Source organism: Mirounga leonina, unplaced genomic scaffold (assembly GCF_011800145.1).
Source record: "Mirounga leonina isolate KUSES-001 unplaced genomic scaffold, KU_Mleo_1.0 Mir_53, whole genome shotgun sequence".
NCBI lineage: Eukaryota > Metazoa > Chordata > Mammalia > Carnivora > Phocidae > Mirounga > Mirounga leonina.
In genome coordinates this window covers 579994-651430 of record NW_023270807.1, presented here as the reverse complement: position 1 = coordinate 651430, position 71437 = coordinate 579994, and the positions used below count along the sequence as shown (strand labels likewise).

Below are 71437 nucleotides of genomic sequence, written 5' to 3'. Positions count from 1 at the left end.
ATTCAACAGTCTTGCACAATTCACAGCACTTACCAGAGCACATACCCGCCCCAGTGTCTATCACCCAGTCACCCCATCCCTCCCACCCCACCGCCCCACTCCAGCAACCCTCAGTTTGTTTCCTGCAATTAAGAATTCCTCATATCAGTGAGATCATATGATACATGTCTTTCTCTGTTTGACTTATTTCGCTCAACATAACACCCTCCAGTTCCATCCACGTCATTGCAAATGGCAAGATCTCATTCCTTTTGATGGCTGCATAATATTCCATTGTGTATATATACCACATTTTCTTTATCCATTCATCTGTCGATGGACGTCTTGGCTCTTTCCACAATTTGGCTATTGTGGACATTGCTGCTATAAACATCGGGGTGCACGTACCCTTTTGGATCCCTACTTTTGTATCTTTGGGGTAAATACCCAGTAGTGCAATTGCTGGATCATATGGTAGCTCTATTTTCAACTTTTTGAGGAACCTCCATACTGTTCTCCAGAGTGGCTGCACCAGCTTGCATTCCCACCAACAGTGTAGGAGGGTTCCCCTTTCTCCGCATCCCCGCCAACATCTGTCATTTCCTGACTTGTTAATTTTAGCCATTCTGACTGGTGTGAGGTGGTATCTCATTGAGGTTTTGATTTGGATTTCCCTGATGCCGAGCGATATTGAGCACTTTTTCATGTGTCTGTTGGCCATTTGGACGTCTTCTTTGGAAAAATGTCTGTTCATGTCTTCTGCCCATTTCTTGATTGGATTCTTTGTTCTTTTTTTTTAAACAATTTCTTTTTTTTTTTTTTTTAAGATTTTATTTATTTGACAGAGAGAAACACAGCGAAAGAGGGAACACAAGCAGGGGGAGCGGGAGAGGGAGAAGTAGGCCTCCCACCGAGCAGAGAGCCCAATGCGGGGCTCGATCCCAGGACCCTGGGATCATAACCTGAGCCGAAGGCAGACGCTTAACGACTGAGCCATCCAGGTGCCCCTGGATTCTTTGTTCTTTGGGTGTTGAGTTTGATGAGTTCTTTATAGATTTTGGATACTAGCCCTTTATCTGATATGTCATTTGCAAATATCTTCTCCCATTCTGTCAGTTGTCTTTTGGTTTTGTGGACTGTTTCCTTTGCTTTGCAAAAGCTTTTTATCTTGATGAAGTCCCACTAGTTCATTTTTGCCCTTGCTTCCCTTGCCTTTGGCGATGTTTCTAGGAAGAAGCTGCTTCGGCTGAGGTCGAAGATGTTGCTGCCTGTGTTCTCCTTTAGAATTTTGATGGACTCCTGTCTCACATTGAGGTCTTTCAACCATTTGGAGTCTATTTTTGTGTGTGGTGTAAAGAAATGGTCCAGTTTCATTCTTCTGCATGTGGCTATCCAATTTTCCCAACACCATTTGTTGAAGAGACTGTCTTTTTTCCATTGGACATTCTTTCCTGCTTTGTCAAAGATGAATTGACCATAGAGTTGAGGGTCCATTTCTGGGCTCTCTATTCTGTTCCATTGATCTATGTGTCTGTTTTTGTGCCAGTACCATGCTGTCTTGATGATGACAGCTTTGTAATAGAGCTGGAAGTCCGGAATTGTGATGCCGCCGGCTTTGCTTTTCTTTTTCAACATTCCTCTGGCTATGTGGGATCTTTTCTGGTTCCATAAATTTTAGGATTATTTGTTCCATTTCTTTGAAAAAAGTGGATGGTATTTTGATGGGGATTGCATTGAATGTGTAGATTGCTCTAGATAGCATTGACATCTTCACAATATTTGTTCTTCCAATCCACGAGCATGGAACGTTTTTCCATTTCTTTGTGTCTTCCTCAATTTCTTTCATGAGTATTTTATACTTTTCTGAGTACAGATCCTTTGTCTCTTTGGTTAGATTTATTCCTAGGTACCTTATGGTTTTGGGTGCGATTGTAAATGGGATCGACTCCTTAATTTCTCTTTCTTCTGTCTTGTTGTTGGTGTATAGGAATGCCATTGATTTCTGTGCATTGATTTTATATCCTGTCACTTTACTGAATTCCTATATGAGTTCTGGCAGTTTTGCGGTGGAGTCTTTGGGGTTTTCCACATAAAGTATCATATCATCTGCAAAGAGTGAGAGTTTGACTTCTTCTTTGCCAATTTGGATGCCTTTTATTTCTTTTTGTTGTCTGATTGCTGTGGCTAGGACTTCCAATACTATGTTGAATAGCAGTGGTGATAGTGGACGTTCCTGCCGCGTTCCTGACCTTAGGGGGAAAGCTCTCAGTTTTTCCCCATTGAGAATGATATTCGCTGTAGGTTTTTCATAGATGGCTTTTATGATATTGAGGTATGTACCCTCTATGCCTATATTCTGAAGAGTTTTGATCAAGAAAGGATGCTGTACTTTGTCAAAAGCTTTTTCTGCATCTATTGAGAGGATCATATGATTCTTGTTCTTTCTTTTGTTAATGTATTGTATCACGTTGATTGATTTGCGGATGTTGAACCAACCTTGCAGCCCTGGGATAAATCCCACTTGGTCGTGGTGAATAATCCTTTTAATGTACTGTTGGATCCTATTGGCTAGTATTTTGGTGAGAATTTTTGCATCCATGTTCATCAGGGATATTGGTCTGTAATTCTCCTTTTTGATGGGGTCTTTGTCTGGTTTGGGGATCAAGGTAATGCTGGCCTCATAAAATGAGTTTGGAAGTTTTCCTTCCATTTCTATTTTTTGGAACAGTTTCAGAAGAATAGGTATTAATTCTTCTTGGAATGTTTGGTAGAATTCCCCTGGGAAGCCATCTGGCCCTGGGCTTTTGTTTTTTTGGGAGATTTTTGATGACTGCTTCAATTTCCTTAGTGGTTATAGGTCTGTTCACGTTTTCTATTTCTTCCTGGTTCAGTTTTGGTAGTTGATACATCTCTAGGAATGCATCCATCTCTTCCAGGTTATCTAATTTGCTGGCATAGAGTTGCTCATAATATGTTCTTATAATTGTTTGTATTTCTTTGGTGTTGGTTGTGATCTCTCCTCTTTCATTCATGACTTTGTTGATTTGGGTCATTTCTCTTTTCTTTTTGATAAGTCTGGCCAGGGGTTTATCAATCTTGTTAATTCTTTCAAAGAACCAGCTCCTAGTTTCATTGATCTGTTCTACTGTTCTTTTAGTTTCTATTTCATTGATTTCTGCTCTGATCTTTATTATTTCTCTTCTCCTGCTGGGTTTAGGCTTTATTTGCTGTTCTTTCTCCAGCTCCTTTAGGTGTAGGGTTAGGTTGTGTACTTGAGACCTTTCTTGTTTCTTGAGAAACGCTTGTATTGCTATATACTTTCCTCTTAGGACTGCCTTTGCTGCATCCCAAAGATTTTGAATAGTTGTGTTTTCATTTTCATTGGTTTCCATGTATTTTTTTAATTCTTCTTTAATTTCCTGGTTGACCCATTCATTCTTCAGTAGGATGCTCTTTAGCCTCCATGTATTTGAGTTCTTTCCGTCTTCCCTCTTGTGATTGAGTTCTAGTTTCAAAGCATTGTGGTCTGAAAATAGGCAGGGAATGATCCCAATCTTTTGGTACCGGTTGAGACCTGATTTATGACCTAGGATGTGATCTATTCTGGAGAATGTTCCATGGGGACTAGAGAAGAATGTGTATTCTGTTGCTTTGGGATGGAATGTTCTGAATATGTCTGTGAAGTCCATTTGGTCCAGTGTGTCATTTAAAGTCTTTATTTCCTTATTGATCTTTTGCTTAGACGATCTGTCCATTTCAGTGAGGGGGGTGTTAAAGTCCCCCACTATTATTGTATTGTTGTCGATGTGTTTCTTTGCTTTTGTTATTAATTGCCTTATATAATTGGCTGCTCCCATGTTAGGGGCATAGATATTTACAATTGTTAGATCTTCTTGTTGGATAGACCCTTTAAGTAGGATATAATGTCCTTCCTCATCCCTTATTACAGTCTTTGGTTTAAAATCTAATTTGTCTGATATAAGGATTGCCACCCCAGCTTTCTTTTGGTGTCCATTAGCATGGTAAATGATTTTCCACCCCCTCACTTTCAATCTGGGGGTGTCTTTGGGTCTAAAATGAGTCTCTTGCAGACAGCATATTGATGGGTCTTGTTTTTTAATCCAGTCTGATAGCCTGTGTCTTTTGATTGGGGCATTGAGCCCATTTACATTCAGGGTAACTATTGAAAGATAGGAATTTAGTGCCATTGTATTGCCTGTAAGGTGACTGTTACCGTATATTGTCTGTGTTCCTTTCTGGTCTATGTTGCTTTTAGGGTCTCTCTTTGCTTAGAGGACCCCTTTCAAGATTTCTTGTAGGACTGGTTTTGTGTTTGCAAATTCCTTTAGTTTTTGTTTGTCCTGGAAGCTTTTTATCTCTCCTTCAATTTTCAATGACAGCCTAGCTGGGTATAGTATTCTTGACTGCATATTTTTCTCATTTAGTGCTCTGAATATATCCTGCCAGTCCTTTCTGGCCTGCCAGGTCTCTGTGGATAGGTCTGTTGCCAATCTAATGTTTCTACCATTGTAGGTTACATATCTCTTCTCCCGAGCTGCTTTCAGGCTTTTCTCTTTGTCTCTGAGACTCGTAAGTTTTACTATTAGATGTCGGGGTGTTGACCTATTTTTATTGATTTTGAGAGGGGTTCTCTGTGCTTCCTGGATTTTGATGCCTGTTTCCTTCCCCAAATTAGGGAAGTTCTCCGCTATAATTTGCTCCATTATACCTTCTGCCCCTCTCTCTCTTTCTTCTTCTGGGATCCCAATTATTCTAATATTGTTTCGTCTTATGGTATCGCTTATCTCTCGAATTCTGCCCTCGCGATCCAGTAGTTGTTTATCTCTGTTTTTCTCAGCTTCTTTATTTTCCATCATTTGGTCTTCTATATTACTGATTCTCTCTTCTGCCTCATTTATCCTAGCAGTTAGCGCCCCCATTTTTTATTGCACCTCATTAATAGCCTTTTTGATTTCTACTTGGTTAGATTTTAGTTCTTTTACTTCTCCAGAAAGGGTTTCTCTAATAACTTCCATATTTTTTTCAAGCCCAGCTAGTATCTTTAAAGTGATGATTCTGAACTCTAGATCTGACATCGTACTAATGTCCGTATTGAGTAGGTCCCTGGCAGTCGGTACTACCTCTTGTCCTTTTTGTTGAGGTGATTTTTTCCGTCTTGTCATTTTGTGCAGAGGAGAATAGATTAATGAGAGAACAAAATGCTAGCAGAGTAACAATGTCCCCAGAAAATATACTCTAAACAAATCAGAAAAGACCTGAAGCAGTGGAAAAAGAAACGGAAAGAGAGAAAAAAGAAAAAGAAAAAAAAGAAAAAGATAAAGATAAAAACAAACAAAAACAAACAAAACAGAACAACAACAACAACAAAAACCCAGAATGTGATCAAATATGATCAGGCTGGTATATAGATCAGTGCCACACACTAGATTTGGGGTGTATTTTGGTCTTTTAGAAGAAAGTGCCTCCCAAAATTTTAAAGAAAGAAAAACTTATATATGTACAAAAAAAAGGGTTGATATGATGAAGGGATGGAATATGACTGTAAAGATGGAAATTATAAAAAATTTTATAAAAGGAATTGATAAGAAGTTTGAAAAAAGAAAGAAGAGGATTTAAAAAAAGAAAAAAGAAAAAAAAAAGGGAGAGAATGTGATCAGGCAGGGGAGTAGAAAAAACCATATACTAGAGATTTAGGGTATATTTTAATCTGTTAGAAGAAACTATCTCAAAATTTTAAAGAGAGAACAACTTATATATATATGCCAAAAATACGGGTAACTACTATGAAGGGATAGAATATGACTCTAAAAATGAAAAATAAAAATGTTTTTTAAAAAAGGGATTGATAAGATGTTGGTTGAAAAAGGGAAAAGGAAAAACTCAAAAAAAAAAAAAAAAGAAAAAGAAAAAAAGACAGTTAAAAAAAATTAACTTTGAAAGACTAAAGAATCATGGTAAAAAAGCCATGAATTCTATGTGCAGTAGTCCCCTAGCGCTGGAGTTCTGCCGTTCTCATTGATCGGTAAACTTGGTCTTGGCTGGCTGTTCTCGCTGATCTTCTGGGGAGGGGCCTGTTGCCGTGGTTTCCAAATGTCTCTGCCGGAGGCGGAAGTGCCCCGCCCTTGCCCCCTCCCGGGTAAGTAATCTGCTCGGGTTTGCTCTCGGGCTTTTGTTCCCTGCGAGCTTTCCGTACAGCTTTGGAGGCAGAGAGTGAAAATGGCGACCTCCCAATCTCCACCCCGGAGGAGCCGAGAACTCGGAGCCCCACTTCTCAGTGCGCCCCCAGAGAAAAGCCATCAGTCACTCCCCTCCCCCCAGTCTCCGGCTGCACTCCGTGCTCACCCAGCCTGTGACCGCGCGTTTCTATCCCTGGCACCCGACCCCGGGTGGAGTCTCCAAACCCAGCAGATCCCCGCAGTGCGCTCCCGCGCGGCTCCTCCCGGGGGAGGAAGGGGAGTCTCCCCGGATCTGCCGCTTGTTGGGTCCCTGCTGGAGGAGCAGTGGCCCGACTGTGCCGCGGATCACAGTTTATGGCCACCCCGAGCTGAGAGCCCGCGCCTGGGCTCCGCCTCTGCAGCCGGCTTCCCTGCTCCGGTACCTGGGAGCTCTGCCACACTCAGGCACCCCCGGTCTTTCTGTGACCCCGAGGGTCCTGAGACCACACTGTCCCGGAGGGTTCCACCCCCCGCTTAGCCACCAGAGTGACGTCCCTCGGCGGAGCCGACTTTTAAAAGTTCCGATTTTGTGCTCCGCGGCTCTATCACTTGCCAGAAGCGGCCGACGGAGGCCCCTCCCCCGCCGTCTATCCTCCCGAATATCGCCTCGGATTCACTTCTCCGCACGTCCTACCTTCCAGAAAGTGGTCGCTTTTCTGATGAGAGAGTTGTTGCTCTTCTTTTCTTCGATCTCCTGTTGAGTTTGTAGGTGTTCAGAATGGTTTGATCCCTATCCAGCTGAATTCCTGAGAGGAGACGAAATCCAGGTCTCCTACTCCTCCGCCATCTTGCTCCGCCCCCTCCCCCGAACGTGCCTTTTTAATACCCATCACCAGGCTAACCCATCCTCCCACCCCCCTCCTCTCTAGAACCTCAGTTTGTTTTTCAGAGTCCATCGTCTCTTATGATTCATCTTCCCCTCCGATTTCCCCCCCTTCATTCTTCCCCTCCTGCTATCTTCTTTTTTTTTTCTTGACATATATTGCATTATTTGTTTCAGAGGTACAGATCTGTGATTCAACAGTCTTGCACAATTCACAGAGCTCACCATAGCACATACCCTCCCCAGTGTCTATCACCCAGTCACCCCATCTCTCCCACCCCCCACCACTCCAGCAACCCTCAGCTTGTTTCCTGAGATTAAGAATTCCTCATATCAGTGAGATCATATGATACATGTCTTTCTCTGATTGACTTATTTCGCTTAACATAACACCCTCCAGTTCCATCCACGTCATTGCAAATGGCAAGATCTCATTCCTTTTGATGGCTGCATAATATTCCATTGTATATATATACCACATCTTCTTTATCCATTCATCTGTGGATGGACATCTTGACTCTTTCCATTGTTTGGCTCTTGTGGACATTGCTGCTATAAACATCAGGATGCACGTACCCCTTCGGATCCCTACATTTGTATCTTTGGGATAAATACCCAGTAGTGCAATTGCTGGATCGTATGGTAGCTCTATTTTCAACTTTTTGAGGAACCTCCATACTGTTTTCCAGAGTGGCTGCACCAGCTTGCATTCCCACCAACAGTGTAGGAGGGTTCCCCTTTCTCCACATCCCCGACAACATCTGTCGTTTCCTGACTTGTTAATTTTAGCCATTCTGGCTGGTGTGAGGTGGTATCTCATTGAGGTTTTGATTTGGATTTCCCTGATGCCGAGTGATATTGAGCACTTTTTCATGTGTCTATTGGCCATTTGTATGTCTTCTTTGGAAAATGTCTGCTCATGTCTTCTGCCCATTTCTTGATTGGATTATTTGTTCTTTGGGTGTTGAGTTTGATAAGCTCTTTATAGATTTTGGATACTAGCCCTTTATCTGATATGTCTTTGCTGTTTTTTTAATCAGGTTTTTTGTTTGTTTTTTCTATTGAGTTACATGAGCTCCTGTATTTTGAATATTAACTTCTTATCAGACATGTGGTTTGCAAATATCTTCTCCCGTTCCATAGGTTGCCTTTTCACTATGTTAATTGTTTCCTTTGCTGTGCAAAAACCTTTTAATTCGTTAGTTTTTGCTTGTTGCCTGTGTGGTTTTTTTTTTTTTAATTTTTTTTTTTTTAAGATTTTATTTATTTGCGAGAGAGAGAATGAGAGACAGAGAGCATGAGAGGGAGGAGAGTCAGAGGGAGAAGCAGACCCCCCGCCGAGCAGGGAGCCTGACGTGGGACTCGATCCCGGGACTCTGGGATCATGACCTGAGCCGAAGGCAGTCGCTTAACCAACTGAGCCACCCAGGCGCCCTGTTGCCTGTGTTTTTTATGTCATAACCAAAAAAATCATTGTTCAGACCAATGTCAAGAAAGTTTTCCTCTATGTTTTCTTCTAGGAGTTTTATAATTTCAGATTCTACATTTAAGTCTTTAATCAATTTTGAGTTGATTTTTATATACAGTATGAGATAAGGGTCTTATTTTATTATTCTGCATATGGATATCCAGTTTTCTCAATATCATTTATTGAAGACAATCTTTATGTTCTTGGCATACTCTTGTTGACTATAAATTGACTGTAGATATGTGGATTTATTTCTGGGCCTTCTATTATATTGCATGGTTCTCTGTATGTCTGTATTTATGCCAGTATCATAGTGTTTTGATCACTGTAGCATCATAATATATTTTGAAATTGGGAAATGTGATCCTTTTTCTTCTTGCTCAAGACTGTTTTGATCATTCAGGGTCTTTTGTGATTCCATATGAATTTTAGAGTTGTCTTGTTCAATTTCTGTAAAGAATACCATTGGGGTTTGTAAGGGATGGCATGGAATCTGTACGTAACTTTGGGTGGTATGAACATTCTTCTAGTCCATGAACGTGGATGTCTTTTATAATGAAATCTGTGTCTTCTTTGATTTCTTTAACAATGTTTTATAATTTCCAGAGTACAAGTCTTTGGTTAAGTTTATTCTTAAGTATTTTATATTTTTTGTTGCTATTGTGACTGTGATTGTTTTCTTAACTTCTATTTGGATAGTTCATTGTCTGTGTATAGAAGGGTGATTGATGTTTGTATTTTGATTTCATATCCTGCAACTTTACTGGATTTGTTGATATGTTCTTATTTTATTTTTTTGCTGATAATTTCTAAAAGTTTTTTTTTGTTGTTGTTGTTGAGTCTTAAGGGTTTTCTGTCTGTACAAGCATGTCATCCACAAACAGGGATAATTCTACTTCTTGTCTGATTTGGATACCTTTTATGTCTTTTTCTTGTCTAATTGCTCTGGGTAGGACTTCCATAATTATGTTGAAAAGAAGAGGCAAGAGTGGGCATCCTTGGCTTGAACCAGATCTTGGAAAGCTCTCAGTTTTTCCCCATTGGTAAGATAGGCTGTGGCTTTTCATATATGACCTTTACTGTGTTGAGTTTAAGGTCCCTCTATACTTTTGTTGAGAGTTTAATCATGAATGGATGTCAGTTTTTCTGTGTCTGTTGAGGCGATCAAGTATTGTTTTTCCCTTTCATTTTGTTAATGTGGTGTATCACATTGATTGATTTGCTTATGTCCAAATATCCTTGCATCCCAGGGTTAAATCCCACTTAGTCATGGTGTATAATTCCTTTAATACACTGTTGAATTTGGTTTGCTTGTATTCTTTTGAGAATCTTGAATATATATTCATTATGGGTATTGGCCTGCAGTTTTCTTTTCTAGGGTTGTCTTTGTCTGGTTTTGTTGTCAGGGTAATGTTAACCAACAAAGAATTGATTATAAATTACTGGCTGCCTGGAATCTAATTGGGGGTCCACAATTGTCTGTTGAAGGAGTCTTTAAATTGCAGCTTCTCTGTGTGACTTAAAGTTGATCATAAATGGAAAATCCAGAATGAATTTATCACACGACTTCCTAGACCACAGAAACGAGGGCAATGCTGCACAGTGGCAGAAATAAAGGATGTTTGAAGAATATGTCAACACAAGGCTCACCCTGTCATTTCAGGGTTGAGCTCAGGGAGCCCAAGCTCCAGGTGAAGCTCCTTCCCCTGCTCAGGAGCCTTTCTGAGTGGCTGTCAAGGGGCCTTAACAGACCATCCTAACAGTAGGAGGAGGGTGTGAGGGGATCTGACCATCATCTCTGTTACTGCAGAGATGACAAGAGTTGATCTGGGTGGTCTTGTCAGAGTCCTTGTCCTTTCTCAGGGCTCCACGTGCCCCAACTTGAAGTTGCTCAACTGGTTGCTCAGGCAGGGAGGGAACCACCACACAAACCTCAGGGAGCCCTATACAACTTGTAGCTTGCAAGGGCTGTGCTGCAGCAGCACTTCATTTCTCTCTGATCTCACAAGCCTGTCTTCTTGCTCTGTGCTCTGTCCCTCAGCCTTGGAGCCCCTGGCCCCATCCAGTTTGGAGTCTGTGCTGTCTTCTGCCAGCCCTGCCTGCTCTCCTCCCCCACATCGAACTCCATTTCCTGTTCCGCTAAGAGGTTTCTCCACCTGTTTTTCAATCAGGACACAGTTCTGTTAGTTCTGAATAGTGGTTTCAATTTTTTCCTCTTTTAAAGTAGTTGACTTTTAAAAAATTTTTGATGTAGTTCCAATAGTTTATTTTTGCTTTAATTTCCCTTGCCTCAGGAGACATCTAGAAAAATGTAGCTATGATTGTTGGTGGGAATGCAAATTGGTGCAGCCACTGTGGAAAACACTATGGAGGTTCCTCAAAAAGTTAAAAATAGAAATATCCTATGATCTAGTAATCACACTACTGGCTATTTACCCAAAAAATATGAAAACACAAATTCAAAAGGATATATGCACCCCTGTGTTTAATGCAGCATTATTTATAATAGCCAAACTATGGAAGCAGCCCAAATGTCCTTCAATAGATGAATGGATAAAGAAGATGTGGTTTATATACGATGGAATGTTATTCAGTAATAAAAAAGAATGAAATATTGCCATTTGCAATAACATAGATGGAGCTAGAGAGTATAACGCTAAGAAAAATAAGTCAGTCAGACAAAGACAAATACCATATGATTTCACTCATATGTGGAATTTAAGAAATAAAACAAATGAACAAAGGATAAAAAGAGACAAACCAATAAACAGGCTCTTATCTATAGAGAACAAACTCGTGGTTACCAGAGGGCAGGTGGGTGGGGGGATGGGTGAAATAGGTGAAGAGGATTAAGAGTACATTTATCTTGGTGAGCACTGAGTAATGTATAGAATTGTGGAGTCACTATATTGTACACCCAAAATAATATAACACTGCATGTTAACTACTGGGATTAAAAACTTAAAAAAAAAAGTAAAGTAATTGACTTTTTTTTCAAAGTGAAATCTTATTTTCAAAGCAGACAAATGTCACACAAAGGTCTCTCAAAACTCTTTCCTATGTGCACTTGAAAAATATTACAGACTTTCTAAAACTCTTGAAAACATCTGAATTTTCTAGAGTAGAGCTTGAAAACTTCAGGTGTAAAATACATCATCTTTCTAGACTAGGACATATTAAGAATATGTAATTACCATAGGATATAAGGAAGGTAATGTGGACAGAGCAATAAGGATGTTTGCAGACCAGCTGTGTGGCTTTGGGCAAGTAAAGCAACTTGTTAGAGTCTCAACTTTTTCACCTGTAAAAAAGGATGTTATTATCATTATTATTTACCTTGAAGGACTACTGTTAAAATTAAATAAAGTGATATAAATAAAACCTAGAGCATAGTGTCTGGCCCTGGTCACTGGAGGTTAGAGCCCTTCCCCTTCTCAAGCTATGATGGCTTCGATTATGTGGAGACAAAGAGAAACACAAAGGACAGAGCCCTAGTTTGTTCAGAATGGCTCAAATGGAGCTGCCCTTTGAGGCACAACATTAATGCTTGAAAAGGAGCTTTTATTAACTTAATACTGATAATTTCTTTCTTTCCACCTCTTCTTTCACTTGGGAAAGGGAGATAGAAGAAGTGGAGTAAACAAAAGATTAAATCCCCAGGTGTCCTCTGCCTCCCAGGTGTGTGATAAGATAGAGTCCCAGGGCTTAAATGCCAGAATGGTAAATGTCATGAACAAAGGATGTTTCAAGTGGCTGTTGGAGCTACAGTTCTGTTTCATCCATGAGTTGGATACTTCCTTTCTCCACAGTTTTCTTCATGACCCAATAGTCTCTAGTATTTTCTCAACAACTTCAGCATCTCCCCTTTTGTCTCTTTTTATTTTTGCTCTGTTGAAAGTTGAAGAAATCCTAGGAGTTGGAGGCATAAGAAACTGGAGGAATGTGCCCAACCCATTGGGTCCAAGTTTTCAGGACTCACATTTCACTCAGTAATGAGTTCCTCAGCATCAAAACTGCGCAGAGAGCTCCTGGTCCACCTGCTTGCTCCCTACAGTAGTCTCTCTCACAAGACAGTGAGACTCTATTCATTCCTTTTAAATCTGAACCCACTGGCTTCATCTCACCCCACCCCTCCCACCACCCACCACACTGCTCTCTATTCACCCCAAAGGAGACCCCAGCTCTGATTTCCAATGTACTCGTATCAGCACAACTGCCCCTGGACCCCAGAACAGCATTGCTTCTCCTGTCACCTCCTGTGGGACACTGTCCCATCTCACCAGCTATTTCCACAGTTCCTCTGGCTGTCTAGGACTGTCGCTTCTTCATTTCTTCCCTCATGGCAGGCATGAGCACACAGCTGAGCTGCCCTATCTAACTCTCTGCCCTTCTGAGGCAGAAATGTCTGAAAATTTCCCTTCCCCTTATCTGAGAAATGGGTACATTGGGATGGAGTTTGAGCAGATGAATTTGGGAGTTTCAGATGCTATTATCCCTGGAAATTAAGGAAGGGACCTGAGAGTATCTGATCCTCAGGAGGAAGTGGGGCTGGCCTTATGGATGGGGATGAGGAGGCTGGGAAATTTTAACATAAACAAATTCACCATTCTATCACTAATGGTTTCTTGGTGGTGAACTGGAAGTAGAAGAGGCCATTTCCTGTTTTTCACTTCTTCTCTGGTCCTGTCCTGATGTGCCCTGATCCAATTTCTAATGTGAGGGACAGTCAGCTGCAACTGGTATCCTGTCGGCCTTAACCACAGCTTGTCATCACCCTCCTCTGCTGCTCTGGCCATCACTGGTCATGGAATGGGGTTCCTGCCTGATTCTGTGGAAGGGGCCCCTACCTGGAGCACTGATTCTACAGAGTGATCTTCAGATCTTGGACAATGCAGACTAACCATAATTTCCCCTTTCTGATCTTTGATGGATGTTGAGATGTCATTTTGATGACCCTTTTGTGAGAACTTTGCCCCTCCAAAATCACTCCAGACCACCAGGTACCATCGTCCCCATCACATGCACACCCTGATCTCTTTCTCTCTCTGCTGAGAATAGCAGCCCCTGCATGATGTCAGAGCCCTAAAGCCTTTCTCAGGGAGTGAGCCCACATGGAAAGCCCCCTAAGGTCATTCCCCTGAGCTGGATCCTCCAAGAGGAGCAGCTCTGCACTTACCTGGGGTGTCTCTGCTCTGAACCAAAGGGGAGCTTAGCATCACCAAGAACATCATGAGAGCAGCCATCCCTGGGACCCCAGTGATCCTCGGGACCACCATCCTGGAGCCTGGGAAAGGATGGGGACTGAGAGACTTGCAGTCAGAGCAGCTCTCACTCAATGGGCCTCACTCCTAAAATATCAGAGAAGATGAGCTTGGGCAGCCTTCCTTATCCCCGGGTGTGACCAGATTCTGAAAAATGAACCAATAAACAGGAATTGTCACTCATCAGACAGAAGTTTGGTGTAAAACACATGATTCTTTAAGGTGTAAGATTCACTGAAGACAGTATAAGGAAAGGGATCCTCATTTTGAGCAACTGGGTGAGTCATAAGTCTTGATTGTTTTATATACTTTCCTCCCTAGGAACAGATCCCAGGGAATGTCATTCCTTCTCCATGGTGAACGCCATCCCCCTTGCACAGACATGTTCTGGGACAGAGCAAGTCCTAAACAGTGTGTTAATGACTTGGGGGAGATTAGACTGTCCATCCCAGAACTCAGAATTAGCCCTGGGAGCTGTACAAGCGGTCATGCAAAATACGCGGTGTATATCTTTTCCTCTCAGTGGTTCTGTAGCTCTTAGAAGAAGAAAGGATATGGACTAAGGGTCTCTGGGTTTCAATACCAGATAAGGCATGGAAGTAGGTGTACAACTTTACACAAATTACTTGTCCTTTCTGGGCCACCATTTCTTCATTTTTGAAATGGGGATGGTAGCACCTGCATATCAGTAATTCTTGAGGGTGAAATGGGAGCACCCGTGTAAAACGCTTTAGAAACTTACAGATCTGAGAGTTTTGAGTAGATCAATGAAGTTATCAGGGACCATCCTTTTTTTTTGCAATTCAACATATGTATATATTTTTGGTAACTTTTAAACACCAGATAGTCCCAACAAACAATACAGATAGTTCCTGAAATGAGGTAAATATACTCCCCCAGAACACACAACCTAAGGAAGACAATAACAAAACAAATACAATTTACAGCAAATATATTAAGTACTTATATAAAATGTTGATGAATTGAATAAAAGCATATAAAATATTTAATTTAAGTTTTCTATTAGGTACAAAGATGCATTATAGAGAAGTGGTCAGGCACAGGTTTAGAAAGCCCTTTTCTACTACTTCCAGACTTTTTTTTTTAACCCACTGTGACTTATTTCCTTTCATGTAGAATGGAGATTATTATGTCATTGGTTTTGGGAAATCTAATTGGGATGATACTCAGAATTTGTGAATCTCTTAAAACAAAGCCTTGCACATAGTAAGGAATCAAGAAATGTTAATTATTATAATGCAGGACACTTTATCCAATACAACATATTATTTAATCCAATAATATAAATTCTATAATTTTAACAATAAACACACACAGAGGAATTTCTGCAGTTCCCCCCATCCCTTTGGTGTAGTTCCAAACCCCTCTGTAATAAAACAGCATATCAGCTAAAGATCTACCATTAGACTTAATGTGAAATGATTAGGGAAATTGTCCTTAATGGTAAGGTTTAGAGGCGCCTGGCTGGCTCAGTCCATAGGGCATGTGACTCTTGATCTCAGAGTCCTGAGTTCAAACCCCATGTCGGGCATGGAGCCTACTTAAAAAACAACAACAACAACAAACCAGTGAGATGTAAATAAAGATGCCTTATATCACCAAATTCTGTATAAGAAGAAATAAAAGAACAATAATTAGAAATGAAACAATTAGCCATTTTTTGCCTTCTATTTATCTGCCTGGGAACATCAAAGAATTCCTGTAAAATTATCAAAGGTATAAAATGGTAAATATAATATCATTTGATAACAAATGAATTACTATAGGATACTAAGAATCAACATGAAGGGGCCCCTGGGTGGCTCAGGCGGTTAAGGGTCTGACTCTTGATTTTGGCTCAGGTCGTGAGATTGAGCCCCAAGTCAGGCTCTCAGGTGCTCAGAGGGGAGTCTGCTTGAGTTTCTCTCCCTCTGCCCCTCCCTCCACTCAAGTGCACATGCTCTCTCTCTCAAATAAAGAAATAAATAAATCTTAAAAAAAGGAATCGATGCAGAGAAAGACAATTATCATACGGTTTCACTCATATGTGGAGTATAAGCAATAGCACAGAGGACCATATGGGAAGGGAGAGAACATGAATGGGAAGAAATCAGAGGGAGACAAACCGTGAGAGACTCTGGACTCTGGGAAACAAACTCAGGGTTGCAGAAGGGAGTGGGGTGGGGGGATGGGGTAACCGGGTGATGGGCATTAAGGAGGGCACGTGTTGTGATGAGCACTGGGTGTTACACGCAACTAATGAATCACTGAACACTTCATCAAAAACTAAAGATGTACTATGTGTGGGCTAATTGAACTTAAAAAAAAAGGAATCGACATGCAGTTTTGAAAAGTTATCCATTCACAAAGGTCACTACCCATAGAAAACACAAAATCAACTTCAATGACATATTTCAAAAAAATCTCATTAAGAGGAAGATTATTTGATTTGATCTTTTTATTTTAAGTAGGCTCCACACCCAACATGGGGCTTGAACTCATGACTCTGAGATTAAGAGTTGCACACTCCACCTGACTGAACCAGCCAGGAGAGGAGGAAGATGGTTATGATGTCTCTATTGTGGTTTTCTTCCTCTTATTCTCAGATCCCACATAGATTGGGACTTTCTGGGCCACCTTGGTCCTGACAGCTCTCCCACCTCCTCTCCCAGTGGTTCTATTAGTTTCTTTCCCAACCAGAGATACCCCTTCTGACATTTGCTGGCTGGCTGAGCCCCATTGAGCTATTTCGCCTCCACCCCTTCTCCTTCCACCAGATAGGGAAATAAGTCCTGGACTCAGAGCTCCCTGCCCTGCTCTGCCTCATTCTCTCCTCACTTTCTGCCTCACGGCGGCCACTGCAGATGCACCTGGAAGACATAAGGAGCCGGACCCAAGTCATGATCCTGGGAGCCATCGCCCTGGCTGCCCTGCTGAGCCCCCATGGAACTGGGGCCGTCACGGGTGAGTGCTCGGGTGGGCCAGAGGGGGTGGGGACTATAAGGAGATTTGTAGCCCATGGGTGCTGTTTTCTCTCCCATTTCTCTTCTTTCTTCTTTTTCTCTCATGTGAGGTCTTTTGCTTTTTGTCTTTCTGACAACAGGAAAAAGCACTGTTTATCAAACACTGACCAAGTGCCAAATCTCATTTCATTTTCACAGCAGTCTTTTCAGGAGGGTGTTTATTACTCTCATTCTAGAAATGAAAAGACTGAGACCTGAAGAGATGTCTCCTGAACCCCATGTCACTGCGCCATGGCTCTGCATCCTCTGGAGAGCGTCTCTCTCTGTCGCTCTTAAATTTCAGAGGCAAACTTCTTGAAATTGGAGTCTGAAATTCCTGTTTTTTACTTTCTTCTGCTGCATTCAGTCCTCAGCCCACTGCGTTCTCCCTTTTGTTTCCTCACATCTCTGCTGATGCTTTCAGTGCGGCCACTAGTGGCCTCCTTACAACCAAGACCAGTGGTCACTTCTCTGTATATCTTACCTGTGTCACTAGTAATATTTGCAACATGACCACTTCCTCCTTCCTGGAATTTTTCTCTTGTTCTTTGTCTTTGAGGAGCACACATACTCCTTGTTTTCTTCCTACTCGTTAGTCCTCTCCTTTTCCTCATCTTTCTCAAAAAATTTATTTAAGTGATCTCTACACCCAGCATGGGGCTCGAACTCACAACCTGGAGATCAAGAGTCACCTGTTCTTCTGACTGAGCCAATCAGGTGCCCCCAGCATCCTTTCTTAAACGTCTGTGTTTGTCAGGATGCAGGACCACACACTCTAACCCTGCTATGATGACTTTGTACAGTTCTTGGGTGACCCAATTCAAGCTTATAACTTCATGTACCATGTGGACTCCTAGCGTACATCACTAGCCCAGTCTAGCCTGAGATCCATCCATTGTTTCAACTGCCCTCAAGTCAACTCCACTTTGTCCCCCAGAAATTCAAACTCATTATGTCCTCAAAAGAACATTTTATCTTCTCTCACTTCCTTGTCCTTCATTACTTTTCCTGTCACTGACACCACAATTCTCCACATTGCCTGGGTATTCTGGACTCCTTCATATCCCTACTTCTGCCATGGCACTTAATGATTCCTGTGGCTTCTCATCTCTTCACTGCCATTCAAATCCATCCTCCCTTCTCCTTACCCTGTGTTACTGTCCCATCTACACCCTCATCACTTGCCACTTGCTTGCTGAAGAGTCCTACTGGTCTTGCTTGCAAATGAGCCGCTTCCAATCTATCTTCCCTACAAATGCCACCTTCAAGTATAAATCTTATCCTCTTGATTAAGATCCTTCAGTGATTTCCCTGGGGCTGTGGATCAAATTCAAACACTTGCAATTAGCACACAAGGCAGGTCCCAGTGTAGCCCCTCCACACCCTTTGAGCTTCAGTCGTATCCAAGGACTCTTGAGTCCTCCAAGAAGTCCCATGCCTCTCTGCTCCTATGTCTCCTGCTAGAGACACCACTTCCCTCTATTTCTGCTTCGCTACCTCACATAGAGACCATTTCTAGGAAGCCTTACTTCAATCTCATTTTAATGCTCTCCTTTTGCTCCCAAATAGCATCTGAGTACACCTTGTGATAACACAGCAGTGATGAAACCACTTACATACTAATTGTCTTTTCTTTGTCTTTCTCGATTTCAAGTAGCTTGAGGATAAGGACCATGTCTTCTGAGTTATATCCTTAAGTGCCTGCGGAATGAAGGTTCACAATAAAGGCTTTTTTGACTGAATGAAAATGAACATTCGTAAGAGTGTAATTTGCTTCACAATGCATAGGCCTTTAGTTTTAAGAATTTGCAAAAACAATAAAAATGAGATATCCTAAGGTGAACAAATGATGTCCATGTAGCCAGGTCTGTACTGTTGTTGTTTTTTTTTTCTTTTTCTTTCATCTTCTTTTCTGTAGGTGAGTGATTTTCCCCAAGCATTCATGTGAGACAATGAATCCTGTCACTAGAAGCGTCCAAGGAGAGGATTAGTTCTCCACGCGTTGGAGCTGCAGGGCAGATCTTCGATTCGGGAGTTGGACAAGCGGGCCCCAGAGTATCACTTCCTCTTAGTTCCTTTCCTTTTCTCAGCCCCAAACTCTCATTTTTATTGTTTTACTGTAATACTAATAGCTTTTTTCTGTTGTCAATCTTTCTTTCTCTCTCTCTTTCTTTCTTTCTCTCCTTCTTTCTTTTGGAAAGGGTAGACTTTTAATAACTGCTTTTATCACCAGGTTAAGTCATGCAGTTACAAAGTAGTTAGAAATTTCTGAAAGGATTTTTTAAAAATTAAATTAAATTAAATTTTTAAAAAAGATTTTATTTATTTATTTGACAGAGAGACATACAGCGAGAGAGGGAACACAAGCAGGGGGAGTGGGAAAGGGAGAAGCAGGCTTCCCGCGGAGCAGGGAGCCCGATGCGGGGCTCGATCCCAGTACCCTGGGATCATGACCTAAGCCGAAGGGAGCCGCTTAACGACTGAGCCACCCAGGCACCCCAGGATGTTTTTTTTTTAAAGCTCATTCTTACATAAACAATATCTAGTACTTCATTGGGACACCACTGTTTAAACTTTTGCTGCTTCTTACACATCAGGTAAAACTAAGATGCTATCCCATAAGTGTTTCAAATCCAACAACCTTTATTTCCAGGGGAAATTACCTTTAAGAGCATAAAGTCCACAAGAAAATTTGTGAATGTTGTGTGAATGATAACACTTTAAAATTTGATTTACCTTAAATGAAGGTGTTGTGGACAAAATTACATAATCTACCATTTTTACTCTAAAGCTAAAAAAGTAACTAAAAGTCTATAAATGGCACCAAGAATCATCTTTTCATTTCCTTCAAAATTTAAAAGATTTTCCACTCTGAAAGATTTTTATTCCATTCTCCCCTCCCCCCACCTCACTCTGTGGCTTTATCACTAATTTTATATGTCTGGTCCTACAAGGATTCTGAGATATTATGTATGTGGGTGGGGAGATGATTCAGTCTTGCTTTTACCAGGAGCCGTGCTACCCTGGGCCAGTTACTTAACCTCTGTGGGCATGTCCCTAATATGCAAAAGAATGCTTTACGTGGGGGTGTGAAGATGCAAAGAATAAATTGAACACATAGTAAGTTCTCCATAAATATTACCTTATTATTGTGTTCAGTGTGATTGTTATTGTGCTGGAGTGATGGATGCTTAAGTTTTTAGGAACAAGGGAAACAACCTGAATTCTCAGTAAGTCATTTCTTTCATAGTTTCTTCCCATTTCTTTTCTTTCATTTTGCATTTCTCATTTTCTGTGTTATTCATTCATGTTATTACTGTTTGCTTCCTGTGTTCTGTTTACTTTCCTACATAATCACCTGTTCTCCAATCTCCCTTCTTCTTCATGCAGTGGGCCACGTGTCAATGTATGCCGAGTTTGTCCAGACACACAGACCCTCTGGGGAGTACATGTTTGAGTTTGATGAGGATGAGCAGTTCTATGTGGACCTGGATAAGAAGGAGACTGTCTGGCATCTGCCAGAGTTTATTCATGCCTTTGACTATGATGCTTGGAGGGGTATTGCTGACATTGTCGGGTCAAGGAAGAACCTGACTACCCTGATCCAATGGTCGAACCACACCAGGGCCACAAATGGTACTGCTTGCTCTTGCTTATTTTTCTACCACCCAACTGTGGAGATGGGAGAGCCCCTCTGCTACATAGAGAATGGGAGACTCAGATGTCCACTCATGAATGAACGTCTGCTCATGAGTGAGCAATATTCAGTCCACAAAGCTTGGTGCTTACGTCATCAAAGGAGTCATTTTCTTCTATTCAAGAACAAGGTTGGGCTGGGGGAGGCCAGTCAGGAGCATGACGAACCATGACTTTGATCTAGAAGCCATGGGTGGGGATGGGGGCAAAGTGTCAGCATGAGAGAGATGGCCCCTAACCTGGAGAATATAGGGGTTAGGATGGTGGAGACCTTTGAGTTCAGCCAAAGGTAGCAGACTTACCAGGTCCTGTCCCTTCTCATAGCCATCTGAGGTGACTGTGTTTCCCAAGGAGCCTGTGGAGCTGGGACAGCCCAACACCCTCATCTGTCATGTGGACAAGTTCTTCCCACCTGTGCTCAATGTCACATGGCTGCACAATGGGCAGATGGTCACCGAAGGTATAGCTGAGACCATCTTCCTGCCCAGCACAGAATTCAGATTCCACAAGTTCCACTACCTAACCTTCCTTCCCACGGCTGAAGACGTCTATGACTGCAAGGTGGAGCACTGGGGCCTGGACCAGCCGCTCCTTCAGCACTGGGGTATGGAGCCCCGACCCTTTGCCAGCACTGTCCTGACACCATCTTTATTTCCAGGATCCATCTCTCTGCAGCACCTGCTTTCCTTAATCTCGCGTGTCTTATAGTCACTTTATCCAAACTTCACCGGTGATCTCACGCTTCCTAACTCTTCATACTCCTACACCTGAGACCAGCTCCTGCTCTCTGTGCCTTCTAATTCTGTCTTTCCTTTGTGCCCCAGAGGCCCAGGAGCCAATCCGGGTGCGTGAGACGAAGGAGACTGTGGTCTGTGTCCTGGGCCTGGTGGCAGGTATGGTGGGCATCATCACTGGCATCATTGTCCTGAAGACCGGGCGGCCCGACAGCATCCCTGGGTGCAGGGGCTCCTGTGAGTTATCTGAGAGCTGGTACCAGGGACATGGTGCAAAAAAGGAGGCAGCCCGGTATGGGTGGTGGATGGGAAGGAGAAACACTTCAACAGGGGTTCTTTGAGCACTTTGTATTGCAGAATCACTGACTAGAGGAAAACAATACCATCATAAAGAACATCAGTTGAGTTGCTTACTACTTACCAGGCACTATTCTGTATGCTTCATATGTATTCACTTACTTATGTCTGGAGGTTGGTACCATTATTTCCCATCATACAGAGGGGGAAGCAGACATGAAGAGGGGTGAAGGAGCCTGTCCAAGGTCACACAGCTTGAAAGGTCCAGAGTCTGGATTTGAACTCAGGCCTTGGGGCTCCAGAGGCTCAGTCTTATCCAATGTGTAGATTATATATATCATCTGCAGTCATTTTATCTCTCCCTGACAATCTTCATAACCTTGATTTTCTTCTGTTGTCATAGTGATGTCCATGAACCTCCAATACTGTGTTAAACATTTGTAATTATAAAGGACATCCTACCTTTTGCATAATCTCAAAGGGAATGCATTTAATTTCTCCATAAATATATTTGCTATAGATTTTTGGTTAATAACCTTTACATGTGATAAAATTGATCAAATTGTTTATGCACTTATTGAGTTGAATTCTGTTGAAATTAATATGAATGTTCTTGGTCTACTGATTTTTTTTTTTTGATCATATTATTGATTTTCTGACTTTGTGACTTCACTGCATTCTTAGGTGTTTTGTGTGGTCTCAGCCTATCCATGGTGATGCCATTCAGCTAGGAATGCCTGGGGGCACTCATCTGGGTCACTACCACTTGTGGTAGACATTTCCCAGACAGGCCCTTGTGGTTCTTGTGACTGCAAGACACTCCTCAGCAACAACCATCAGGGAACTTTGAAAAAAACAAGATTTATTAGCTTATTACTCACAAGTCCTGGAGGGTACATGGCCTGTCCAAAGCCACACAGTGAGGTTGTGGGGGGTGGGAGAGACCTGGGGATCTGCCATTATTGGGGTTGAGGAAGGGGTGCCTCAGATTTCACAGGGCCACTCTCTTTGGTGAATTTAAAATGTAAGAACTGGAATTAAAGTGCAGGAAGGGAAAAGCAGGGTCACTCAAGCAGTCTGTTATTGTTATCTAGGTCACCCAGGGCTTTCTAAAAGGGGAATTTCATGGGGCGGGGGGAGGGCAGCCGGGCTCTTTATTCTTTATCTAGTTGTATATCAGGCAATATGTGTCTTTTCGATGGATATCTTTGAGATGGATGCATTGGCAATCAAAAACTTAATGTCAGGCACTTACATTACAATAAAATAAACTAATAGTCATGCACTTACACTATCCTAGTACAAATCTTATTTGATCGAAATGAATCATGCTTGTAATATATTGTTGGATTCAGTGACATGGCTGACATTAATCCATAATTTTCTTCTCCTGTACTATCCTTAGCTGGCTCTGAAGATAAAGATGCACCAGCCTTATAAGATGATTCAGAAAGCTTTTGTTCCTTTCTGTGTTCTAGAATGACATGTATGAGAGGAATGATTTGTTTTTGAAATGTCCTAGCTGCCATGTTAGGACAGGGACTGTTGGAAGGTGTTCTTTGCTTTCCAAGCTGGTGTCTTCGATGCTCATGACTCTATTTCAGGTTTCTATTACTTCCTGTAGTTTTGACCTTTTTATCTTTCTAGAAATGTATCCATCTAATCTAAATTTTCAGATTTATTGGAATAGAGTTGATCATAACAAACTTTTTTTCATTTAAAAGTGTCTGTGTATATAGTCCTTTTTCCTTTTCATTCTGAATCTCCTACATTTTCCTTAACAGTTTTGCCAGATGGGTCTGTCAGCCTTTTAAAACTTTCCATTGAATCAAACTTTGATTTTGTTTATCTTCCCTATTTTTTGTTCTCTAGTTCACTGAATTCTGTCCTTGTCTTTATTATTTACATTTTTTTTTCTTTTGCTGTTTTTCTGCTTTCCCATTCTCTTAATGGAAATGATTAGCACATTCGTTTTCAGGCTTCCTTTCCTAATATATTTGTTTAAAAGCTAGATGTTTCTTTCTAGGCACTACTTTTGATATACAGGTTTTCACTGACTACTAAGTGTTCCGTCATTTATAGTTTCATTCGTATGGTTATTTAATTGTATATTTGAGGTATATGGAGTTCATTTGTTTATTTTTTTTCATCAATTTAGAATTCAATTGCATTATGGCCAAAGAACATATGTGATATTAATTTGAACACACTGAGGCTTTCTTTGTGGCTTAATAAATGTTGTTTTCAGAAATGTGCCATGTATGCTTGAAAACAATGTGCATGTTGTTGGCTGTGGAAATCTCTATGTAGTTATCTGAGCCTTTTACTTGTATTATTAAGATCTTCTATATCTTTGTTTATTTTCTTTTTGCTTCTGCTCTTAGTTTTTGAGGATATGTTAAAATCTGCGGTTTAATTTGAAGATTTTCAATTTTTAGAGTCTTTCTCCATTTATTTCTGTCATGTGTTGCTCTTGTATTTTGAGGTTTTATTTTCAGAAGAATATATGTTCATGTTCATTACAGTTTCTTGCTCTAGTTTTTTCACTCGCCTTTAATTCTCTTTTGGCAGATGTGAGATTTGTTATGTCAGTTATCTTTGTTTACCTGCCTGAAGTGCCTTTTTCCATTATTTGGTTTTTGACCTTTCGATATTCATTTATTCTGTGTGACTTTGTTAGACTGTGTTGAAGACACAATCTGAGCTTCTCTTCTTTTTAATTGGTTGTTTAGCTCATTCAATTTATTGCAATTCCTATTATATTAAAAATTTACTATCATATTATTAAAATGTTTATTTAATATACTTTATTCTTGTTCATTTTTCTCATCTCTCATTCCTAAAGGCTAGGCCAAATTCTGTTACTATAAAAGTTGTAGTTTCTAATTATACTCATAAAATGGCTTATCTTAATGCCCTTAATTACATTGATTAAAACACTGATAAATCCCTTTTTCTTCCTGCCTCACAAAAGAGACAAGCACTTTGCAGTATTTTTCATTTCTCCCTATTATCACTAGCTAGCATCTTCTTTATGTTAATATTAACTACATTTTTAGTTTTTTTTGTTTTAAACACTTTTTTCTTACTTTTTTAAAAAAGATTTTATTTATTTATTTGTGTGTGAGAGAGAGAGAGCATGCACAAGCAGGGGGAGAAGCAGGCTCTCTGCTGAGCAGGGAGCCCAATGCAGGTCTCAATCCCAGGACCCTGGCATCATGACCTGAGCCGAAGGCAGACGCTTAACTGACTGAGCCACCCAGGCGTGCCATGTTTTTCTTACTTTAAAAAAAATTTAGCCTCTGCTTTTTAAGATAACAATAACTTTTAAAAATTATTTGATCTTTTTTATTTTCCACATCTCTCTTAGATGTGTTTCTCTTTTTTTAATTTATTATTTTTTTAAAAAAGATTTTTATTTATTTATTTGAGAGATAGAGAGAGAGAGAGCACAGGTAGGCAGAACAGCAGGCAGAAGGAGAGGGAGAAGCGGGCTCTCCTCTGAGCAGGGATCCCAAAGCAGGGCTCGATCCTGGGACCCTGGGATTATGACCTGAGCCGAAAGAGGACACTTAACTGACTGAGCCACCCAGGCACCCCTTAGGGGTGCTTTTTAAAAAAGTATTTTAGGGGCGCCTGGGTGGCTCAGTTGGTTAAGCGGCTGCCTTCAGCTCAGGTCATGATCCCAGGGTCCTGAGATCAAGCCCTGCATCAGGCTCCCTGCTCAGTGGGGAGCCTGCTTCTCCCTCTGGCCCTCCCCCAACTTGTGCACACTCTCTCTCTGTCTCAGATAAATAAATAAAATCTCTTAAAAAATTTTAAAAAGTATTTTAAAAGTGTTTTTTTGAATAGCAAAGCATCTGAGGTTGAAATGTTTGAGAATATTCATGTTGTATTAAAATGACCATGTGTTATGGGTATACATTTTGGGATTGAAAATTCTTTTTCTTTAATTCTATGCAAGTAACATCTCATTGTGTTCTGGCATTAAGTGCTGCTGTTGATAGGAATGATGTCTATTTGTTCTTTTCCAGATGGATCTGCTCTTGTTCTTTTATAGGTGGAACTGCTCTCTCTGCAAGTGTTGAGAATTTTTTTTTCTTTGAAGTTCTTACAGTTTTCTTATAATGTATCTAAATATGTGTGCTTTTTAAAGAGATGTGTTTTTAAAAAATCTATTTGTCGGGGCGCCTGGGTGGCTCAGTCGGTTAAGCAGCTGCCTTCAGCCCAGGTCATGATTCCAGGGTCCTGGGATCGAGTCCCGCATTGGGCTCCCTGCTGAGTGGGGAGTCTATTTCTCCCTCTCCCTCTACCTGCTGCTCCCCCTGCTTGTACTCTCTCTCTAATAAAAAATAAAAAATCTTAAAAAAAATCTATTTGTCATCAGTGTACCATGTCAAACTAAGTTATATCATCTTTCTATAAAGCCTAGAAATCTATTCTTTTGTTCAGACATTTCACCTCCTTTTACTATTTTCCCCACTTTCTAGGTGTCTGATTATCAAGATGTCAGGATGTCAGTTTTGATCCTTCATGTCTCACAGCTTTTCTTTTATATTTCCTATTGCTTAATCTTTCACACTGCCCTTCAGAGCAGTCCGACCTCTTGTTTATTAATTCTTCAGTTGCAGAAGTCCCAGTAGTTGTTTCATTTAAATATTCTTTATTCCAACCATTATTAAAACTCATTATTTCTGCTTGATAATTGGTTTCTTGTTTTTGCCTCAAATTACCAATATCCTTCTTTACCTCTCTTTTTAAACCCTTTTACTATGAACTAGCAGACATATGTAAAAATATACAAAACATTAATGTACAGCCAATGATTATCAAGAGAACACCCATGTAACTAGTACCTAGGTCAGGGAATAGAACATTGCCAACACCCTAGAGGCCCTCTTTAGGCCAGTAGATAATTTGTAAACCTTTTAGAAGCTACAAGCTCCTTTTATCCACAAGGCCTAGCATAGTTCCTTATACAAAATAAGTCCTCAATACATGTGTCTGGTATAAATGAGTGATATATTATTTACTTAATGTCTACTTATTGAATACTTTTTACCTCCAAAGATTCCAACTCTTTTGAAGTTGGGTACATCCATGTGATTTGCTTTGGATAATGAAGTGTGAGAAGTGACACATTATTTCCAGGTAGAGGGAGAGGGAGAAGCAGACTCCCTGCTCAGCAGGGAGCCCAGTGCGGGACTCGATCCCAGGATTTCCGTGGAGTCTACTTAAAAAAATGCAAGAAAGAGATGTGTTCCAAGAGACTTCAAAGAAGCAGAGAGGCGGGAGAATTAGAAGAATATTTCGTCACCTAAGGCAAGGGAGCAGAAATTTCAGGAACAAGGAAGTATTTAGTGATGTTAGATGTTTATAATCTGGCAACTAAGGTAAATATCCACTGGGCCAATATTGAAGGGTTATTGGCGCCCCTTTAAAGAGCAGCTTCACATATTGTGCCCAACTTCTACCTCCTTCAACTTTCATCATTGTGTTGCTGGGCCTCACTGTCTCAGGAGTTTCAGAGCACTGTGGAGAGCTGGAGAGTGAAATGACATCTCCCTAGGGTGCCCCTTGACTTCTCACTGATCCTCCTCTGGGGGCAACAACATTTGCTGGGAAGACTACCTCCCGAGGGGTCGGTGAGGAAAGAAAATGAAGGAGGCAGGTGTAAAGGGATGGAGGATGCAAAGCTAAACCGGGAGTTCTAACCCCACCGTGTTTGTCCTACTGCAGGTGACAACCCTTTGTGACATAAGAGGACATAGGGGAATCCCCAGCATCAGATCTACTTCAAAGCTCCAATGCCTCTGAATGTCTGTGCTCAACACCAATGACTGATGTCCCCAAAGCCCCCTCCAATTCCTGCCTGTGATCCTACTCACACTTAGCACTCAATAAATGTTGGAATTTGATGTATGGTGACAATTTAGTCCCCACACTGGATGGTCTATAGGCCCTAGTTTCCTCTGAGGCTCCTCCCTACAGAGCATTCTTTCCGAGTAATCCCAAGGATCAATAAATACTTGTGTGTGTTAGACATTTCTGGTGCCTTCTTTGTGACTACAGGGCCTTTCCTCGGTCTCTATATCTTCAGTTCCCTAGGAGCACATAACCTGGACCTGTAATGTGGATGTAGTTATTGCAGTTTCTGAGCCTACCAAGTCTAGAGAATGTTTGCTCTACCCTGGGTACTTCCCTAGCATGGGGTGGAGGGCACAAGGATTGTTGGTGTCACTGCGGGGTTGATTTACTCTGAACTATTCATCTCATCTCCATCCTGCTGCTAACCTCCTTTGTTCACCCCCCACTTCTGGACTCTGACCCCCAGGGCTCCTCTCCTGCTCCAGGCAGCAGAAAAGATCCATTTTCCAGTAGACACACTGTTTTGCAGGAGTTTCCCATGGTAAATTTGTTAAGCCTTTAGTAACTTAATGTCTCTTTTATACCATGTCATACTGTACTCTATCCACTAGTCCTCTACCTGCCCCATCCTGCCAGGCTTTACTTTATTCCCGCCCCCCGTATTTTTTCAGGGGCATCTGCAACCATCTTTGCAGATCCCAGTATGTTAGCTGGCTTACTGATGTCTGAATCTCAATTGTCAATTAAGGTCATGTTTCCCACAGGGTCCCTGGGCTTGGAGCAAAGTGTAGGGATATGGATGAGTATCTGTTTCAGATGGAGAATTTTAACATAAACTGCTCACCACTCTATTATACATGGTCTTGGTGGTAAATTGGAACTAGAAATTAAGAGGTGTTATGAGGCTTTGATACAAAAAACTAGAAGTTATAATATTAAATTATGCATAAGGGGCAGCTTAAGAAGATGCCACTTCCTGTTTCTCACTTCCTCTCCAGCCCTATCCTAATGTGTTGGATGTGGGAGTTCTGGACATGGAGGATGTGGGGGTATGGTCAGCTGCCCCACAAGGCCTAGCATAGTTCCTTATAATCAGAATGCAAAAAATATTAACTATTTCACTTCTAATTATTATTCTTTTTATTTCTTCTTGCAGTTTTTATCTTTTTATACGAGATTTCTCTAATATTTTACCTTAACCATAGCTTATCCTCATCACTCTCCTCTGCTACTCTGGCCATCACTGGTTCCTCACTGGTTCCTCGCTGGTTCCAACGAGGGCTCCTGCCTGGTTCTGTGGAAGGGGCCCCTACCTGGAGCACTGATTCTACAGAGTGATCTTCAGATCTTGGACAATGCAGACTAACCATAATTTCCCCTTTCTGATCTTTGATGGATGTTGAAATGTCATTTTGATGACCCCTTTGTGAGAATCTTGTCCTTCCAAAATCACTCCAGACCACCAGGTACCATTGTCCCCATCACACGCACACCCTGATCTCCTCACTCTGCTGAGAATAGCAGCCCCTGCACGATGTCAGAGCCCTAAAGCCTTTCTCAGGGAGTGAGCCCACATAGAAAGCCCCCTAAGGTCATTCCCCTGAGCTGGATCCTCCAAGAGGAGCAGCTCTGCACTTACCTGGGGTGTCTCTGCTCTGAACCAAAGGGGAGCTTAGCATCACCAAGGACATCATGAGAGCGGCCATCCCTGGGACCCTAGTGATCCTCGGGACCACCATCCTGGAACTTGAGAAAGGATGGGGGCTGAGAGACTTGCAGTCAGAGCAGCTCTCACTCAATGGGCCCCACTCCTAAAATATATTAATATATTAATTTATATACTATATACTATAATATTAAGATATCAGAGAAGATGAGCTTGGGCAGCCTTCCTTATCCCCGGGTGTGACCAGATTCTGAAAAAGGGAACCAATAAGCAGGAATTGTCACTCACCAGACAGAAGTTTGGTATAAAGCACATGATTCTTTAAGGTGTAAGATTCATTGAAGACAGTATAAGGAAAGGGATCCTCATTTTGAGCAACTGGGTGAGTCATAAGGTTTGATTGCTTATGTGTTTTCCTCTCTCGGAACAGATCCCAACGAATGTCATTCCCACTCCACGGTGAACGCCATCTCCCTTGCACAGACATGTTCTGGGATAGAGCAAGTCCTAAGCAGTGTGTTGAAGATCTAGGGGGATTAGACTCCCTACCTTTAAACTTTGGGATCCATCCTTTCTTTTCATTTCAATATTTTGGCGGGGGGGGGGGGCAGAATTTGTAAACACCAAATGATCTCTTGCTAATTTATAGGTGGTTCCTGATATGTGTTTCTGATTTTTTTTTTTTTTAACCCACTGTGACTAGTTTCCTCTCATGTAGAATGGAGATTATTATGGAGCCTATGTCCTTGGTTTATTGGGAAATCTAATTGGGATAATACTCAGTATTTGTGAATCTCTTAAAACAGAGCCTTGCACATAGTAAGGAATCAAGAAATGTTCATTATAATACTGCAAGGCTAATTAAAAACAGAAAAACAGTTGAATAAATACAAAACACAATTAATTTTAACAATATAAGTTCTATCACTTTGTTAATAAGTACCAGGGGCTTTTACTACAGTTCTACACAAATTTATAAAAAGACATCAAGTTTATATATAAAAAAAGAATTATAAAGCAAAGTTAATTTTACACTGTTGTAAAATATTAGAGAAATCTCGTATAAAAAGATAAAAACTGCAAGAAGAAATAAAAAGAATAATAATTAGAAGTGAAATAGTTAATATTTTTTGCATTCTGATTATATGTCTGGAAATTTTTTTTTTTTTAAGATTTTATTTATTTATTTGAGACAGAGAGAATGAGAGAGACAGAGAGCACATGAGAGGGGGGAGGGTCAGAGGGAGAAGCAGACTCCCTGCCGAGCAGGGAGCCCGATGCGGGACTGTCTGGAAATTTTTGATCAAATATTATCAGATTCCTCCAAAATTATCAAAGGAATGAAAGGGTAAAATATATCATTACTTAACAATCAAGTGAATTCTTACATGATACAAAAAATCAACATGAAATTATGAAGAAAATTATCCATTCACAAAAGTTACTACAAATAAAAAATGTTCCAGGATCAATTTCAAAGATGTATTTATAATCGATCCCATTAAAAGGAAGGTGATTATCATGTCTCCCTTTTTGTTCTCTTCCTCTTATCCCTGAACCCCACATAGGTTAGGACTTTCTCAGCCGCGTCGCTTCTCGCCTCTTTCCCAGACACTGAGATGCTCCTTCCGACATTTTCTGGATGGCTGAGCCCCGCTGAGCTGTTTCACTTCCACCCCTTTTCCCTCCACCAGATAGGGAAATATGTCCTGCATTCAGAGCTCCTCCCTGCCCTGCTCTGCCTCATTCTCTCCCCACTGTCTGCCTCACAGCAGCCACTGCAAATGCACCTGGAAGACATAAGGAAAAGAAAAAAACCTCTGAGTTATGAGGGTTAAACGAAGCAATGCACACACATAACAGGTTATGGGAGTCACGGTTGATTCGCCATGCTCGGTGCCTCTCTTCCTGGGCTCCTCACTTAATCATCCCATCCTTTCTGCAGACCCCAGCTATGCTTACTCCTAGCTCAGTAACACCCAAGTCTGCACCCTCAGCCTCTCTTAGAAAGGGGGCAGCTGGTCCCACGCAAGGCATGATGGGAGGGGAGCAAGCAGCGGGAATGACAGGGGGCGGGGCCAGGGGGTGAACAAGATATTGGGGCTGCTTGTAAGGAGAGAGGAGGCACCACCTCCATGCGTCAGAGATCTTCTGAGAGCTCATTATGTGCCTCAGGAGGTAATAATCCATAGTTTATGCAAAAAGGACCACTTAGAACTTATCTCGACTTTCAGGATAATTTCATATGAAACAGAAAACCCAAAATAATTTTGGACTGTAAAAGCAGACCTAAGTTTAAAAAAGAGAACTGCATCTACTGCTTTGAGCATTTTAACACTGTGAATTACGAGGACAGGAGGCCTGGATGGTCTGATGACTACAGACTTAAAGGATAAACCTGTATCTTCTATAACTTGTTGCATTAAAAAGGCTAAGCCTTGTTTGGTCAAGGACTATTTATCATGGTATGCAAAACAAAGGGCTTAAGTTTATTACATTATATTTCCAATTTTAAATTCTGATCTTGATTTCTTTTTAAAAAAGATTTATTTATTTACTTTAGGGGGAGGGGCAGGGGGAGAAGGAGAGAGAGAATCCTCAAGCAGACATCCCACTGAGCGGGGAGCCTGATGCAGGGCTCCATCCCAGGACTGAGATTGTGACCTGAGCCAAAATCAGGAGTCCGATGCTCAATCAACTGAGCCACCCAGGCACTCCTTAATTTGATTTCTTAATGGTAATAGTAAAACACGCTCTTTGTAAGTTATATGTTGAATCAATGCTGTGTGAATATAGGTCATATAACACAAAATTCACCATCTGCTCATCCTTGAATAACTAAGAATGGTCCCAGACCTACAGGGATAAAAGTAGCTAACACAAATCACTATCTTTGGGGCAGCCCAAAGATAGAGGGTGAATTCAGAGGAGGTCCATGTCCAATCTGCCACCTTTCCCGAGTTAGGATATCCCCTTTTCATGCTTTCCTTCTTGCCTGTGTATATACAACAATGAACCTCTTCATGAACTCCTATTGTTTACCAAAATCCTCAAACAAAAGCAATGGCAGAGATGACTTGGTGCATATTCTTAAGAGAAAACAGACAATAACATTGACCTTTTATTATTTATGGAACTATAAGAAGGGAACTTGGATAGGGGCCCTGAGAGAAAGTGTGCATGGAATCAAAGAAGAACAACTATGGAAACTAGTTTCAGAGCCATTACTTGGTAGTAACATCCTCTTGGGAGGCTGAAGTCTGTCCCGGAACCAGCCTCCGGGACTGAGGAAAGATAGAAAAATGCTTGTTCCGGGGCACATGGAGGTCTTTGGGTCAGATCAGGAACCTGCAGAGGTAAAAGGAAAAGTTATCTCAGGTTGCTGACTTCTCTTCCTCTAAGGCTCAGGAAAGAAAAATTTGGTGAGACTGAGTCTTAGCCTGATGAAAAATAAGAATTTTTCTGGGCTTCCTTCATCAGTGGAATAAAGTAACGCTCGTTTTCCACACTTGCTAACGGGCTGAAGTTTAAAGAGAGGCTCAGGCCTGAGACCCTCTCCCAGTAGATGACTCAGAGTAACAGTGCAATGAAAGGACTTTCTGCGGGGTGCCTGGGTGGCTCAGCCATTAAGCGTCTGCCCTTGGCTCAGGTCATGATCCCAGGGTCCTGGGATGGAGCCCCGCATGAGGCTCCCTGCTCCGCGGGAAGCCTGCTTCTTCCTTTCCCACTCCCTCTGCTTGTGTTCCCTCTCTCGCTGTGTCTCTCTCTGTCAAATAAATAAATAAAATCTTAAAAAAAAAAAAAGAAAGAAAAAAGAAAGGACTTTCTGCAACCCACCCACCGAGAAAAACAAAGCAGGAGTATTACTTGGTTTTCAAGATTCTCATTACGTGAAAATGAAAGGAGAAAGGGGAATGTCTTCAGCCATTAAAAGCATCTTAGACAATTAGATAAACTTTCCAATCTCATTTTCATTGCCATGGTCTGATCCCTGGGAAGTAAGGCAGGGGCTGGTTGAAGACTAATCCATTACTAAATGAACTTAGGCATGACCTGAGTATCTGCAGCCCCCATGCGTCTGGTTGAGATAAGATTCCAGCCTGCGAATTTCTCTCTCCCTCCAGCCTGTTTTTGTTCCCTGACAATCTGATTTCAGTGGCCTCCAGGATTCTCTGGCATTGCTTTTGTGTGTCAGTTCCTTATCATGGAAGATGGGTGACTAAGTCAGGGGAAAGCAAACCTCAGCCACCTCTCAGGTTTTCTTACCTTTCTTGCTCCTCATATGCACTAAGATGCCCACTACAAGGAAGATGAGCCCCAGCACAAAGCTTGAGATTCCAGCCAGCGTTCCTCTGGGCAGAATCAGTGTGCCTCTGGGAAACACAGACTGGGGTCAGTCTCACCTCTACCTGCTGCATCCCCCTCAGGTACTATCTGAGATTCTGAGACCTGATGTAGAACACCAATATGAAGGCTATGACAGATACATACCTTGGAGAAGGAGGAAATGTAGAAAGGACCCCAAAGTTCTGGAAATTAGGCTGTAACTTCAAAAGGACACACATGCTAATTCTGGTAGCTGCCTCTCAAAATAACTCACTAAGCTAAAAGACCGAAGGCAGAGAACAGTTCCCATGTGTGAGGGTAATTCAGGAAGGTGTCTGAGTTTCCTAGGTTTTCTGACAAGAGCAGAGACCTATGAATCCTTAGCATCCCCTAGGTCAGGGTGGCCAAGTCTCTGCTACCCCAGCTCTGAACTATTCTCAGGGACTTCTCTAGGAAAAAGATGGGGGTAGATATGACCCCAGTGTGTAGACACATGACAAGATGCGTGGACCCCAGAGCTAGAACATCCCCTGTTCTCAGAATTTGGAGCCTACATGGTTATCAGGGAATAACTCACTCCACTCCACAGTGACAGGACCATCCAGGCTGGGGTGCTCCACTTGGCAGGTCCAGCCATCTCCCTGCTGAAGGGTCATTGCCAGCATCACCAGGATCTGGAAGATCCAGTCTTTATTACGGATAAGGTTGGAGGACATAACCCTAGCTGTTTTCCTCCTGTCCATTCAGTGGGGTTGAATGTGGCCTGGATAGAATCTGTCACATGGTACACAAGAAGGCTGAGATAGGGTTCCATTCTTCAAAGGGGAGGTATTCACTTTAGGCTTGACTAAGAACTGTAAAGAGGGTTCCATTCTTCAAAGGGGGTTCCATTCTTCAAAGGGGAGGTATTCACTTTAGGCTTGACTAAGAACTGTAAAGAGGAAGAAAAGCTAATGGCATATGAGATTATTATTTCTTAGACATTTTCGTTATAGAGTTGATTTCTAGATGTTTAAAATATAAATGATATAATTAGGCTAGGAGATATGGGTGGTACTGAACAGATGAAATAAACCTTCAAATGGAATATTCATGACCTCGAATTATATAATAAGGATTGAGAAGAATGGGAGAGAGACAAGGCAGCACTTTGTGGCACATTTAGCAGAAATTTTAACTGTAAAAAAAAAAAAAAGAAATTTTAACTGTAAGTTAATGACTAATAGCCTTTGGACAAAGAATATATAACTGGCTGTGAAATGACCTATGTTTTCAATCTTGATTAAAAGGATGAAAAATTTGCTCAAATAATTTCTAAAAATTAAATATACAGACAATAGCATTCTCTTGTTATATGAATCTAATAACTATTTTTTTTAAATGAAGGAAATTAAGCAAGTTTGATATGGCTTATTCTTTAAATAACTTAAATGTTTTTTCTACAAAAGTCCAAAATCTTCATATTTATAGTGATATCCTCAAACCCAGTATTCTGAGCCCCTACATGCTTCATCAGTAGGAATACTAGTCCTTTAAGTTCCTCTTCTGCAAAATGTCTTCTCAGGCTCCTTGAAGAATCCCAAAAATAGTCAGATGTTATCTGTACCTCCACATTTCTCTGCTTGATGGCCCCTCTTCTCCTTCTTCATCTTCTGTGCTGCTCATAGGTCAATTTCCAAGTGCAGTTTCTTCTTTTGGATAGCTCCCTCCAGAGGGCAGAAAAGTATCCACTGCGCCCCTAGAGAAAATTCAGAGTAATTTCCCAAATCAGAGCTTCTAGCTCCTTAATAATTTAGTTCTTCCTTTTCTACTTTGTGCACAAATACCCTAGGGTGCAGCTGGGTCAGGTAAAGGTACAGTAAGTATACCCATGACCATTGTTCCCTGTTATATTTTTGCCTTGTGCATGCCAGGAGAGTGAGAAAATATCATAACAAAACTAAACTGAATGGGTGTGCAAGCACTTCCTGTAGCTCCTCTCCCTGGCTCAGCACAGAGCGAGCAGGTGCTAAAACCCAGCTCCCAGCTTCTCCCTGGAAGGAATTAGACTGCACATCTAGCACCCTGACTTTTCTAGCTGTTGACTGAGGGTCTGGCTTCTAACTAGCCTGTCCATAGGAGAGGGCCTGGAATTTGCTAGTCTCCCAGGGACAACAGAGAACAAGTGGTGGTTTTGAATAGGTTTATGGGTTGCTCCTATGGCTCCTTCTCCCTCAGTTCACTTCAGTGATAAAGCCCAGCATCCAGCTTCTCCCTGGAAGGAGTTGGACTACACATCTAGCCCCCCAACTTTTCCAGGTGCTACTGGAGAGACTGGCTTCCAACTCACCTGTCTCTGAGAGCTGACAGGGATTGACATTCACTAGGCCCCTGGGAACTACAGAGAGCAAAGCAATGGTTTAAAAGTATGTGGTCTGAATAAGAATGCAGATATTTGTCACAGCTCTTCTCCTCGGCTCAGTGCAGAATGAGTGGGTGATAAACTCCAGCTCCCAGATTGTCCCTGAGGAAAGAAGGAGTTGGATCACATATGCAGCACCCAACTTTTTCAGCTGCTACTCAAGAAGTTGGCTTTTATCTCACCTGTCTCGGGGCACTGACAGGACTTGTCACGTTCTAGATTCCTGGTGGCTGCTAAGTACACAGACAATGGTTTGGAAACACATACAAAGATCTGAAAGACACCCATAATCTTTGGTTGGGATGATTGGTAAGGGTCTTCTCCTGTATGAGGCCAGTCCATGAAGACTAGGAGATGTGCTGTTTTGTCTAATGCACAGACACCAACACAGAGTCAAGGAAAATGAAGAAATGGGACTATGTTCCAAACAAAAAAATGATATAAATTTCTTGAAATCAATCCTAATGAAATAGAAATATGTGATTTACCCAACAGAGAATTCAAAATAATCATCATTAAGATGCTCACTGAAGTTAGGAGAGCAATGCATGAACAAAGTGAGAATTTCAACAAAGAGTTGGAAAATTTAAAAGTACCAAACAGAAATCATAAAGTTGAAGAATACAATAAGTGAACTGAAAAATTCAATAGAGGTATTCAACAGCAGACTAGATCAAGTAGAAGAAAGTATTAGTGAAACTGAAAACGAGTCACTGGAATCATCCAGTCAGAGGAGCCAAAAGAAAAAAGAATGAAAAGAGTGAAGATAGCTTAAGGGACTGGGGACATCATCAAATGGACCAATATAAACATTATGGGAGTCTCAGAGGAAGAAGAGAGAGAGAGAGGCAAAGGGGCAGAATGCTTATTCAAAGAAATAATGTTGAAAACTTCCCAAATCTGGGGAAGGCTAAAGATCCAAGAAGCCTAAAGATATTAAAGAAGATGAACCCAAAGAAACCCACACTGAAGCACATTATAATTAAATTATCAAAGTCAAAGACAAAGAGAGAAATTTGAAAGCAGCAGGAAAAAAGCAACTTGTCACATACTAGGAAACCCCAATAAAACTATCAATAGATTTTTCAGCCGAAATATTGCAGCCCAAAAGAGTGGGATGATATATTTAAAGTGCTGAAAGAAAAAAAATCCTGCCAACCAAGAATGCTATATTCAGCAAAAACTGTCCTTCAAAAATGAAGGGAAGATAAAGACTTTCTCAGACAAACAAATGCTGAGGGAGTCCATCACCACTAAGACCTGCCTTATAAGAAATGTTAGAAGGAGGTGAAATGACAGGATGCTAACAGCAAAATGATAACTTAAGAAAGCATGAAACACATTGGTAAAGGTGAAAATATAGACAAATATGGAATGCTGTATCACTGTAACATTGATGAGCAAATCATTTTTAAATCTAGTGTAAAAGTTAAAAGACAAAAGCATTGAAGTAACTATAACTAAAATCATATTAGTGGATATACAATATAAATAGATGTAAATTGTGACATCAGTAACATATATGGGGTAGGGGAGAGGTAAAAGTGTAGAGTTTTTGTATGCAAGTGAAGTTAAGTTGTTATCAGCTTAAAACAGAGTGTTATAGCTAGAAGATATTTATATAAGCCCCATTGTAACTACAAAGAAAATACCTATAGAAGCTACACAAAACAAAAGGAACTAAAGCCTATTAATACAAAAAAAAAAAAAAAAACCAACAAAAAAAAACCCACACAAAGGAAGACAGAGAAAAAGAGGGACAAAGAACTGTAAGACAAACAGAAAACAGTTAACAAAATGGTAATATTAAATCCTTCCCAATCAATAATTACTGTAAATGTAAATGGTTTAACTCCCCAATCAAAAGACATAGAGTGACTGAATGGATAAAAAATCCAAGATCCAACTATATGCTGTCTATAAGAAACTTACTTTATTATTACTTTTTAAAATTTTAATTCAATTAGCCAACTTATAGTACATTTTTAGTTTCAGATGTAGTGTTTAATAATTTATCAGTTGTGTATAACACCCAGTGCTCATCATATCACATGCTCTCCTAAATGCTCATCACCCAATTACCCCATCTCCCCACCAACCTCCCCTCCAGCAACCCTGTTTGTTTCCTGTAGTTAAGAGTCTTTCATGGTTTTTCTCCCTCTCTGATGACTTCCCATTCTGTTTTCCCTCCTTTCCCCTACAGTCCTCTGCCCTGTTTCTTATATTTCACATGAGTGAAACTATATGATAATTGTCTTTCTCTGACTGACTTATTTCACTCAACATAATACCCTCCAGTTCTATCCACATCAAGAAACTTACTTTAGGGGGCGCCTGGGTGGCTCAGTTGGTTAAGCGACTGCCTTCGGCTCAGGTCATGATCCTGGAGTCCTGGGATCGAGTCCCGCATCAGGCTCCCTGCTCGGCAGGGAGTCTGCTTCTCCCTCTGACCCTCCTCCCTCTCATGCTCTCTGTCTCTCATTCTCTCTCTCGCAAATAAATAAAATCTTAAAAAAAAAAAATTTAAAAAAAAAAAAGAAACTTACTCTAGGGACATCTGGGAGGCTCATTCAGTTAAGCGGCTGCCTTCGACTCAGGTCATGATCCCAGGGTCCTGGGATCAAGTCCCGCATCAGGCTCCTTGCTCAGTGGGGAGCCTGCTGCTTCTCCCTCTGCCTGCTGCTTCCCCTGCTTGTGCTCTTTCTCTCTCTCTCTCTGACAAATAAATAAAATCTCAAAAAAAAAGAATCTTACTTTAGATTTAAAGATACACATAAACTGAAATGAAGGAATGAAAAAAGATACTCCATGCAAATAGTAACCAAAAGAAAATAAGGTAGCTATAATTATATCAGACAAAATAGACTTTAAGTAAAAAACTGTCTTTAGGGACAAGGAAGGTCATTACATTAAGATAAAAGGATCATTCAATAGGAAGATACAACAATTGTGAATATAAATGCACCCAACATCAGAGCACCTAAGTATACAGAGCAGATATTGACACATCTGAAAGGAGAAATTGATGGCAATACAATAATAGTAGGAGACTTCAATACACTTTCAATACTGGGTGGAATTTCCAGACAGAAAATCAATAAAGAGACAGTGGAGTTAAAGAACACTATACAATGAATGGACCTAAAGGACACACACAGTGTTTTCCATCTAACAGCATAAGAATACATATTCTTCTCTAGCACACACAGAACATTCTCCAGGATTAAATCACATGCTGGGTCAAAAAACAAGTTTTAACAAATTTAAGAAGATCAATATCATTTCATGTATCTTTTGTGATCATGATAGAATGAAATGAACTCAAAAACAGTGAGAAAATGGGTAAACTCACAAATAAGTGGAAACTAAAGACCACACTTCAACAACCATTGGTCAAAAGGGCATTTAAAATATATCTTGAGAAAAGGAAAATGAAAACACAACATACTAAAACTTATGGGATGCAGCAAAAGTAATACTAAGAGGGAAGTTTTTAGCAAAAAAAGATCTCAAATAAACAACCTTACGCCTTAAGGAACTAGAAAAAGAAGAACAAACTAAACCCCAAGTTAGTAGATAGAAAGAAATAATAAAGCAGAAATAAATAAAATAGAGGATAGATGATAGATGGTTATCAATAAAACTGAGAACTGGTTTTTTGAAAAGATAAAAAAATTGATAAACCCTTAACTAGACTAAGGAAAAAGAGAGAAGACGGAAACAAATCAAATCAGAAATGAAAGAGGAGACATTAAATGGATGCCATGGAAATAAAGAAGATCATAGGGAACTTTATGAGTAATTACATGCCAACAAATTGGATAACCTGGAAGAAATGGAGAAGCTCCTAGAAACGTATAACAAAATGGAATCAAGAAGAAATAGAAAGCCTGAACAGACCAATAACAAATAAGAAAATTGAAGGAATAATTAAAAACCCCCCAACAAAGAAAAGCCCAGGACCAGATGGCTTAATGGATAAATTCTACCAAACATTTAAAGAAGAATTAAAACCAATCCATCTAAAACTCTTCCAAAAAATAGAGGAAACACTTCCAAACCATTTATGAGCCCAGCAACACCCTAATACCAAAAGCCAGACAAAGATAACACAAGAAAAGAAAACCACAGACCAATATCCCTAGTGAACACAGATGTTAAAATACTCAATAGAATATTAGCAGACCAATTCAACAGCATATTAAAAGGATTATATACCATGACCAAGTGGGATTTACCTGTGGGATGAAAAGATGGTTCAATAATGGCAAATCAATTAACATGACACATCATATTAACAGAATGAAAGATAAACATGATCATCTCATGATAGATGAATACACACAGAAAAAGCATTTGACAACATCCATTTGGGATAAACACTATCAGCAAATTAGATGTAGAGGAACTTACCTCAACACAACAAAGGCCATATATTAAAAGCCCATAGCTAACATAATCAATGAGGAAAACCTGAAAGCTTTTCTTCTAAGATCTGATACAAGGCAAGGATGCCCACTCTTGCCACTTCTATTCAACATAGTACTGGAAATCCTAGCCAGAGCAATTAGACAAGAAAAAGAAATGAAAGGCATTCAAAACAGAAAGGAAGAAATAAATTTATCTGTTTTCAGATGACATGATCATATATGTAGAAAACTCCAAAAACTCAACAACAACAACAAAACTATTAGAACTAATAAATGAATCCAGTAAAGTTGTAGGAAACAAAATCAATGTGTGAAAATCAGTGATGTTTCTATACACTAACAATGAACTCTCTGAAAAGAAAATTAAGGAAACAATCCTAATCACATAGCAACAAAAAGACTAAAATACTTAGGAATAAACTTAACCAAAGAGATGAAAAATTTGTCCACTGAAAATTCTAAAACATTGATGAAGGAAATCAAAGCAGACACAGATAAAAGAAAAGACCTCAATGTTCATGGATTGGTCCAGACTACTAAGGTAATTTACAGATAATCCCAATGGAATTCTTTACAGAAATAGAAAAAATAATCTTTAAAAAAAGATTTTATTTATTTATTTGACAGACAGCACAAGCAGGGGGAGTGGCAGAGAGAGAGGGAGAAGCAGGCTCCTGGGTGAGCAGGATCATGACCTGAGGCAGACGATTAACCAACTGAGCCACCCAGGCACCCCTAGAAAAAATAATCTTTTTTTTTTTTTTAAAGATTTTATTTATTTATTTGAGACAGAGAGAATGAGAGACAGAGAGCATGAGAGGGAGGAGGGTCAGAGGGAGAAGCAGACTCCCTGCCGAGCAGGGAGCCCGATGCGGGACTTGATCCCGGGACTCCAGGATCATGACCTGAGCCGAAGGCAGTCGCTTAACCAACTGAGCCACCCAGGCGCCCGAAAAAATAATCTTAATTACATGAAACACAGAAGACCCCAAATAGACAAAACAATCTTGAGCAATGAGAAGAAAGCTGGAGGCATCACATTTCCTTTTTTTTTTTCACAGAAAGTGATTTATTGCTTTTAGAATAAAATAAAATGCTTTCAGAACTTTTATTAGTGAAGAAAAACTGTTAGAACTTGAAAACTTTTCTAAAACATTCCTTTGTCAGCTAATGAAGTAGGCACTTCAACACAGAAAACTTCCCATTTGCAACTGTGTGGAGCCCAAGCTGTCCAATTAGATGCAGCTAACTGCTTAGAAGTGGGGCTTGCACTTTGGCCAGTGTACTGTCAGGTCTAACCTCTTTGCCCTGATGCCTGTGGTGCTCCTTCTTCTCCAGCACCCACTCACAGCTCTTCACCACCCCATGCCTCACAATCCTGTATGGGACTCTGTGTAGGAGACAGCTCTGAGTGGGTGGATGGAGTGGCCTGGCAACACCCAAGCTAATCACACAGGGAAAGATGGTGATCCTCCCTGAGTTAGGTGGCCTCGGATACCCCTTCTACAGCAGAAGTCCCCACTTTTGGACACCCTCTCCTCTCCCAGTGATATTCCGCAGGAGCCAAAGAAGTTGTTTAGTAGGAGAGCAAGAGGTGAGAGGCCCCACTCCCTCACAGGCATCTTTGTGGTAGATGACTACCTGTTTAGGTGTTTGTTAGGCGTTGCCTATGGGGTAGGCAGGGGGCTAAGTTACTTTTGGGGCAACACAGGCCAGGATCAGCTCATGAGAGCCTGGCACTATCTAAGGAGAGCCAGAGGCCCCATGTTGCCACTTCAGCCCCTAGTCTGGCTGTGGGGCTAGCATGCCTGGTATAGACCAAGTGGGAGCTTCCAGCAACTCCAGATGTCTGAGGCAGGAAAACAAGGCTGCCAGCTTGTGGCAGCCCTGACAATAACCCTCAAGGGCTGATCTTGGCCTCCAGCCCTGGCTAAGAGAAAAGGGACCCTCCAGCCCCATGGGAGAGAGGCCTTGCCTAATTTCAAAATACACTATAATCAAAACAGTATGGTACTGGTAAAAAAACAGACATATAGGAAAATGGAACAGAATAGAGGGCCCAGAAATAAATCAGTGCATTTATGCATCTATCTATGGTCAATTGGTCTTCAACAAGAGTTTCAAAAACACTCAACGGGGAAAAGAGAGTCTCTTCAATAAATATTGTTGGGAAAATTGGATATCTATATGCAGAAGAATGAAACTGGGCCCTTGTCTTGCACCATATGCAAAAATCAACTCAAAATAGATTGAAGACTTAAACGTAAGACTTGAAACCGTAAAATCCTAGAAGAAAATAGGGGGAAAACTCCTTGACATATGAGAAAAGATATCATCTCATACCTGTTAGGATGGCTATTATCAAAAGACAAAAATTAGTGTTGCTGAGGATGTGGAGAAAATGTAATCCTTGTACACTGGTAGTGGGAATGTAAATTGGTACAGCCATTATGGAAAACAGTATGGAGGGTCCTCAAAAAATTAAAAATAGAACTACCATATGATCCAGCAATCCCACTTCTGAGTATATATATCCATGGTATATATGTATGAATATATATAATAAATATATAATATATTGTATATATATTAAAATATTATATATTATATTATACATAATACCATGCTAATTAGCTATATAGCAAACATTATGCTAAGTAAAATAAGGCAGACACAGAAAGACAAATACTGCATGATCTCACATGTGGAATCTAAGATAGTTAAACTCAGACAGGCAGAGAGTAGAATGGTGGTAACTAGGGGCTAGGGGGAGGTGGAAATGGGGAACTATTGGTCAAAGGGTAGAAATTTTCAATTATCCAAGATGAATACGTTCTGGAGATCTTACGTACAGTGTGGTGATATAGTTAACAATGCTGTATTGCATACTTGAAATTTCTTGAGGGTAGATCTCAAGTGTTCTCAACATACACACACACAAAGACTCTGGCTATCCTGTGGAGTGATGGATATGTTAATTAGCTTGATTGTGCGATCATTTCACAATGTATACATATATCAAAACATCAAGTTGAACACCTTAAATATATATAATTAATATATATAATTCCTATTTGTCAATTATACCTCAATAAGATGGAAAAAGTCTTCAGGATCTGCCAACTCTTACCTGGCTACATGGGAATCAGTAGGGAGCTAATTAAAAATACAGATTTCCAGACCTCAACACCCACTTAGGATCTGAATCTCTGGGCAGTGATTCTGCGGAATCTGTGCTTTAGGGAAGATTTCTAGGAGATTCTGGTGAGCAGGACTTGGGACCTGGTGGCCTAGAAGATAAACCCAGACTCCTTGGGCTGGCATCCAGCACTCTCTGCTATCCAGCAGCTGATCACTGCTAGAGAAAATGATGCCATTTAGCAGATCTGTGACCCTACAAAATCTTGTAAAAGGCCCCCAATAATTTACCATTCCTATGACTTGTCTTTGGGCATTTCTCTCACCTAATTACCCCAGCAACTTGCCTTTGAAACAATATTACTCTCTTAATTCCTATCCAATTTGTCCACCATCTCATTCTTAGCAGACGACCTTGCCTTCCACTTTCCCAAGAAAAGAGGAAACAAAAGCTGTCACACACATACACAGCCTCTCCCTTCTCCCACCCTTCATCTTTTCCTTTGTCTCTGTGACAAGAGTCCTTGTTTTTGTTCACAGCTCACTCCTCCACCCCTCACTGCTATTGTCTCTGGTCTCCTCAAGTTGGTGTACCCAATCTCCTCCTCTGTACAAGTTGACAGAAAGAAGCCTTGAACAGTCTTCTTGACTCAGCGCACAGCTCAGCTCTCCTCCCTTTATACTCAGACTTCCTAAAAGAACAGCACAATTCAGCTCAAACACTAATCTCTACCAGCGATGGGAAATCAAGACAGGTCAAATGCCATCTCAGCCCCCAAGGATCTTAGGCTCCACACTCATCCTCATCCCCCTTACTTCTCAGCCCGTCCTGCTCCTGCTCCTGCTCCCCGTCCTGGAGCCAGCCTGCTCTCCCCATGTCTCCCTGATTTCCAAACCCACACTTCAACCTGCCTTTCCTTCATCTTCCGAAGTCATTGCTACCATTGGTTTAGGTCACCTTCTTAACCTCAGTTTCCGGAACACTTCTCTGTCCATTTCTCCTAATACCTGCTCTTCACTTTCAGGTTTCCTTCCCAGGATCTTTCTCTGTTGGCCAACATCACAACTGTCCAGGTTCCTGAGGTGCAGTCCTTTGCTCTCGTCTCCCGGGATCCGCTCTCCTAAATGATCTCAGCGCCTTCTCGTGGCCTCCAGACATTTATAGCAACCGGCCACCTGCTGTCCCTCAGACATCTCAGACCCATCTTCCCCACCAGCGTTTCTTCCTACACCGCCCAGAGGCGGTGCTGTGCTGGGAGGCTCCGTCGGCACCTCTCCGTCCCACGGGCCACGGCTGCACCCCGCCTCCTGGGCTCCCCACGCCGCCACGGCCAACCAGGTGCTGGCCTGCGTGTCCCCGCCGACCTCGCCTTCTCTCCTCTGGGGCTCAGCCCCTTCTGCTCCTGCCCTCGCTCTCCCCCGCCCCTCAACCCCAGCCCCAGCGCCCCCTTCCCGCCCCACGCCCCCGCGCCGGTGAGCCCCGCCCACACGCTCAGCCTGGCGCGCGTGGCCACGCCCCCGCCCGGCCTCCCGTCTGAGCTGCCAGCCCTCGGCCGGTGTCCGCTTCCTGACCCGCTTCAGCCCTTTTCCGGCGTGGCCGCAGCCTCAGCTCGGTCACCGGCGTGTCTTTCCCCGTCCCCGCGGAAGCGCGCGCTCTCCTCTCCCGTTTACGATGTGTCTGTCCACCAGGCGCCGCGCCCCGGGAGACAGCCGGCGCCCTCAGCGTCCCCGCGGCAGGAGAGTGCGCTGCGGGAAGCGGCGGCGCTGAGCCGGGCGGAGGGGTGGGGGGGGCGCCGCCCGACTCCCACTCCCCGCTCGCCCGCCTAGGTCCGCGCGGTCCCGGGGGCGGAGCAGGGCAGCCGCGACCGTCGTTACCCGCCCACCCTCCTCGCCCCCCCCGCCCTCCCCTTGCTTCCCGCTGCTGCTAGACCTTAAACCCGCGCCACCACCCGCCAGCGGGGAGAGCTAACCTGGAGCCCCCGGGGTCCTAGTGCCGCCCAGATAGCGCTGCTTCGTTTTGGGGAGCTTTCGCTGGCCGTCCCGCATTTATTGAGAGATAGAGCCTATTAAAATCAAAACCGAACGAAGACTAGCCTTGAAAATTCTAAGCAGAGTAACCAGTATGATCTTACAAACAAAGCATAATTTAGCTTATTTTGCAAGGCTAAGTTGACCTAGATCATTTCTTGTTTGAGCTTCTGGAAATGATAAGCAAAACTTGAACTGGTTCCCATGGATGATATGAAGGGACCACTGAAAAATCTCATATTGCAGCCAATCTGTGAAGAATAAACAGTCACTGCTTTCTCACGGCACAAGTTGCTTTATAACAATATATCCTGAGCCTCATTCCATGCTCTGGTTTGAGAGCTCCCGGTTTGCAAACTGTATTTTTGGTGTGTGCACAATAAATTTTTACTAATTACTTTAGTGGTTCATTGGTTTTTACTTTAGCTATTTTGAACCTTTGACAGTATATTTAATGTGCATGGTTCTAGCTATTCTCAAAACGTCTCACCTCAGGGCTGGATTTTTAAAAACTATCTTTTCAAATTGTGAGTTAGGTGACCTTGGTCACAGAACCTTTCTAGGCCTTGGTGTTCTCACCTATGAAAGGAGAGGATTTAACTAAATGATTTCTGAACATTGAACAATAGGCCTTTCACAGGGAAAAGGAAAAGGTAAATAAATAAACATGCGTACATATATATGAATATATAAAATGTAACTCAATGCTAAAGGGTGATTCAGTGATCTTTAGAGGGGGTGGTCGTATTAAGGGGAAAGCAATCAATTCTGCTGGCAGCTGGAAGAGGAGGGGGCATGAAGGCTTCAGGGGGAGGTGATATTTCATGTGGGGTCCAGGGAGGGGCAGAATCTCACTAGTGGGGAAAGGCCTCAGATGGAGGCATGGTAGGGACAGAAAGAGTTGGGGAAATGGAGAGTGGTGCTATTCTCTCTGATTCCTTTCCTGCTATTGGACAGTCTCGGCTCATGTGTCATCTCTTCCAGGAAGCCTTCCCTTATTTCTTTCTCTTTTCCACAGTTAGGTTCTCTCTCTTCTGTTTCTAGTATTACATCTTAAATATACCTCAGTTTTGTTGTGTTGCATGCTGGAAATGTAGAAATAAATTTCATAAAGCTTTCTTAAAGCCTGGTGTAAGTTAAAATATCTTTTCACCTTTCAAGCATTGCCATAGAGAAACTTGACCTCAAGAGGTGTGGAATGTATCTTGATTGATCAATGAAAATTACCTCAACCTCCAGATAGAACATTTAACCTAAATACCAGCAGAATATATTTAAAAATGTAATGCATTAATTTAAAATATCATTTAGAGACAACAGAAGACAAACTGGAACATTCACAAATTTGTGGAAATTAAATAAAACACTCAAACAACTAATGGATCAAAGAAGACTCACAAGGGAAATTAGAAAATACTTCAATGAGCGAAAACTAATGCACAACACACAGTGCAGCATACCAGCAGTAAGGGCTGCGCTAAGGGGCAAATTTATATCTGTAAACACATTAAAAAGGAAAAAAGGGGGCACCTGGGTGGCTCAGTTGGTTAAGCGGCTGCCTTCGGCTCAGGTCATGATCCCAGGGTCCTCAGATAGAGTCCCACATCAGGCTCCTTGCTCAGTGGGGATCCTGCTTCTCCCTCTGCTTCCCGCTCCCCCTGCTTGTGCTCTCTCACTCTCTCTCTCTGACAAATAAATAAATAAAATCTTAAAAAAAAAAAAAAGGAAAAAGACCTTGGGGCACCTGGGTGGTTCATTTGGTTAAATGTCTGCCTTAGGCTCACGTCATGATCCTGGAATCCCGGGATGGAGTCTTGCATGGGGCTCCCTGCTCAGCAGGAAGTCTACTTCTCCCTCTGACTCTCGCCCCTATCATGCCCTCTCTCTCATTCTCTCTCTTTCAAATAAATAAATAAAATCTTAAAAAAAGACGAAGACCTCAAACCAATCACCTACTTCACAACCTTAGGAACTAGCAAAAGAACAAACAACCCAAAGCTGGCAGATGGAAGGAAATAATAAAGATTAAAACAGAGATAAATAAAATAGAGAAGAGAAAAATATACTGAAAATAAATAAACCCAAAAGTTGCTTCTTCAAAAAGATTAACAAAATTGAGAAACCATTATATGGATTGACTGAAAAAAGAGAGAGAAGATTCAAATTGCTAGTTAGAAATGAATGGGGGTGGGGGTCGCCTGGGTGGCTCAGTCAGTTAAGCATCTGCCTTCTGCTCAGGTCATGATCTCAGGGTCCTGGAATCCAGCCCGTCGTAGGGCTCCCTGCTCAGTGAGGAGTCTGCTTCTTCCTCTCCTTCTGCCCCTCCCTTCCCCCCCACCCCCACCGCCCCGTGCTTGCTCACTACTCTCTTTCTCTCTCAAATACATAAACAAAATCTTTAAAAAAGAGAGAATGAATTAGGGACATTTCTACTGATTCCACAGAAACAAAAAGGATTAAAAGACAGTACCATGAACATTTAGATAATCAACTAATTGGATAACCTAGATGGAATGGACAAATACCTAGAAACACAAAACCTACCTAGACTGAACCAACAAGAAATAGAAAATCTGAGTAGACCTATAAATAGTAAGGTTAAATCAGTAATTAAAAAAACCTTTGGACAAGGAAAAGCCCTGGAGTTGATGGTTTCACTGGTGAATTCTACTAAATGTTAAAAAACTAATACCAATACTCCTCAAACTCAAAGAACTGAAAAGAAGGGGAATACATCCTAACTTCTTCTATGACACTATTGCTGTCTAATACCAAAGCCAAACAAAGACACTACCAGAAAAGAAAACTACAGACCAATACCCCTTATGAATATTGATGCAAAAATCCTCATCAAAATACTAGCAAACTGAATCCAGGAGCATATCAAAAGAATGCACACCAAGTAGGATTTATTCTTGGTATGCAACCATGGTTCAACATATGAAAATTATGTTATATATGACACTAACAGAATGGACGAAAAAGCCCAATGTTCCACTAACTGATGCAAAAAAACATTTGACAAAATTTTGACACTCTTTTGTGGTGAAAACACTCAACAAACTAGGAGTAGAAGGAAACGACTCCAGCATAATAAAAGCCATAAATGAAAATCGCACAGCTAATAGCAAAGTCAATGGTGAGAGACAGAAAGCTTTTCCTGTAATTTCAGCAACAAGATAAGGATGCCTGCTTTAGCCACTACTCAAAATAGCACTAGAAATTCTAACCAGAGCAATTAAACAAGCTAAGGGGAAAAAAAGGACATCCAAATTGGAAAGACTAAAATTATCTCTGTTCAAAGATGCATGATTTTATAAGTACAACACCCTAAAATTCCCCCCAAAACAATAAATAAATGAATTTCACAAAGTAGCAAGGTACAAAATCCACACAAATCCAGTTGTGTTTCTAATGCAAATCAAAACCACAATGAGATATTGCCTCACACCTGTCAGAATAGCTAGTATCAAAAAGATAAGAAATAATAGGCATTGGCGAGGATGTAAAGAAAAGGGAACCCTGCACACTATTGGTGGGAATGTGAATTGGTGCAGCCACTATGGAAAATAGTATGGAGGTTCCCCAGAAAATTAAAAACAGAAATACCATACAATCTAGCAATTCCACTTCTGGGTATTCACCCGAAGAAAATGAAAACACTAATTCAAAAAAGATATATACACCCCTATGTTTATTGCAGTATTATTTATAATAGCCAAGAAATGGAAGCAACCTCAGTCCATTGACTGATGAATGGATAAAGAAAATGTGGTATATATGTAAAATGGAATATTACTCAGCTATAAAAAAGAATGAAATCTTGCCATTTGCAGCAACATGGATGGACCTAGAGGATATTATGCTAAGTGAAATAATTTAGACAGAGAAAGACAAATACCATATAATTTCATTTATATGTGGAGTCTAAAAAACAAAGCAAATGAATGAGCAAAACAGAAACAGACTCATAAATACAGAGCACAAACTGGTGGTTGCCAGAGGGAGGGTGGGTGGGTGAAATAGATGGAAGGGAATTAAGAGGTATAAACTTCTAGTTATAAAATAAGTAAGTCATGGGGAGGTAAACTACAGCATAGGGAATATAGTCAATATTGCAATAATTGTGTATGGTGACAGATTTATCATGCTGGTCATTTACTGATGTATATAAATGTTGAATCACTATGTTGTACAGCTGAAATGAATATAATATTGTATATATATACTATACTTCAATAAAAAATCAGTTGTGTTTATATACACTAACAATGAACAATCCAACAAATAAAACAATTCTATTCACAATAGCATCAAAAAGAATAAAATTCTTAGGAATTAACCTAACCAAGGAGGTGAATGCTGTATGCACTGAAAACCAAAAAGACATTGCTGAGCCTTTTGCGGCCATTGCTGAAGTGCCAGCAGCCAAAATGAAATTCGATCTTTGTGACTTCTTACCAGAGCAAGAATCATAAAAGGCATCTCAATGCACCTTCCCGCATTCTCAGGAAAATTATGTCTTCCCCTTTTTTCAAAGAGCTGAGACAGAAGTACAACGTTTGATCCATGCCCATCTGAAAGGATGATGAAGTACAGGTTGTGTGAGGACACTACAAAGGTCAGCAAATTGGCAAAGTCGTCCAGGTTTACAGAAGGAATATGTCATCTACATTGAACGAGTACAGCAAGAGAAGGCGAATGGCACAACTGTCCATGTGGGCATTCACCCTAGCAAGGTGGGTATCACTAGACCACAAAAGATGGCAAAAAGATCCTTGAATGTAAAGCCAAATCTCGCCAAGTAGGAAAGGAAAAGGGCAAATATAAGGAAGAAACAATTGAGACGATGCAGGAATAAAGTAATCTTATATATGATTGTTCTATCTTTTGGGGGAAAAAGATAAAAAAAATTGCTGAAAGAAGTTAAAGAAGATGTAAATAAATGGAAAGACATTCCATGTTCATGGATTGGAGGACTTATTATTAAAATGTCAATATTATCCAGAGCAATCTACAGACTTAGTGCAATCCTTATCAAAATCCTAATTTTTTTTTTCCAGGAATAGAATTATACATCCTGAAATTCATATGGGATCTTAAGGGGTCCCCAAACGCCAAAACAATCTGTAAAAAGAAGAAAAGAGTTGGAGGTGTCACACTTACTCATTTCAAAACTTACCACAAAGCTACAGTAATTGAAACAGTATGGAACTGTCATAAAGACAGACACATAGACCAATGGAATAAAATAGAGAGCCCCCAAGTAAACTCTTGCCTATATAGTCAATGATTTTCAACAAGATGGGCAAGATCATTCAATGGGAGAAAGGACAGACTTTTCAACAAAGGGTGCTGGGAAAAAGCCACCCACATGCAAAAGGATGGTGTTGGACTCATCATATACAAAATTAACTCAAAATGGATCAAAGATTTAAAGATAGAAACTAAAACTATAAAAGATTACTATTTTAAATACATAGTACTGGAAGTTGCTTTCATGTACTAGAAATGTAATTGATCTCAAGGAGAAAATTGACCTTTGATTTAGGAAAACATATTAACGTGCTTTTTCATTATGAGAGAAATACTCAAAGTTAGTAGAGACAGGTGGAAGTCACATGTCTCTGTGATACAAATAGGGATAATATTTTATTATAAAATATTAATGTACTGAAGGTCTTAATATTTTCTTTTTCACACATCTTTGGATGTGATCTTATGCTTATTCATCCAGAGATACTTTTTTTTTTACATTTTTTTATTAATTTATTTTTTAATTTTTATTGTTATATTAGTTACCATACAGTACTTCATTAGTTTTTGATGTAATGTTCCATGATTCATTGTTTGCGTATAACACCCAGTGCTCCTTGCAACATGTACCCTCCTTAAAACCCATCACCAAGCTGGCCCATCCCTCCACCGCCCTCCCCTCTGAAACCCTCAGTTGGTTTCCAGATTCCATAGTCTTTCATGGTTCATCTTCCCCTCCGATATCCACCCCTTCAGTTTTCCCTTCCTTTTCCTAATGTCCTTCTGTTGTTCCTTATGTTCCACATATAAGTGAAACCATATGATAATTGTCTTTCTCTGCTTGGCTTATTTCACTTAGTATAATCCCCCCCAGTTCCACCCATGGTGATTCAAATGGTGGGTATTCATCATTTCTGATGGCTGAGTAATATTCCATTGTATATATGGACCACATCTTCTTTATCCATTCATCTGTTGAAGGGCATCTCAGCTCCTTCCACAGTTTGGCTATTGTGGACATTGCTGCTATAAACATTGGGGTGCATGTGCCCCTTCTTTTCACTACATCTGTATCTTTGGGGTAAATACCCAGTAGTGCAATTGCTGGGTCAGAGGGTAGCTCTGTTTTTAACTTTTTGAGGAACCTCCACACTGTTTTCCAGAGTGGCTATAGCAACTTGCATTGCCACCAACAGTGTAAGAGGGTTCCCCTTTCTCCACATCTTCTCCAACATTTGTTGTTTCCTGCCTTGTTAATTTTTGCCATTCTGACTGGTGTGAGGTGGTATCTCAATGTGGTTTTGATTTGAATTTCCCTGATGGCTAATGATGTTGAACATTTTTTCATGTGTCTGATAGCCATTTGTATGTCTTTTTGGAGAGAGATACTCATTGTCTTGGGGAACATTTGGATTTTTATCACAGAACTTCAAAGAGAAACAATTCCAAAACAGAATATTGATAGGTAGGGCGAAGCCATAGTCTTAAAAGTCAGACATTGGTAAGAGAAAAAGAGGTTTCTGAATTTCTTGGTTTTAGAATTTCAGGCTTGGCTTGGTTTTTAGAGTTTCTTGCTGAGTGTGCATTTTAGGCGGGGACCATCTTCTTTTGTAGGTGAGTATTAACCGGCCAGTTCTGTGTTTCTGAGATCTTAAAAACATCAAAACTCTCCTTTTTCATCCTTCTCCTACCTCCACAGAGGGCTAGAACCTATAGGATCCTGTGTGGTTGTTTGGACCTACCCATACATGTTCTAGAGTTCCAGGGACTGCCTTGTCCTTACTTTGTTGAAGACATTGTCTCTGGTTACCTTTCTTTGCTATCCCAATTGATCTGTTTTTGTGAGGACATTTGGGGCAATTAAAAAACTCTACAGCCATTATCATCTTCTTGTATTCGTAACATTTGGCAAACTGATCATTACTTTACAAGCTAATATGAAGACAAAAGGAAAACTAATTAACTAAAATTAAAAAAAAACTTCAAGTGCTGTAAAACCACTTAATTCAATATATAAAGTGACAAAAACTTCATAAAGAATCAAGTTTTTGATAAATTAATAAAATAAGAAAACTGATTTGGTGAATTAATTTCTGATTGGTTGGCCATTTGGTGAGTTTATTTTTATTTTTATATTATAAAAATTTTTTTTTAATTTTAAAGATTTTATTTATTTATTTGAGAGAGAAAATGAGATAGAGAGAGCATGAGAAGGGGGAGGGTCAGAGGGAGAAGCAGACTCCCTGCTGAGCGGGGAGCCTGATGCGGGACTTGATCCCAGGACTCCAGGATCATGACCTGAGCTTAAGGCAGTCGCTTAACCAACTGAGCCACCCAGGCACCCTATATTATAAAATTTTTAAAAGATTTTATTTTTAAGTAATCTCTACACCCAACATGGGGCTCAAACTTACAACCCTGAGATCAAGAGTCAGATGCTCTACCAGCTGAGCCAGCCAGGTGTCCCTGATTTTTAGAGAGTTGATTTTCAGTAAATTGATTTTCAAGGTAGTCATGGAGAGGGTAGAATTGGCCTGGATTCAAGGGCCACACAAGCCCAGGATCAAGTGGCACATACATCAAGATCTAAGGGATATGCAGCAAGAGCCATGCTGTGCTGGGGCCCATCAGTGGGGAAGGTGGCTGAGCTCTGTTGCCTTTGCCAAGGAGAGTTGATCACCAATTAGACTAGCCACAGAAACTTTGATAATGGAGGGAGAGAGGGCAGAGGCTAATGATCAAGGTGATACTGAAAGTAGAGAACCATCAGAAAAGAGAAAAATGCCACCCAGACACAGCTTCCCACAGTCATAATGTTATACAAACTTACCTTCTGTCCCAGGATGTCATTCGAGAAAGAGGGAAGGAGAAGGGGAAAGAGGAGAAACCCTGAAAGACTTAGTCTTTCCCAAAGGAGAGATGAATCTTTTCAAAAATATCTCTTTTAAATGGGAAGAGCTGCATCTATACCTTTAAAAGCCTGGTTTGGGGTTTTCCTACCATCATTTGGAATTGTTGCTCCAGAGTATAATGAGACCAGTCATATATATATATATGTGTGTGTGTGTGTGTATAAATATATATATATTTAAAAAGTTACTTTTTTCACATATGAGTTTTAATTTTTATATTTCAAACTACAGATATAAAGGAAGAGTGATTTTAGTATATGTGCTGCTGAAGTGAAAACAAAGAGTGATTTTAGCTTAAAATTTTTAGTTTGTTCCCAGGAGATAAGAGGTCTGGGATTTAGAGAAGTCAGAATATGGGAGGAGAATGTTCTAGGGGAAGCAAGCAGCTTCCAGCAACATGACAGTTCAGAGTCTGAAAACATGACCAATAAGACACCTGCTATGAGAGCAGCCTCAAAGTGGCTGAAACAGTGTGCCCGGAGCGGGAGGTTGGAGCAAGAGATTATCAAGCACCTGGCATATGGAAACACAAGTTTGTATCACTTCTCTGTCCAGGAAATTCTGAAGAGAGAACTAGACCACTTGAATTCCTGAAATTACCTGGGTTGGAACTATTTAATTAATTACTAAGTAAGGGTCACCCCAGAAATTTGAAGACCATATGAACATTCATATTGCAAAGTAATATAATGGCTTTGATTCTTCTTTCTTTTCGCATCATAATTAGCTGTTTATAGACTTCCTGCTAAATGGAAAGATCTGGGATGGCAGGAACCATAACTGCGGTCCCAGAGCCTAGCACAGTGCCTGAGGCAAAATAGACTAAAAGTAGTTAAATACATATATACACACACAAAATAGATCTAAGGTCCAGAACTGAAACAGTGAAAGGTAAGATCGCCCTCTGGTGGAATGTTTAGGTGGTTACAGGCCCACCCCCCAAACCCCGGCCCCGCCCCTGGCAAGCCGACTGCTAAATTGAAGAATCAAAGAAAAGGATTGAATGGTTAATTGGTAGCCAACCAAGAGCAACCAGAGCAGAACTGTCCAATAGAAATGTAATGAGAGGGGCGCCTGGGTGGCTCAGTTGGTTAAGCAACTGCCTTCGGCTCGGGTCATGATCCCGGAGTCCTGGGATCGAGTCCCACAGCGGGCTCCTGGCTCAGCGGGGAGCCTGCTTCTCCCTCTGACCCTCTCCCTTCTCATGCTGTTTCTCTCTCCCTCCCTCTCTAATAAATAAATAAAATCTTAAAAAAAAAACTTATTAAAAAAAAGAAATGTAATGAGAGTTACATATTCAATATCAAATTTTCTAGTAGCCACTTTAAAAAAGTAATAAGAAACAGCGAAATTAATAATATATTTTAAAAACTCAACATATCCAAAATATTGCCAATTAACCATCAATCAATATAAAAACTATTAAGATTATATATATTTGTATATATAATTTTAAATATATATAATACATATATTTTTTACAAAGTCTTTAGAATCTAGTGGTTTTCTTTTTTTTTTTTTTTAAGATCTTATTTATTTATTTGAGAGAGAGAGCACATGAGAGGGGGGAGGGTCAGAGGGAGAAGCAGACTCCCTGCCGAGCAGGGAGCCCGATGCAGGACTCGATCCCGGGACTCCAGGATCATGACCTGAGCCGAAGGCAGTCGCTTAACCGACTGAGCCACCCAGGCGCCCAAAATCTAGTGGTTTTCTACTTATAGTATATCTCAGGACTGGCCATATTACAAGTGGTCAATGGCCACCTGCGGCAGGTGGTGACTGTATTGGATGGCCCGGTCCTAGGAGGAAGGGGCCGTGTCCTGTTCTTTTCTGTGTCCCCAGAACATAGTAGGTGTTTTATAAATATGTGTTGAATGAATAATATCTCCTAACACCTACCTCAACTTATTATTATGCTCCAGAGAACACGGTGGATACAACTACGTTTATCTCAAAGTCAGTGTTTTAGACAATTTAGAGTAACTGAATTTATGTCATATTCAAAGAGCAGACACTTTACTCAACAATCTGTTGAGCCTGTACTTATTTTCAGTATTTGTTTCCAGGACTGGAACGTCTCTCCCTAGAACCACTAGTATTCACTTCATTGATTTTTTTTTTTTTTTAAGACTTATTTGAGATAGAGAAAGAGGGAGAGAGCGCTCAAAGGCACACTTGGGAGGGGCGGGGGAGGGGCAGGGGGAGTGGTGAGGGGTGGGGGAGGGAGAGAGTCCCAAGCAAACTCAGCGCTGATAGAGCGGGGCTCTATCTCACCACCCTGAGATCAGACCTGAGCAGAAACCAAGAGTCGGAGGCTTGACTGACTGCGCCGCTCAGGCGCCCCCACTTCATTGATTTTTATTTGTTATCATCTATTTATTTATTTGAAAAGTGTTTATTTAATACTGTGCTAGCATCCGGAGGAGAGATGGGATTATATAACAAAGAGTCAATGAAGCACGACCCCTTGGTATTTCTATATAGGGGGGAATGTAGTTCATACATAAATATTATAGGGAAATAATGGAGAGACCTGCTTCCTGTCAGGATAAATTAACATGTGTTCTTGGTTCCCAACTCTAAAAACCAACCCTGGAGAAGCCGTGGAGGGAAACTCTGGGGACTCCCTAGTGACTGTCAGTTGTTTTAGCGTGGCTTGCTCGCTGTGAGAAGATTCATTAAAGGCAATCTGCTCTTGCTTTTCCCTGGTGTTGCCCTTGACCAATTATTGCCTGCCCCATAGTGCAAAAAACAGGGGCAAGATCCTGATTGCTCATAGAGCAGTAGAGGGTTGGGGAGAAAGTCTAGGTTGAAATCCCTGCTGGAGCGGGGAGGGGAGAGGACAATAGATGCATCTGAAGCTGGGGTCATTCACTCTTCCACATTCCCTCTACCCTGGGGCTGACTCAGAGAGAGGCCTGGCCCCTTCCGGGGCTCTGTAGCCCAAAGCCCTGACCTGAGCTGTCACCAGTAAGGTGACACCAAAACGGTGGTAACTGGTTTTGTGCTGTCCTAGAACTTGGGTCCTTCCCTCTCTTTACACTGACGTAGATGGGCACCCAAAGGCCAAAATTATATCTCCCTCCCTTTGGGGAGTTGCACACCTTGAAAGAAAAACAACAAATAGGTCCATACGTGTCCTTAAAGAAGTATCAGAAAATATAGAATAGCCCCTTAAAATAAGCATGAAAAATGCATTAAAAAATAAGAAAAGCTATTACAATACAGAGAAAGCTATATAGAAGTTCTAGGCATGAAAAAATATGAAAGTCAAAATAAAAATCCCACTAATGGGAATAAATAATGGGAGAGACACAACAGAAAAACAAATAAGTGGGAGGACTACACTGAAGAACTCTCCTAGAGTAAAAGATATAAGAAGGAAGAAGTTGAAATAGAGAAGTCAAAAGAGACTGGGGAGAGAAATGCCCGAATAGGGATAATAGGAATTTCATAAAGAGAAAAAAAATTAAAACAGTGCGTAGGAAAGATTTACAGAAATAAAGAGGTGAATTTCCAGAATGAAAATATACAGGGGATCCATAATGTCCTATAGCAAGAGAAGGCAAAACCGATTTTAGATACAATATTTATAAATTGTAAATTTAGATACAAATTTAAATGTAAATTTACATAAAAATTTAGATACAAATTTCAAAGATCAAAGGCAATGAGAAAATTCTAAGATTCCAGAGAGAGAGACTGATATCAGATTTTCTAACTACAACACTGGATGCAACATTTGGATGATATTGAAAATATTAAAGAGAAAAAATCCTTGGTCAGGTGAGGCCGCAGGCACTCCCTGGAGCCCGAGGCCACCACACCTGAGCCCAGTGAGAACGCCAAGGGCAGCGCTCTTTTTAATTTTATTCTAGCCCTTTACTCCCAGGAATTTTAGATGTTGAAAACATTCCCTATGCGTGGGATTCGATATTGTGTGGTTCATTAGGCTCTGTTGTGGCTGGCCTTGGACATTTTTTGTTAACTAGCAGAATGAGATCATGTGATATTGGAGTCAGAGGATTTATCTTGGTGACTTGAAGATGCTGGTTCCACTGTGGGTATAATTATGCAAAGCTAAGATGCCAGGAAAGAATTGCCAGAAAAGGAATTAAAAATCAGATTTTACATGAAAGCACCCACCTTGATCCTGAAAGAAAACAAACCAAGGGCAACAGTGGCAATTGAGCAGGCGTCAAGCACAGAAAACCCAAATACCACTCAGTGTGTGTTAGTTGTAGAAAAGAAAGAAAGAAGGAAAGAAAGAAAGAAAGAAAGAGAGAGAGAGAGAGAGAGAAAGAAAGAAAGAAAGAAAGAAAGAAAGAAAGAAAGAAAGAAGAGGGAGGGAGGGTGGGAGGAAAGGAAGGAAGGAAGGAAAATAAAACCTCTAAACTCAGAATTTATTTATTTTTTAAAGATTTTATTTATCTATTTGAGAGAGAGGGAGATTAGAGGGAGGAGCAGAGGGGGAGGGAATGAGAATCTCAAGCAGGCTTCGCGCTGATCGTGGGCACGATGTGGGGCTCAGCCCCAGGACCGTGAGATCATAACCTGAGCTGAAAAGCAAGAATTGGACACTTAACCCTGAGCCACCCAGGAGCCCCTAAACACAGAAATTAATACATAACTAAACATTATTCAAAAGTGACGCTATAACAAAAATATTCTCAAGCATACAAAGCTTCAGAAGATTTGCCACAAAATAAATACTCAACAGATTTTTGGAAGAAGTATTCCAATAAGAGAAAAAAATGTCAGGAGTTGCCAAAAAGGAGGAGAAGTAAAGTTGATCAAACACCTTGGTGAAGAAGAGAGGAAGTATATGAATAATTTGAAAGCACGCTAAAGTTCTTACCTGGTTAGAGGGAAGATCGGTAACTTTTTTTTAAAGACGATGAAGGAAAGGAAACTTAAAAAACAGAAATATTGAAATAAATAAAATATTAGAAACAAGTTCAAATATGTCAATAATCACAATAAATAGAGCTGGGATGGGGCAAAGATAGTGCTGTGTGCTCACCAGACCACTACATCTTCCTGAACACACAGCTAAAATACATTTTTCCGGCCCTGTTGTACTCAGGCAGGGTCATTGTTTAATTCCTGTGGATGGAAAGTGGGTAGAAATGGCATGTGGTTTCTGGTCCAAAGCTGTAAGATCTTCTTAAGATCCTTCCGCAGGCTCTCTCTTGTCTGCAAGGCTGGAAGCATAGTTCTTTTCAGTTGCAGTGGTGCTCACTTAGGGAGCATGCTACTAACCCAGGTCTCCTGGTCCTACCCTTGAAAAGGCTACCTTAACTCAGGTCAGGATGGAACCAAGGAATCTGTATTTTTTTAAGTTAAATTAATTAATTAATTTCTTAAGAAAGAGAGAGAAGCGGGAGGGGCAGAGGGAGAGAGAGAGAATCTCCAGCAGGCTCTGCACTCAGCATGACTCAAGGCTTGATCTCGTGACCCTGAGATCATGACCCGAGCCAAAATCAAGTCAGATGCTTAACCGACTGAGCCACCCAGGTGCCCCAGGAATCTGTATTTTTAACAAACTCCCCAGGTGATTCTTCGGTGTAGCCAGGTTTAAAACCATCGATTCAGATGATGTCTTAGTTCCCTTCCAAGCTGAAAATCATTTATTTCATGATCTTTCAGAAGTTGCTTTCAGATATTTGGTTAGACTTTTCCTTATCTGGAGAGATGGTTAGCTTTATATATGTTTTTCATATTGGACTAAATTCTGCCCATGGCTCCCATTGGCTGAGCCCAACCAGAAGCCAGAGGGAAGGGAGATGCAGTCCACATGGGTTAGCCTGCAAGCAGTATGGAGAAGGGTGCCCAGGGGGCCTGGAGGGACAAATGGATATTATCCAGCACCCTCTGTGCTCCTTAGAACAGTCCGCTAAGGCTCCTTACAGTTCTTCCTTACTCTAAACATCTCTGACAATCACACATTTTTTCTCACACAATGAAATAAAGTAATATTTTCCAAAGCGATTTAAAGATTTAAAGGATTTTAATTCTACTGTGTATCCACGATCCCCTTTTTAAAGTTTCTCAGTACAGTTTATATTATTATTTGGCTCCAAATTTGTCTGTAGAAACTTACAGGGAGACTGGGATTCTCTACACCACAGATCAAAATAGAGGCTTCTCTATTTTGGTTCTCTGATGGCCTTTTCTCTCCCTTCAGGGGATCTCTTCTTGGAGTTTGTAGTAATGGTTGATTTAAGCCCCTGACACCTCCCACACAGAAACCTCCTTTTGACTCTCCTGTGGACCAGGCCTCCCTGGTGCAATGAAGGCCCAGGGCATTCTTCCACCTTCCACCTAGGCTCCTTACTACTTTACCCAGCAACAGCTACGTAAACTCAGAGGATGTCTCTGATTGGCTGAATACAGCTGGGGTCTTCCCCATCCCTAGAGTCCTTCCTCTTTCCTTTACCTCCTGCGGCGGGCGGCCCCACACCCAGAATTACTTGGTTAAAGCACCAGGGCAATGGTCCTCAGTGGGGGGCTAGTCCTGGGACTCCACACCCTGATGAGCCTCCTGAGCCCCCACGAAACTGGGGCCATCAAGGGTGAGTGCCGAGGAGATTGTTCTCCTTCTCTGGTTAATGGGCAACTTCCTTTACCAAGAGAGCCCCAATCTCTCTCACGTCTATCACGTCCATTGCGGACCTAAAATATACAGGTGCAGCCCAGGCCAGCCATGCCGGCTACAGGTTCAAACTCTTTTAGGTTCAGGTGCCTCCTCAATTCCTTCCTTCTTTCTGAGACCCAAACCTCCATCCTGCTGCTGCCCAGCACAGCGATTTCTCTGCCACTTCCTGGCTTGGAGTGTGCCCATTCAAGTCCAGTTTTATTGCAGTATTTACCACCATGTGGATAGTTAACTGTTTATCTGTCTTTAGCCTGCTCTAGACATGAGCTTCTTGTGTGAGGGATCTATAGCTGGTTCATCTGTATTTCCCTGGGGCCTGGCGTCATGCTGGGCATATAGTAGTCCCTTAATGGCTGTTGAACATATAATTTCATAGAATTCTAAAGATCACTTACCAATTAAAGTCTAACCCAAATTTCCAAAAAAATGAGCCTCAGTTATGAAAAGAGACAAGTTTGATCATAATCTGAGGTGAAAGAGTTGCAGCATAAACTTGACTTGAACTTCGGGCTCCTTTTCCAGTGCTCTCTGCCATACCTCAGGCTGCCTTTCCTATCTGCTTGGTCTTTGTCGCAGATCTTAATATTTACTTCTGTCAGCCGTCACCTATCCTCCCCTCACGCCCACCTACACTGCGTCTCTGTGCCCCAGGCTCCACTTATGCTCCCATCCTTAATCATCTTCCCTCATCCCAGCCCCTCATACCACTCATCTCACACACAGGACCTCATAGCACAGCTAGAGCTGCTGATCATGGCTACCACTTAACTTTGGGGATCCCAAGCATGATTTTAGGAAGACTCTCTTCTTCCCGACCTGGTATACCAGACTGCACTCGTGTCTCTGTTCCTGCCAGTGTGTTGGGCCTGTGCCTGTTTCCCTCTGTCCTCTCCCTTCTACCCCCCAGCAACCCTTCCACTGTCCAAGGACCAGCTCAACAAGTCAACTCCGTCCCCACGGAGAACCCAGGATGGGGCATAGGCTCAGAGATTCAATATATCACATGCTTTCGATGAGATTGATACATTTTCTTTTCTGTCCCTGATCCTGAACTCACCCAATACAGCTGATCACGTGGGCTCCTATGGACCAGCCTTCTACCAAACCTACGGTGCCTCGGGTCAGTTTGCCCATGAATTTGATGGGGAACAGCTGTTCTCCGTGGAACTGAAGAAGAGGGAGGCCGTGTGGCGTTTGCCTGAGTTTGGCAACTTCGCCCACTTTGACCCACAGAATGGGCTGGCCAGCATCGTGGTGCTCAAAGCCCATCTGGATGTCTTGGTGGAACGCTCCAACCGCACCAGAGCCACCAACGGTACCCTCCTCTCCTTGCTCCCTCCCCTACCCTGTGTTAGGCAGGAGGGACCCAGAGAAGCTTCTTCCCACCTCACAGGCCTCCATCTACTCTGGCACACCTTTCTCTCAGCCCCTGTGACCATTGTATTCAGCCCCTTTCTTTTCCAGGAGGCTCTAGATCTTCCCAGACCCCTTCAGCACCCTCTTCCTCCTCTTCCCTCTTGAGGACTGGCCCTTCCACTTGGATGCCCCGTCACAGACCTGTCAGATACAGGAGCCCCTGGTGCCCCCACTCCCCCTCTCAGCCTCTTCTCCCTCTGCCCCCCTCTGCCCCCCTCCACCTGTTAGGTCCCAGAGCATCCCCTGCCTGCAAATGGCTAAATAGAAGGAAACGTCCCACAATCCCAGTCCTAATCAGGCCCAACTGCAGGGATGAGCCTTTGGGCTTCAGGGCCTCATTCTTCCTAGTGCCTCCGAGGGTGACTGTACTCCCCAAGTTTCGAGTGGAGCTGGGCCAGCCCAACATTCTCATCTGCATTGTGGACAACATCTTCCCTCCTGTGATCAATATCACCTGGCTGCGCAACGGTCAAATAATCAGCGAGGGGGTGGCCCAGACCAGCTTCTATTCCCAGCCTGACCATCTGTTCCGCAAGTTCTGCTACCTGACCTTCGTGCCCTCTGCAGACGACATGTATGACTGCAAGGTGGAGCACTGGGGCCTGGATGAGCCGCTCCTCAGGCACTGGGGTAGGAGCCCCTCCCCAGCTCACTCTCCACAGACCCATGTTTCCTTTCATTGGACCCCCCTGACCCTTCTTCTCTCCCCCAAGAGCCCCAGGTGCCTATCCCAGTGCCAGACACCACCGAGACTCTGATCTGTGCCCTCGGCCTGGCTCTCGGCCTGGTGGGCTTCCTTGTGGGCACCATCCTCATCATCAGAGGCACATGCTTGTCCAGAGCCCGCAGGTACAGAGGCCCCAGGTGTCTGAGGGCAGGAGAGTGGGTGGCTCTGAAGAGGATGGGGTGGAGGATCATTCTTTGGGGAGCACTGGGGTCAGGGAAGGGTGACACAGACAAGTAGCAGGCAGAGAATAGAAGAGCAGAGGTGATGAGGGGGTGAGGTTTTGGGAAGGTGGGCGATCAGAGATAGGATCCTAGCAATGTGAGCTTGAACAACCTTGTTCATATGCTTTTTACCACTTTAGGTAATGAACCTTCTAAGAAAGAAAGATTGTGGGAGACGCTCTATGGATTCATTGCAAGTCTCTGACAGCCCTTGCATACTCAGTGCCTCAGTCTACTAAGTATATCCCTACTGCGGGGACTTTGGATGGGATCAAACCCTGTGCTATAGGTCTCCTCTCTTAGACCTGGTATTCATCGCAGGACTTGTGGGGCAGCAACTAGCTCCCCTTCTCACCCCCAACACACACACACACCCCTTTCTTGCTCTAACCAAAGCTCTGGCTAGCAGCAGTAAATGGTGTTTGTACTGTATCCTTCCTACCAGGTCCTGGCCAATTCTCCCAGGGTGTGAGGGATGCTAGGAACCTAGAAGAGGGGATTCCAGGTGATGGCCATTGAGCAGGACCATTTCATACTGGGGACTGGCAGCCATCCTCAGGCCAATTCAGCTATGTCTTGTTCCATTTGAGCTATCCATTGTGTGTTAGTTGTGAATGGGCCATTTCACAAGGACTTCATGAAATTTACTTACTGAATTCAGATTTGCCCCCAAAGGAGTTTTCAAGAGAGGAAACGTTCATGGGAATTCTACTCTTGTCCAGATTTACTTTGTAATGAAGAAGCCATATGTATCCAGCCATGATTTACAATGGCATCTCCTTTTTCTACATCCCCTAGAGTCCCAGGCATGACAAAGAGAGGTCCAAGGCTTGGATAAGAGGGTTACTTCCTGAGACACCTGGGTGGCTCAGTAGGTCGAGCATCTGCCTTTGGCTTGGGTCATGATCCCGGGGTCCTGGGATCGAGTTCCGTGTCGGGCTCCTTGCTTCACGGGGAGCCTGCTTCTCCCTCTACCTGCCTCTCCCCCTGCTTGTGCATTCTCTCTCTCTCTGACAAATAAAATTAAAAAAAAAAAATCTCTTAAAAAAAAAAAAGAGGATTACTTCCTTAACCTGGGGTCAATCATATCAGTAGAAGACCTGGTCACAGTTTTAGAGAGAGTTCAGGTGGGTATCTCTTAGTGGTTTTCAAACCGAAATGTACACGAGAATCACTTGGGAGCCTTTAAAAAAGTACAGGCTTCACCCAGATCTACTGAATTAGAACCTTGGGGGGTAGGGAGAGTGGTAGCAGTCTGCAATTTTTAACAAGCTCCAGATGATGCTGATGCAGCCATCCTGGACTTAGACTGTGGTCTGATAACTGGGCTGCACTGACAGAGCCTGATGCTATTGGAAGGAGGGGGATCCCTGAGGTTGGAAGTGGTCCAGGAAGGGTTTCTGGAGAACCTGGGTCTTTTAGGCATAAAAGCTGAGGAAGATACAAGTAAGTAGGGGCAAAATGGGATTTGGCACTGTGAGAATTTGGTCCTAGAGAAGAAAGAAACCAAGAGATCATAAGACACTGTGGATTTCCCAAGGGAGAATAAGTTGAAAGAATGGCCAGAGGACCCTGTTGGAAGTGGGGGAGGATTGTCCTAGTCAAGGCTTTTGTTTGCCAGTAACAGAAACCCTCTTAAGATGATCACAGATATAAGGAGAGGATATTTACAATAAAGACATAGGAGTGGTGCCCTGAACCCAAGGGTGGGTTTTAGCCAAGCCTTCCAGGGAACAGAATTCAGAACTGAAAAGCCAGTAGAATCCAGAGCAGCTTTCTTGCTCTCTCTCTGGGCCATATGGCCTGTGTTGTCCCTTTGCATGTTAGCCACATTAACCATATTATTCTGCCTCTGAGGACTATCCTTTTCAGCTAACACGTCCACCTGCAGCTCCTGATTTTGTGCATCACCTCAGCTCTACCCACCCACCAACACTATTTCCCAATCACAATTTTAAATTCTTGGAAAAACAAATGAATGCCCAAACTTGGGGCAGGTGTCCATCCCAGTCTGATGTACTGTGACCAGAGGCACAAGATCCACAGTACAAACCCCTCTGAGGAGAGGGGTTGGATCATTCTCGGAGAAAGAAGAATGGGTTGGTTCTCAGAAGACACCTGAAGTTATGTTTGTCCCCAGTATGCCCTGATCTCTGCTGATCTTTTGCTTAAAAGTTAACTTGATCATCCTTGGAAAAGATCCTTCTCTGATCTCTGTCCCAATGTTTAATAAGGTCATTAAAAATGTTTTCTTTTGACCAGAAGTGTGTTTTTTCCACTATGCATATATTGCACAGAAGTCACTGGAACTTCTAGGAACAATTCAAAATCTTTTAGATTTATGTATCTACCTTCAAAATCACATTTTTCTTCTAGTTTCAAGTAAGCAGTCTCCCATTTAAAAAAATTGTCCTCCTCTATTCTTTTTTTTTTTTTAAGTTTATTTAAATTTTTAGTTAACATACAATGCAATATTGGTTTCTGGAATAGAATTCAGTGATTCATCACTTACAACACCCCGTGCTCATCACAAATGCCCTCCTTAATACTCATCACCCATCTAGTCCATCCCCCACGCACCTCCCTCCATCAACCCTCAGTTTGTTTTCTATCATTAAGAGTCACTTATGCGGGCACCTGGGTGGCTCAGTTGGTTAAGCGTCTGCCTTGTGTTGTTAATTTTAGCCATTCTGACAGGTGTGAGGTGGTATCTCATCATGGTTTTGATTTGTATTCCCCTGATGATGAGTGATGTTGAGTATCTTTTCATGTATCTATTAGTCATTTGGGTGTCTTCTTTGGAAAAGTGTCTATTCATGTCTTCTGCCCATTTCTTAACTGGGTTCTTTATTTTTTGGGTGTTGAGTTTGGTAAATTCTTTATAGATTTTGGATACTAACCCTTTATCAGATACGTTGTTCGCAGATATCTTCTCCCATTTTGCAGGCTGCCTTTTAGTTTTGTTGATTGTTTCCTTTGCTGTGCAGAAGCTTTTTATCTTGATGAAGTCCCATTAGTTCATTTTTGCTTTTGTTTCCCTTGCTTCCAGTGACTTGTCTAATAAGTTGCTATGGCCGAGGTTGGTTGAAGAGGTTGTTGCTGCCTGTGTTCTCCTCTAGGATTTTGATGGTTTCCTGTCTCACATTTAGATCTTTCATCCACTTTGAGTCTACTTTTGTGTATAGTGTAAGAAAGTGGTTCAGTTTCATTCTTCCACATGTTGCTGTCCACTTTTCCCAGCACCGTTTGTTGAAGAGACTGTGTTTTTTTCCATTGGATTTTCTTTCCTTCTTTGTCGAAGATTAGTTGACCACATAGTTGAGGGTCCATTTCTGGGTTCTTTATTCTGTTCCATTGATCTATGTGTCTGTTTTTGTGCCAGTACCATACTGTCTTGATGATTACAGCTTTGTAATAGAGCTTGAAATCCGGATTCATGATGCCTCCAGTTTTGTTTTTCTTTTTCAGAATTGCTTTGGCTAGGGGCACCTGGGTGGCTCAGTTGGTTAAGCGACTGCCTTTGGCTCAGGTCATGATCCCGGAGTCCCAGGATCGAGTCCCGCATCGGGCTCCCTGCTCAGCAGGGAGTCTGCTTCTCCCTCTGACCCTCCCCACTCTTGTGCTCTCTCTCTTTCATTCTCTCTCTCAAATAAATAAATAAAATCTTTAAAAAAAAAAAAAAGAAGAATTGCTTTGGCTATTAGGGGTCTTTTGTGGTTCCATACAAATTTTAGGATTGTTTGTTCCAGCTCTGTGAAGAATGCTGGTGATCCTCCTATATCCTTGATCTGATCCCTTTCTGTGTCTTTTAGAATAGACATTCAATAGGTATTTTCTGTATTTTCAAACGCTCCCTCTTTGCAGGGTTCTGTCTACAGATGATGAGCATATCATATCTCTCATATATCAAGAACATCAAATTTCCTCTTTGTCCTATAACCCAGCCTCCCCACTCCTGCAAGTTCCTCCAGTCACTGTCTCTGAAAGTGTATTCTGCATGGGCTGTCTCCAGATCCCTTTTGCTGATCCTCTCTCTCTCTCTTTCTTTTTCCCCCCACAACACCCTGTTCATGCTGTGTGTCATAGAGTACACATACATTGTATCTTCTAACCCAAATCCCATTTGGTAGATACTAATATCATTGCATTTTTAAATAAGAGGAAACTGAGGCTTGAACAAATTCAGTAACTTGTTCAAGGCAGCACAACTGTAAGTGTCAAAGTAGGGAATAGAATTCAGGTCTGACTCCAAAGCCCATGCCCTTTGTGTTTTAACAGGTTTAATGCAGATCAATGACCCACTGCATGGACCAGGAGGAAGCAGAACAGACATGGACATCCTCAGAATTTTCAGAAAACTAAGAGCTGAATGCAATTATTCATTTTGACTTCCTAATATTAAGAATGTCTATGTAGTGTTCCAAGGGAAGCTTGAGAAAATACTCATAGGTCTAATTTATGTTTAATGAAACAGGCCCATTGTGGTCAAGTGAATTGCTGTTCCTTTGATTCATTTATGCATCAATCCATCCAATCAGATATGAATGAGCCCCTCTTGTTGCTTTAGGCAGGGGATTGGGGGCAGGAGTGAAAAAGCCAGATATAGCCTCTATCTCCAAAAGCTTATCCTTAGTGAAGGAAACATATAAACCACCAGCAAAAAGGATGTTTAATGAGAAATATGAGGCCTGCACATTGTGATGAGTTCTATGAAGAAAAGTAAACAGAATGAAGGATCTGATAAAGAGTGCCTGAAGGAGAGGGCTGGAGTCCTAATTTAGGAGGTGACAGGGAAACCGAGATGTTATTTATGAAGACCCATAGGCAGAGATCTGAGGAATGAGTGATTCAGTAAGAAAGAAGCACGATGGTCCTAAGGGCAGAACAAACTCCTGAGCTCACAGGAGGAGAGTTTAGTAATGTTACTATAGCCAGAGCTTTGTTTCTTCTCTTTCACATGGCTGCAGTTTTGTTCTTTATAACTAAATGCATTATTCACCTGTTTTTTTTTATTTTTACCTTTTGAGCCCCTTCACTCATTTCTCCCCCACCCACCCCCCCACAACCACCAATCTGTTCCCTGTATTTATGAATTTGTGGGGGTTTTTTTAGATTCCATATATAAATGAAATCATATGGTATTTGTCTTTCTCTGACTTATTTCACTTCACATAATACCCCAGAGATCCGTCCACATTGTCGCAAATGGCAAGATTTCAATCTTTTTTTACAGCTAAGTAATTTTCCATTGTATATGTACCACAATTTATTGTTCCATTCACCCATCAATGGACACGCAGGTGTTTTCCATTGCTTTGCTATTATCAACAGTGCTCAATGAACATGGGGGTGCACATATCTTTTTGAATGAGTGTTTTCATTTTCCTCAGATGGTACGGAATAATTTTAATTTTTAACAAAGTTATGCCATACACATAGTTTGTTGATTTATTTATTTATTTTGCAAGTTCTTCCTATCTCCAGCTGTTGAGACAATATTTCTGAGAGCCTTGGTTACCTCTAGTGGTGAAACCAGAGCCAGCAATTAAGCAGCCAAACCCCTACAGTCATTGAACACCAGACCGGCTCTCTTTTAAGCACGTTCTTTGTTATCCTCATGTGGAAGTTGTAGACGTCTAGTTAGTTTGCTTATCCGTCGCCTTCCCCAAGCTGCATCTACAACCACCATGCTGTCTGCAGTTCCTACAATGGCTGTATCTCTCCGGGACAGGCCATGCTAGGAGTCAGCCCTGACCAGCTGCCCATTTTGGAGAACCGTGTTTTCTTAATCACAGAGCGCTCTCTTTTTAGGCCACCAACTGCACAGATTTCTTCATTTTAAATGGGTTGGGGGAGGTCTTTCTAAATCCCAAAAATCTAGTGGTCTTTCACTTAGTGTCAGTACATGAGGTGGCGTTTTTGGTGCCAGAGGGTTTTTTTTTTTTTAAGATTTTATTTATTTATTTATTTGAGAGAGAGAGAGAGAAAGAACAGAGGGAGCGGGAGAGAGAAGCAGGCTCCCCGCTGAGGAGGGAGCCCGATGTGGGACTCGATCCTAGGACCCCGGGATCATGACCTGAGCTGAAGGCAGCAACTAACCGACTGAGCCACCCCGGCGCCCCGGTGCCAGAGGTTTAAAGGGAGTTGACGGACTAAGGTCAAGATGTGCTGGTCTTGAAAGTGAAGCGTCTTCATTATTTCCAGTCCTCTCTGGAAGCCGCATAATGACACTAGCGTTTGGAACTCCTTGGAATCCTTGTTCTAGGTCAGCATTTGGTGATACTACCTTTAATCTTTTGGGAACCCTTGTTCGCTGACCAATATGTTCGCTGTATTCTATTTTATACTGAATTCGACCGATTTCTGCAGTGTCAGCCGCAGAGGGAGAAGGAAATGCTGCCCCAACTCCCTAGGCGGGTCCCGCTACGGCTCTCTCTGCTCTCTGCTTCTGTGCTTCATATCCAATCCTTTAGCTTGCCTCAGTGTGTCTGTGCTGGATCTTGTCCCCCCGGGTCCGCTGGAGGGTCCCTGGCGAGGCCGCTGCCTACCTGCTCGCCGGGAGTGTGGGTGGGTGCTCTCAGAGGCCCTTGGCCAACTGCGTGGAGGCGCCTGGGCCATAAATCATACACATACTTTAAACAGTCAAATAGTTCTACGAGGTTTCCCAAAAACATCCAGTCTCCAGCCCTCTCTCCAACTATGCCCCTCCAAGAGGTGATAACTTTCAGCTGTTTTGAACCAATTCTGTTGGTATTACCTCCTGTCTCTATATAACATGTTTGTGTTGCTACATCTTTTTTTTTTTTTTTTGGTAAAGATTTTATTTATTTATTTGGCAGAGAGAGACACAGCGAGAGAGGGAACACAAGCAGGGGGAGTGGGAGAGGGAGGAGCAGGCTTCCCGCCGAGCAGGGAGCCCGATGCGGGGCTCGATCCCAGGACTCTGGGATCATGACCTGAGCCGAAGGCAGACGCTTAACGACTGAGCCACCCAGGCGCCCCTGTGTTGCTACATCTTGATTTTTCAGCCTTAGGCTTTCTCTCTTTACCTCCCACTGTGGAAGACGAGGATTTTCATCCTCATACTACACGCATGCCCTCTTCCCAGGGCCTCATCCTTTGGTACAGTTATATTGTCGCTCTGGCTAGGTCCGTGTTCTGTTATTCTTGTGACCACGTGAAAGACATTAATAGACAAACCATAGAGTAAGCCACACTCTTCCTTCCCTAGACAACTTTTGTTTTCCCTGGAGTGAATAATTGTCCTGTTTCTCGTTGCTTGGCTTTGTTTGTGCTTATTATTAATGAATCACAAATTTCCTTACAATACAATTAGCCCATTTTATTGTCAGATCAAATTCTCCCAGCACCTTCTGTCTGCTCTGTTCTTCACTAGCTGCCCTCGGTGACACAGCTGTCATCCGGGATCACCCCTCACTGACCTTGTCAGGATTTACCTGTCCTCTGTGTGGCCACTTCTGTTTCTTAAATCCAGTAATTACCCTTTTGTGGTCTAATGCCTTATTTTAGACAGGTACATCCTCTTTTAGCTTCCTGAGAAAGAGTGCATGTGAGGCAAAATTTTTATGCTTTTCGTGTCAGAAAATGTATTTTTTTCTACTCTTACACTTGAATGAGAGCAGTTGGGAATACAATTCAAGATTCAAAATCATTTCTATCAGAATTTTGAGGTCATTTCCCCATAGTCTGTTAGCTTCTGGTGTTACTATTGAGAAGCCAAAAGATATTCAGAGTCCCGAAACTTGCGTGTGATCTGTTGTTTTTTTCTCCTGAAGCTTTTGGAATATTTTCTTTTTCTCTTCCTCCAGCTTTAAATTCTTATGGGTCCTCTATTACCTGCAGGGTGAAGAAGATCCTTCTCAAATTTTCCCTGATCTACATTTTTAACCTTATTCCTAGTAGCTCCCCTAAAAACAGTCAATGCTAAGTGACACAAAACTCTCAAGGTATGTTTACACCTCTCTGTCTGACAACCAATCAACATTTTACCTGTCCTCCCCTGAGTCCAAATTAAATGCCACCTCTGAGAAGCCTTCCTAATCCCAGGCCACAATATTTTGCCCATTCTCTCACTAGGACCTACAACATTCTGCAGTGTGTCAGAGTTAGCTCTGTGTGTGTGTGTGTGTGTGTGTGTCTTCCTTTGCTGCTCCTCTACCACAAGGCAAGGCTTTGTCTCATCTTTCCAATACCTGTCCTATTATCTGGAACATATTGGCATTAAAACATCTGTAGAATTCTACTGAATTCCACTTTATTTACTGCAGATTCAACCTGTTCCCACTGCTCTGCAGCTGGCTTTAATAATAGTGGCTACCATTTACTGAATGTAATGTGCCGGGGCGACAAGATCCAGCACAGACACACTGAGGCAAGCTAAAGGATTGGATATGAAGCACAGAAGCAGAGAGCAGAGAGAGCCGTAGCGGGACCTGCCAGGTCTTGTGGTAAATGCTTTTCATATATACTGGGTTTGAATCTTGGTCCACAAAATCTAGAAAATAGTGCAGGAAATGCAAGAAGTAGTACATTTTTAAAAAATAGTCTTAAATTGGACTCAAAATCAAACGTCTCCTCCATGAAACTGGCGGTAAATCCAACCTCAGTCACGACTGGGGTTTCCCTCGTTCATGGTTTTTCAAAGGCACTGGCACAGCACCGGGGCATTAGACAAGCCCCTCTGTCTTCCTGCATCTGTCCAGACTGGCTACCTCTAGGACACCTGGGTCTTAGCCTGCATAGATAGTCCTTTCAGAGTGGAAGCTTGGCTGTTCTGCATCAGGCAGGGGGCAGGGGAATTTTGGGTGAGGAGTGAGTCCCAGTGCTTGGGAGTGGGACTGCACAAATGCATTACATGGACACCCTTCCTCATC

At 41.9% G+C, this 71437-nt stretch overlaps 2 protein-coding genes, 1 long non-coding RNA gene, 1 other non-coding gene and 2 pseudogenes across 9 annotated transcripts; 3 read left to right on the top strand and 3 right to left on the bottom strand.

The window, feature by feature from the left end:
- Window positions 1-16282: 16282 nt before the first annotated feature.
- On the top strand, window positions 16283-21440 carry LOC118000598 (HLA class II histocompatibility antigen, DP alpha 1 chain). Its single transcript, XM_034990375.1, is given in 6 exon segments — window positions 16283-16731; window positions 20160-20405; window positions 20491-20492; window positions 20790-21069; window positions 21290-21411; window positions 21414-21440. Coding segments are annotated over 6 exon segments (777 nt in total). The 5' UTR covers window positions 16283-16631.
- Window positions 21441-30249: 8809 nt separating this feature from the next.
- LOC118000983 lies at window positions 30250-44701 on the bottom strand. Of its 5 annotated transcripts, XR_004676599.1 has the most exons (7): window positions 44334-44701; window positions 43040-43142; window positions 35940-36125; window positions 35686-35859; window positions 33934-35094; window positions 32259-32378; window positions 30250-30820 (listed from the first exon to the last, which is right to left on the bottom strand). It is a non-coding gene; the product is annotated as an uncharacterized LOC118000983 (long non-coding RNA). The 5 variants fall into 5 exon arrangements; XR_004676598.1 differs by lacking the exons at window positions 43040-43142; window positions 44334-44701 and adding an exon at window positions 33297-33403 and having other exon boundaries at window positions 35940-37451; XR_004676597.1 differs by lacking the exons at window positions 43040-43142; window positions 44334-44701 and having other exon boundaries at window positions 33934-34287; window positions 34963-35094; window positions 35940-37451.
- LOC118001718 lies at window positions 42031-42158 on the bottom strand. The gene has a single exon (XR_004676822.1).
- A 5098-nt stretch (window positions 44702-49799) lies between the features above and the next one.
- On the top strand, window positions 49800-50214 carry LOC118000977 (annotated as a pseudogene).
- Window positions 50215-59669: 9455 nt separating this feature from the next.
- Window positions 59670-67518, top strand: LOC118001151 (HLA class II histocompatibility antigen, DO alpha chain). 2 transcript variants are annotated; one of them, XM_034991136.1, is made up of 5 exons: window positions 59670-60096; window positions 61246-61494; window positions 61944-62225; window positions 62309-62444; window positions 66822-67518. In XM_034991136.1, exons 1-5 carry the CDS (start codon window positions 60015-60017, stop codon window positions 66838-66840), a joined length of 768 nt encoding a protein of 255 aa, XP_034847027.1. In that variant the 5' UTR covers window positions 59670-60014; the 3' UTR covers window positions 66841-67518. The 2 variants fall into 2 exon arrangements, with proteins under 2 accessions (XP_034847027.1, XP_034847028.1); XM_034991137.1 differs by lacking the exon at window positions 66822-67518 and adding an exon at window positions 62684-63487.
- Window positions 67519-67685: 167 nt separating this feature from the next.
- Window positions 67686-69293, bottom strand: LOC118001115 (annotated as a pseudogene).
- Window positions 69294-71437: the final 2144 nt, after the last annotated feature.

What these genes read in the sequence shown, in the direction of transcription:
- LOC118001151 (XM_034991136.1), top strand. Translation starts at nt 60,015, where the DNA reads ATGGTCCTCAGTGGGGGGCTAGTCCTGGGACTCCACACCCTGATGAGC. An exon ending in CCGCACCAGAGCCACCAACG is followed by an intron (nt 61,495 to 61,943) that starts GTACCCTCCTCT and finishes CATTCTTCCTAG; the next exon opens with TGCCTCCGAGGGTGACTGTA. An exon ending in GCCGCTCCTCAGGCACTGGG is followed by an intron (nt 62,226 to 62,308) that starts GTAGGAGCCCCT and finishes CTCTCCCCCAAG; the next exon opens with AGCCCCAGGTGCCTATCCCA.